Below are 72089 nucleotides of genomic sequence, written 5' to 3'. Positions count from 1 at the left end.
TGTGGCTCAAAGTTTTCTACCCTTTGTACCCCAGGTGCCAGCTTACATTACTGAGCTTCCCAGGACCCACCAAGAGTCACCTCATTAGTATAAACTCTTGGAAGGAATGAGTAACTAAAGACATTCCTATAGCCTAGGGAGGAAATGCCAATGTGTTTCAGAAACTGTGGCAGAAACTGAGGGCCAAATAAAATCGTTTCTGTACACTCTTTGCAAGAGATAATGATGATGATGATGATGATGATGATGATGATGATGATGATGATGACGATTTTAGTAGTTGACATCAGTATTTATAAAGACCTTGGCTGCTCCTAACAAAATCTCAAAGCTGGGAGGGACCTTGATGCTTTCCTGAAATGCCCAGACATGTCCTCTGACAAGGGTGCAGCAGACAGGCCCCTTTGTTGCTGCCGGCATGACATGTTGACTGTACCTGTAGATACCTGGTAACAGGGTGAAATCACAGATGGCAGTTTGTTTTTGTGCCTCTACTTGACAATACTGAATTTCTTGAGTTTGAATGCCCCAAACCCTCATCCAGTAAGTATGCAAGGTTGAAATCTGTTTAATAACCATCCTCTCCTTTGTGACAAAGCAATCTTTCACTTTTTTTAGATACCAGGTATCCTTTAACTGAGTTTCCTTTCCTGCAGTTATGGATTGTCTCTGCCTGAAATGAGTACGTAAACAGCTCCGAAAAAGCTCTGAAGCTAATTGACGCTGCTTATGTGCAGACACACATGGCCATGTGTTCTGGCACACTTACTCATGGTTTTATCCCTTCTCTGACACAAAAAAGAAACATCTTCAATATTTTCCATTTTCTAGTTTGTTAAATATTTATAGTGCATCAATTGTTTTTTAAAGAGAAAATTTGCATTTAAGGAATCTGAAATGGATAACTGATAAATTCTGTTTAAGGGGCATCTAAACACAGGGTCTACAGTCATTTTCTTCTAACTTGAAGTGCTCCACCATAAACAAGAAGGCAATATACTTTCTAATCTGCTCTATACTTATTTCACAAATAATTCTTGGAGATGCATAAAGTCTAGCTTAGGGACTTAGCAGAGTTCTCAGTATAGAGGTCTATGACCAGGGATAGAATACCAAAAATGGGTATTGAGAAAATAGAACCTAGGAGTGGGGACATAGGGAGAAAAGGAGAATAATGAATAAGAATCTTGTAACTGGCTAAATTTAAATCAGAATCAAAACTAAAAGTATAACCCATCAAAAAGTATTTTCTGATCTACAGACTGAGAAGATGTCTCAGTGAGCAAAACAGTTGATATATGAGTTTGAACCTCCAAACCCGTGTAAATCTTAGCACAGAGTTTTAAACACCCAAACTTAACACAGCTCCACATACATACATACCCAGTATGTTGCTCTAAAATGGAACCAGATAAACGAGAAACATTGGAAGATCATGGGACAGCTATTCTGCCCTATATGCAGTTGTGAACCACAGAGACACTGTCAAGGTGGAAGATGAGGACTGACACTGGAAGTTGTGCTCTGATCTGTATATGCACAGTGTGGCATGTACAGACTCTCACATATAAGATTGTGCATGTGTGAGTGCACACACACACGTAAACATACACACACACACACACACACACACACACACACACACACACACACACACACACACACACACACACACTGACAAAACCCCCAGAGATATTTTCTAATGTAGGCTCACACACATACTCCAAAATGAATGCCTGGCGGTAAGTCAGTTTCTTTCTTGTCTTGCGTTTTAGAAAAGAATTCAGAAATACTCATAACCACAGATGTATGTCAAATTATTCCATTTTCTCTCCATAAAATAGTGTTTCCATTTCATTGATCTTTGGGAATGCCATAAGAGAATTCGTTTTTAGAGAAAATAGACTTTTTAATTTTTTTTTTAAAAACTATTTTACATATATGGGTGTTTGGTCTGAATGAATGTCTGTGAACATGTATGCTTGATATCCACACAGGGCCTGAAGAGGGTATTAAATTTCCTGAAAAATCTGGAATTATAGGCAATTGTGAGCTGCCATTCAGGTACTGGGAATTGAACATGGATCCTCTAAAAGGGTAGCCATTATTCTTGGTTGCTGAGCCATGTAACTTGTTTTGGTTTAAAGGGGCAAATTTTATTTTCCCTAGTGTCCTACACAGGAGTCACTATAGCTTTTAAAATAAAATGTATCTATCAGACTATGCAAGAGAGAAGTCACTAATGTTTGTGTAAACCAAATACAATATGTGGCTTTGTGCATTTAATCTTCACACTGTCACATGCAAGAGAGACAAAAGCTCACCAACCAGGCACCTGAAAAATTGGAGCTGCTTCTCTTTCAAGGAACAACCCTGGAGCCCCAGTGAAAAGCAGAATATTTCCCAAAAAGATCATTCCCCCTTTTTTTCCAACTCATAAATCTAACCCCCAACACACACACACACACACACACACACACACACACACACACACACACACACACGCACGCACGCACGCGCGCACACACACACACTAAAGTATCTCATCAACTTTCTACTAGAAATTCTTATCTGAAGTTCACATGGGGGAGTGGAACAAGAGATGTATGCATATATGTAGACATAGTTGTGGATAATACATGTTAGGTATATGCACATAGGAGTGTATATCTATGCTCAGATATTCAGGTACATCAATGTGTACATAGACACATTCAATCTTCAAGTTCTACATCACAAAAATATCTATAAAAATGGAATCAGCACAAAGCTCATCTTAGAAATTGAAGAGAAGTTAAACTGAGTGAGCATAGACAAATGTTCCTTTCAGGGCTGGTGATATTAAAAACAAATACACAAAGCCCATCTGCTTCACTGATGTGTCCTCAATACTTGAAGTTCCTTTTCCTCTTTCTATGTAGGATCTATAGCCTCATTACATCAGCTTCTCTTTTCACTTCTTTACGGTGCACTCTGAATTCTCACCTTAACTCACCTCTCAAAGCTGAGCCATTATGAGAACATCAAAGTCATCATGTAATTTCATGAAAAGTTCTCCTGTTCTGGAGGAAAGTGGAGCTGACAATTTTCTGGGCAGTAAGGGTTGTGTTCCAAATTACTGAAATCAGAGTCATCTAATAATGAACAGAGTGTGTCATTTTTCTGAAACCAGGGGCAACTCTGAGGCTAATTTTCCTTTCTGCATGCAGTAAGAAAGTTCAGAAGCAGACTGAACCCCTAGGTGGATGTCTATATAACTTTACTTCCTAGAGTTGGTACAAACCTGTAAAATTCATGAACATTTTCTAAGAAGGTAAATCCTTTCGGGTCCTAATGACTCAGACTTTGGCATGGGTTGCCAAAGCCAGATAAGCTGGTCACAAGAGGCACAAGAAACAGTAATGCCTACTGATGATTTCCTAAAGGTTCTTGTCTGGTAAAAATTGTAAGACTGCCATTCTTTTTTGTTGTTGTTGTTATTTTTTCCAGACAAGGTTTCTCTGTAGCTTTGGAGCCTATCCTGGCACTTGCTCTGGAGACCAGGCTGGCCTCGAACTCACACAGATCCGCTTGCCTCCCGAGTGCTGGGATTAAAAGCGTGTTCCACCAACACCCGGATGCAAGACTGCCATTTTGAAACCAACATTTCACCCAAGTTTTAAAACCTTTGTTGAGTCTTCATTATCAGCTGTAATTAGCTTCCTTATCAAAGCAGCAAGAGACCTTGGGTGAGTATGATATAGAATATGAGAGAGCATTTGAGAACCTGATACTAAGAATCCATTTGGACATGTGACAGACCTCAGAACACACATGCTATAGCTCTCCAGACCATAATTTAAGTCATCATGAGCTTTGAAAAAAATCACACAGGAAGAATGTCCCATGCTCCCAACTCCCTCTCATCATGACCTCTTCTTTAATTATTTGTGGTGATATCTTGCTTGTACAAATAAAGCCTGTCTGAAGGTCAGAGAATGGAGCTTGCCTCTAGCTAATCATAGAGGTCTGGTGAGAGGGGAAGTCCTTCTGTGTATATGTTTGTCTTATTGGCTGATAAATAAAGCACTGTTGGCCAATAGGGAAGCAAGATAGGTGGGGCTAGGAGTCGAGGAGAATCCTGGGAAATGTAGTAAAGAGGAGAGTCCCCATGTGATCCCATGAAGACAGGATGGCATCCTCAGTAAGATAAGTCCTTATAAAAATATATAGATTAGTAGTTATGGTTGATAATTAAGACTGAGCTGGCAAATAAGTAATCCTAGTCATTGGTCAGCAGCATTGTAACTAATATTAATCTCTCTGTGTTATTTGGGGGCCCTAATGTGGAAGCGGAACTCAGGAGGCTGGCAGAAAGAGTTATCGTTTTAGTCTGGTGGTCTGTACAGACAGACAGGAAGTAAGGTAGCTGGGCAGAAACAGGATATGAGCGGGGAGAAACAGGAACTCGATCTCTTGTCTGTAGAGTTGCTAAGGAGGTAAAGGTGTGCTGTGGCTTGCTCCTCCTCTCTGATCTCATCATTTTCCTCAATATCTGACTCCAGGTTTTTGTTACTTAGACCAATTAAGAACTTCATTTACAATTATTATTGTAGTACTGTCCAGTCCACTCATCTATTTAGCTCATGGAATAAATAGTCTCAGGGAACAGAAAGATAGAATTTTTCCTTCAATTAATTTTAATAACATCTAATTTCTCTAGAGCAGTGCTTCTAAAATTAAGCATAATTTTAGAACACACCTGGTTAGTAGCTCTGAAGCCTGAGGTGTGTAAAATGGCATGTAGATAATTATGATCTGTACTCATTCTCAGGCCACACTTGGAGTTGCAAGGTGCTAGGTGACTGGGTAGGTTTCATGAAAGAGGAAGCAAGATTGCTACGATTTCCCTAGAAAGAGTAAGTGACATATTGTAGTGTAAGGAAAAATGGAAGAAAGGTGGGAGGAAGAAAACTGAGTTTTATTCTGAAATCTCCAACACAGTTGCCTGCTATGCCTGCAAGAGAGCACTTGACCTGATGTCAAGGCCCAAAGAAAAGGTGCCAATTAATTGAAAAAACTTACTGGACAATCTGGAGGCTAACTGTCAGCTTGTATTGAGACAAGGAGAATCTCCACAGAGAAATAACTGACAGAGGAAGAGAAGAAAAAAGTAGAAGTCAAGTCCGATTTGGAAGCTATCTAGATTTATCCGAAACATAAGGACAAATTCATCTCCCCTGTGGATTCATTGAGCAATTCAGCAAACAGCCCTCTGTACAGAGTGACGTATGTTGTCTCAAATTCCCTAGGTTCTTCAGCACATCCTCAAATTCATGATACTAGCTAAGATCTATGATTCTTGCCTAGAGGCCAATATCATACTGTGTGACACTTTAAATTTTTGGCCTTAAGAGTCGTATGGCTACAAGTTTAAGGAAATGTCCTCTAGTTGAGGTTTGGGCTTCACCTTGGTTTAAGTGTAATTGAGCAATCGGTTAAACATCACATTATTATAACAATTGACTTATAACAAACAAAGCACTCACAAATATGTCCTCTCTTATCCATGCCTTTCTCCAGCAGAACTAGTTTGTTTGGTTGGTTGATATCAGATTAAAACATGGCCATGCAAAGATATTGACATGTATTCAAATGGGCAACATACGGGTTTTCTTCATGTGCAGAGTTTTCCATAACACATGTATAGCTGTTAGTGTTATTCAAAGAACAAAGCCAATAGTACATTTGTGCACATATGTATGTACAAACATACAGATTTGTTATAAAAAATGGCTTACATCTCTATTGAGGACCTTCCATTAGCAAATTGGAGATAAAGGAAAGCCAATGATTGAGCCCTTCGAGGACTGGAGAAGTGAGGGAGCTAGTGGTATAAATCTCAGTTCATTAATAAGATTAGACAAGACATTCCAGCTTAAGTAATGAGGAAGGAACAGGAAAATAGAAAAAAGAAAGGCACGAGGCACAGCGTTCTTTCCTCTATCCTTTGCTCTATTTGAGCCATAGAGGACTGAATCTATCTATAAATACAGGGAGAGGGCAATTTATGTTACCCAGTAGTACAGTACTCCAAATGCTGACCTCATTAGGATTTTATTTATTTATTTATTTATTTATTTGTTTGTTTGTTTGTTTTTCGAGACAGGGTTTCTCTGTATTGTATTGGATCCTGTCCTGGAACTTGCTCTGGAGACCAGGCTGGCCTCAAACTCTCAGAGATCCACCTGCCTCTGCCTCCCGAGTGCTGGGATTAAAGGCATTCACCACCAACGCCCAGCCCAATATTTATTTTTATTTATTCTTCTTTCACATATTACATCTCAAATGCAATCTCCCTTCCCTCTTCTCCTCCCAGTATCCCCCCCCTACTTCTCTTCCCCAGATTTACTCCTTCTCCATTTCCCTTCAGAAAAAGGCAGGTCTCCTAGGAATATCAACCAAATATGGCATATCTAGTTGCAATGATGTTAGGCACGTACCCTCATATTTAGTCTAAATGAGACAACCCAGTAGGAGGAAAAGGGTCTCAAAAGCTGACAAAAGAGTCAGAGAAAGCCTTCGCTCCCATTATTAGGTATCCCATAAGAACACTTAGGTATAACACCATAACATGCATGGAGAAGATAGGTCAACACATACAGGCTCCCTGATTGTCAGTTCAGTCTCTGTGAATTCCTATGAGCCCAGGTTTGTTGCATCTTCGTGTTTTCTTGTGGTATCCTCGACCCCTCTGGCTTCTACAACCCTTTCTCCCCCTCTTCTACAGAATTCCCTGAACTCCATGTTTGGTTGTAGGTCTGCACCTATTCCCATCAGTTGCTAGATGAAGTCTCTTCAATGGTGATTACGTGAGGCTCCTGATTAAACAGAATATCATTAGAAATCATTTCATCAACTTTTTTCTTTTCTGGTTACACTAGGTTCTATCCTAGGTCTCTGAGTTATCTAGACTCTGGTTCTTGGCCCTCCAGGCAGTTTTAGGCATGGACTTCCTTGGGTAACAGGGGTCTCAAATTAGACCAGTCATTGGTACCCCCACAAGCTCTATGCCACTTTTACCCCAGCACATCTTGTAGGCTGGACAATTGTAGGTTGAAGGTTTTGTGGCTGGGGTGATGGTTATCCATTCCCAGGCCTCTAGTCACATAACCAGTTCTTTTTTTAGCCTTCTCTGTCAGGCTCCCTTTTGGGAACTTAGAATTAAAAGTTTTCCTTTTTCTATATGGGCTTTTGGAGCCTAAGTTATTAGACTTCTATTAATTTTTACTATTTCAATAGCTAAGTAATCAGTAAAACTCCAAATGCATGGGAGAAATTTGTTCCCACTAAATGATCAGATAGTGCTAAACTGTGGTAAGTAAATCCCAAGTTTGTTATAGAAAGGAATAAGCTACAAGAAGAATCTACAGCAAGAAACAGCCAATTCATTCATGATATTATAACACCAAGTACAGCTTTTGTACTGGTTTCATCCATCAGGAAAATCCTTAATTCTTCTGAGTTATCTCATGATTAAGTGGTATTCATCATGAAAATTGTTTTTAGATTTCTTTTTTATTTCATTTCAATTTTCCAATTTTATGGAGTATAGGGTTTTGAAGTATGGCCTAATGATACTTTGGATTTCCTTGGTGTCTTTTGTTATATCCCCCTTTAATTTCTGATTTTGTTAATTGGGTTATTCTCTCTGTCTTTTAAGTTAGTTTGATAAGGGTTTGTCTATCTTGTTGATTTTCTCAAAGAATTCTTTCTTTAACTGATGCTTTGAATTATTCTCTTTGTTTCTCTTTTACTGATTTTTGCCCTCAATTTGATTATTTTCTTCTGTCTACTCCTCTTGGGTATGTCTTCTTTCTACTTTAATGCTCTCAGGTGTGCTGATAACTTACTAATATGAGATCTCAACTATCAACTTAGTACAGTTGTCCTCTTAGCACAGCTTTCATTGTGTCCTATAAGTTTGAGTATGTTGTGCATTCATTTCATTGAATTCTAGGAAGTCTTTGATTATTTTCTGTCTTTACCCAGTAGTCATTCAGTAGAGATTTGTTCAGTTTGCATGAGTTTGTGGGCTTTCTGTTGTTTCTGAAATACAGCTTTAATTTATGGTGGTCTGATAGATGGAGGAGTTTATTTCAATCTTCTTATATCTGCTGATACTTTGTAACCCAGTTATGTGGTCAACTTTGAAGAAAGTTATGTGAGGTACTGAGAAAAAGTTATATTCTTTGTGTTTTGGTGAAATGTCCTGTAGTTATCTGCTAGGCTCATTTAAGGCATGATGTCTGTTTAGCCGCATTATTTCTCTGTTTAGTTTTTGTCTGGATGACCTGTCCATAGTTGAGAGTAGGGCTTTGAAGTCTCCCAGTATTGATATGTGAGGTTCAATATATGATTTAAGCTTAGTAATATTTCTTTTAGAATTGGTGCTACCCATGTGTTTGGCATATAGATGTTAAGAATTATATGTCGCCGGGCATTGGTGGCACATGCCTTTAATCTCAGCACTCGGGAGGCAGAGGCAGGCAGATCTCTGTGAGTTCAAGGCCAGCCAGGTCTCCAGAGCGAGTGCCAGGATAGTCTCCAAAGCTACACAGAGAAACCCTGTCTCGAAAAACCAAAAAAAAAAAAAAAGAATTATATGTCATCTTGGTGGATTTTTCCTTTGATGAATATAAAGTGTCCTTCCCCATCTCTTTTGGTTTGAAGCCTATTTTTTTTTTTTTTTTTTTTTAGATATTAGAATATTAGAATAGCTACACCAGCTTGGTTCTGGGATCCATTTGCTTGGAAAACCTTTTCCCAACCTTTAACTCTGAGGTAATATTTATCTTTGATGTTGAGTGTATGCAGCAGAAGGATGGATCCTATTTTTGTAACCATTTTGTTAGTCTGTCTTTTTATTAGTAAATCGAGTCCTTTGATATTGAGAGATATCAATGACCAATCATTGCTAATTCATGTTATTTTGTTGTTTCAGCTATCTCAGCCCAGTGTGTGTGTGTGTGTGTGTGTGTGTGTGTCTGTGTGTTTCCCTTCTTTGGGTTTTGCTGCTCTGAGATTATTTATTGCCTGTGTATTCATGGGTGTAATTAACCTCCTTGGGTTTGAATTTTCCTACTAGTACCTTTGGTAGAGATGGATTTGTTGCTAGATATTGTTTAAATTTGACTTTGTTTTCTCCATCTACAGTGATTGTAAGTTTTGCTGGGTATAGTAGTCTGGTCTGGCATCCATGGTCTCTTACATCTGTCCAGGTATTCCTGGCTTTTAGAGTCCCCATTGAGAACTCAGGTGTGATTCTAATGAGTCTGCTTTTATATGTTACTTGGCCTTTCCCCCTTGCAGCTTTTAATATTTTTTCTTTGTTCTGTATACTTAGTGTTTTGATTATTATATGACTGGGGGACTTTCTTTTCTGGTCCAATCTATTTGATGTTCTGTAAGTGTCTTGTATTTTTATACGTATCTCCTTCTTAGGATTAGGAAAAATTTCTTGTATGATTTTGTTAAAAACATTTTCTAGGCCTTTGAGCTTGAAATTCTCCTTCATCTATTCCTATTATTCTTATGTTTGGTCTTTTTCATAGTATCCCAGATTTCCCGGATATTTGTGTCAGGAATTTTTTAGATTTAACATTTTCTTTGACTGATGTAACAATTTCTCTTTTGTGTGTCTTATATGCCTGAGAGTCTTTCTTCCATCTCTTGTATTCTGTTGGTGATTCTTGCTTCTGTAGTTTCAGTTTGTTTACCTAGATTTTCCATCTGCAGGATTTCCTCAGCTTGTGTTTTCTTTATTACTTCCATTTTAATTTTCAGGTTGTCAAACAGTTTTATTCTTTTCCTTACCTGTTTAATTTTTCTTGGCTTTCTTTAAGGGATTTATTCATTTCTTCCCATTGTTTGTGTTTCCTAGATTTCTTTAAAGTATTTATTCATTTCCTCTTTAAGGACCTCCATCATTGTCATAAAGTTGATTTTAATGTGGTTTTATTATGTTTCAGCTGTGTGGGAGTATTCAAGGATGGCTATAGTAGGACTGTTGGACTCTGGTGGTGCCATATTACCCTGGCGGTTATTGATTTTATTTTTTTGTTTGTTTGTTTTTTACCAGTGTCTAGGCATCTGAGTTTGGGATAAATTTAGGTTTAGGTGCCAATTTCTGAGTTTGTCTTTGTTGTATGGATGCTTTGTTCCTTGTTTTCTGTTTCCTCTTTGGTCTTCTGATCTTTGTGGTCTGTATTTCAGGCTGCTGGCATGACTACTGGTTCATCAGGTGTCTCTGTAAGAGTTAGGGGATGAGTTTTTGCCAGCTAGTGTGGCCTTTGGTCCATCAGGGTATCTCTGTTCTTCTGACTGGCTGACTGGCATTGTCTGTACCTGAGCAGCAGATGTCTATCAGCATAGGAGTGGGCATGGGAGTGGAGGAAGGTGGTAGGTAGGAGGTTGTGTCAGTTTAGGCTCTGAACCAAGGATGTGGAAGGGTCCCAAGGGCAGGTAGGGTTCTTCTGACTAGTGCGACTTTCACCTGATGAGCAGATATCCATGATAGGTGATCAGATACGTTTTTATTTTTTAAGAATTATATATATGTAGAGAGAGGGGGTCAGCGGGCAGCTTTCAAGAACTGGCTCTCTCTTTCCTCTGTGTAGGTGTGTTACAGGGATCAAACTTGGGTCATCAAGCTTGACAGAAAATGACTTCACTTGCTGAGCTATCTCAGGACCTCATCTGGAAACTTCTTCATAGACACATCATAATGCTTCATCTGGGTACTCTGTAGCCCATCACATGTGAGACACAGTAACAAAGGCATCTCCTGCCACCATTTTAACTTTAGATGAGGTTTCATTGGGGGGAATTTTGTTTTTGTTTGTTGATTTTTGTCAATTTGTCTCTAACTCTCATCAAATGGGTTTTCATCTTATTACCAGAAGAGTACTCTGAGACCCATCTGCTGATTACCCAGTGTGGATTGCCAACACCAGATAAGCTGGTCACTGGAAGCACTAGAGTGATAGCCACTGAGGCTTTCTACAGGTCTTTTTTGGTCAGAGCAAGCACAGGTGTAACAGCAATTTTTCCATGTGTGTACCCACATATCTGCCTGTCATTTGGCCTGTGGGATGGGGAGTCTATCTCCTGAATCCCAATTTCAACCTTGCAGAATCTCAACAAGTCATTTCCTTAGACCAGAAGCTTTGGTGTGAATGGCATAAGCCAAATATAGGAGTGTTAGTCTTCTGAGCTCATATTAAACCAATTACACAGAAACAGCTTGAGTTTTCAAATGCAAACATTTGAAGAAGGTTCAGAAGTCAACAAAGTGCCCAAACTTGAGATTTGAAGACAGGTCTAGATTAGACATATGTGGATGACAGTGATTATCATAGGTGAAGGAAGAGAAGATGGGAGAAGGGGAAGGAGGCACTTACAAATGAGCTCATTGGCAAGTCAGAACCAATTGGGGTCTTTGACCTTGTAAATAGGTACCCCACCAAGGGTTCTAAGGGAACAAATCCTGTAATCAATGTGCTATTTAGGTGAGCTCTGTTGATTCAGCAGGAGTTCAAGTTCTTCAGTGCTATTTATCAAGCCATCTGATGGAGTAACTGTCTTTGGAGTCGGATAGTTTTTAAGTTTCAGCTCTGTCCATCGCTATCTATTTTACAGTGGGTAAAGGACTTTTTCCCCAGAGCCTTAGTTTTCTTAACTGTGGCATCTATAAAATGATAACTGGATATGTAATGAGATAGCAAAGATTCCACATGTTAATGTAGGGTTACCTCTGTTCTACTGGAAGCCCACCGATGATGCTTGGTCTTATGATGAAAGCCAGGCTCTCTGACAGAGAACATGGAGTTGAACAAGCCCTAAAAGGCAATCTCACTAAAGGAAGGGAATTAACCACAGACTTTCCAGTTAATTGAGCCCTGAGATCTGAATTGTTAGCTAGTTCTACCAGTATCCTAATGCATCCACACGGTCTTCTAGACAGATTGGTAGAGACTATTAAATGGCACTCACATTTAGAAATATTATAAGTTTCATTATCTTTTGGGATCTGGGGTCTTAAATCAGTTTAAAAATCCATAATCTAGAACTCAGAAATCTATTCTGATATAAATACCCTTTCAACATGGATTTTCACATGGAGTTCAAAGAGCATTTCTAAATTTCTTGAGGTAGACAAAATAAAGCATTGAAAATTGTTCTTGTTATGGGTTAAAAGGAATGTTACTTTTTGAGGCAATATTAAAGAATTAAAAACAGAGGCAAAAATAAATATCAATGTATCCAGAATAAGAAGGCTTCAAAAAAACTGAAGCCTTCCAGAAGTCTCAGTTAATTGCCCAAGTTATACATTTGACATTTAGTTCTTCCAACAAAGGTGCTGTTGACAATCTTGGGCTCAGGAAGCTGTGGGTGTTTTCGTGGATACTTACTCACAAGTTCTAGAAGCTACCAGTCTCAACAGTATTTAGTCTAACTAGTGATTTTCGTGACCCCGCTTTAAAAGGAAAAGCTTTCCTATGGACGCTTAATATCTCATTTTGTACATGTTAAGTTATAGAAAAATATAATTGTAACCATACATACACATACATACATACATACATACATACATACATTACATTACATTAGAAAGGGGAAAGATAACTATAAAACTAAAAATAGGCTTTGTTAAGTGAAGTTGCCACTTGCCATGCCAAGATTTCACATAGAAATCTCTTCTCTGAATTTCACATGGACAGCTTTTTCCTATTGTGAAAGTCACAAGATCACCATCATTTCCAATGTCACTTCCACAGGGAGTCTGTCATTGACACCCAATGAAAAGTGGGGACAAGTGAACACAGTCCTAGGATTTATTCTCTTTCATCCCACATATTAATTCATGAGATTATTTTATGTGCTTAGCTGTGTACTGGCTTCTTCTTACCCAGTATTGTCAATGTGTGTGCTTGTATAGATAAGACTGAGTGTGTGTGAATACATAAGACTGAGTGTATGTGTGCGTGTGTGTGTGTGTGTGTGTGTGTGTGTGTATAAGACTGTGTACAAGTACATAAGACTCTGAATTGTGTGTCTACACATTAGACTGTGTATGTGTGTGTACATAGATTGTATGTATGTATATGTGTGCACACATAAGACTGTGAGTGTATGTGTATTACATAAAACTGTGGGTGAATATGTATTAGTGTGCCTGCATGACCATGTGTATACACATGTGTGTGTTTACATACAATGAGTAAAGTTACTTTGGGAAGAATTAAGGCTGTTTCACTCTATATACCATAAGTGGATTGGAAAAGCACCTTTGAGCACAAAAGCTTCTCTTCCAGCCCCAGAGAAGGAACTTCATAAACACCATCTGAACTCTGTAGTGTCTAAGATGTCAGAGCCAAGATGAGGCGACAACAGTCAGGGCTATCTTTAAATAAATCATAACTAAAGCTTGGATGCTCTCTTTTTCTTTCTTAAACAAGCATAAGGTCCTTCCCTAGACAGATTAGCTGTCATACGGCATGATGCATTTTATCAATAACACTTGTGAGGTATGTCCCTAAAAACTGCACCTAAAGCCTGCCTGCCTGTTCTTAGACATACCCTGTTTAATTTTAAAATGAGTTAAAAAGATGATGAAGAATTTAAGCTTTTATATTTCTTCTATCATAATCATGTAGTCAACAAAACTATAAACAAAATAGGTCCTCTTCTGGGCTCACATTTACTTTGAATTTTTTTTGTGCTAGAAGGTATTAATTATTTTTTTAATATTGGTATTAAAAAGTAATAGAAGGCTTCATGAGGAATTGAGAACAGCCAAATGTGAATACCATCACCTGAGCTAGGATAGGCTGAAAAGCAAAGCTTGTTTGACTCTAATGGCTTTGTCAGCAAAACTCCTGACCTTGTCTCATGTGATCACTGCAACCCTTAGTCTGCAGTTTCTTTACCCTACTGAGGTAATGAATGCATCTGAGAACTCCTGCAAAGTGTATAGTGATGAAGTCCTCCAAACACTTTTTACTAGTTCATCTTCTTTAACTGTGTAGGTGAAAGGAGACTGCCGAGTGTGGCAGAACCCTCAAATGCATCAGTGTCCAAACTCAGAAATGAGTGTCTCAGGTTTTAGGGGCATAGCAGTATGCTGAACTGAGCAGGTGTTAACTCAGAGTCAGGGTGACCATAGTAGTAGCATTTAAACCAATAATCAAAAAAGGATTTACAGTTATTAAACTCTACACCAAGATTTACCTCTGGGCACCTGAAATGCCATTTTTACCTTTTTCTTTTTTGTTTTTTCCTGCCCATCTTGTAATCCACAATCCATTAGAGGCCAAATACAATATTGCTCATTGAACATTCAAAAAAGGAAAAGCCAAGACACAGTAGCTCAGAAATGCATGGATAGCATAAAACCAAGTAAAAGCTTTAAAAGTTAGTTCTTATAAACATTTTGTTGTAGTGGATTCCACATTAATAAAAAGACTCCATCTCATAGAATGTACTAGTATTCTAAGAAGTGATCCATGAATAAGTTATATAAACTGTGAGGCAACATATTTAAAAGGACAGAATTATTCACCTAAAAATTCTGGTTACTATACTAAAATCATGTGTGTTAGGTGTTGATTACCAACTCAGATAGAATGCACTCTTTCAACTGATGGCTTTTGCTAGTCACCTGGTAGAGAAAGGAGAGAATCTTGGTAACTGATCTCATTCTTATGGAGGTTAGTCTTATGGAGAACATGATAGCAAACAGATGACCAAATATACTGAAAGAAACACAGGTGCGGAAGACACTGAAGAGCGATGAGAAGAGACAGCCCTTTTTATCTGCTCTACAATGCAAACTTTTCTCAACAACTAAATGTTATACTCTTCAGGATAGACCAATGAGCCTGAGGTGTCCTAAAAACTCCAGCCACTGCAATGAGTGGCATTAGGCAGAGTTAAATGCTCAGCTCCTTGCATGCCAGACCAACTTCATCAAATACCTAGAGCAGGATTGTCTTAAGAGGCAACATGAGGCGGCAGAAAAGCAGCTAGGGTGCAGGTTGATCTGAACCTGAATTCTGGCTCCACAATTTATCCATTAGATGTCTTAGGCCCAGAAGCTTGTTCTCATTGGCAATCTGTTTCCTCACATGATTTAATGGAGAGCTGTTCTTACTTCAGAGTTCTTGTCAGACTATGCTAGTAAATATATATAATCAATCCAAATGTTGCACATACCAAGTGGATGTTCAAAGTGTTACCTATGATCCTTACCAAAGAAATACGCCTCTTATTACAAAGTACCCAATGGGCTTTCTTGGAAGTGGTCTCTATCTGGTAAAAAAGGATTTTTTCTTTGTCTTCCTTCTCTCTCTCTCCCCTTGAAATGGAGGTTTGTCCTGTTACCAAAGATGAATGAGCCAAGCAACCCCACCAGCTAACATCCCCTACCCTTCAGTTCTTAGAAAATGATAGAGTGGGTGGAGCTACAGCTAGACTAATGCCAGGATATCAATTACATTCCTTGAATCAAGAGAAAAAGGTAAGCCATCATGTTAATGTATCTGCTGTAAATTATCTCAGGGCAAATATGATAGTAACTTTTTAAAATATAAATTACACCTTCTGGCATCCAGAGTAAATATTTATTGGCAAACTACATGTTACCATGTCCCTAGCTCATCTGTAAAATGTCCAAGAAAGTGTTTCATGTATAGAATCTTAGTGGAATATTGATATGGATTTTCTAATTCTGTGCTTCCTACTGGCTCATGCTGTGTCTACCTTCCATGGTTTTCACTACTTTTCATTGATCTACCTGTAACTTGAATCTGCTAATTGGTGAAACCACTGACTATGTCAGAGACATAATGATCTAATCATATCTGGAAATGCACTCACAGACACACTCCAAGGTGTGCATTAGAATCTCCTAGTCAACTCAATCCAGTCAGCTCAATCCATATTAAGGCTCACATGAGCAAGTAGCCTGCTTCTCCAGACATCTTGGGTTGCCTCTTACCCATTGTCTGCTACTTCCTACCATAGAAGCTATGTCCAAGAGAAGGGTAGTCCCCAAACCTAGGGAAGTTTTATCCAAAATGGTAGACAGTACTGCTAGACAATTGTGTTACAATTGTGTTATTTATTACAATCAGTAATAAATAAAGTACTGATAAATAAAGTACCAGAGCTTGAGGCACTCTTTCGAGGTTTTTGTTACACAAGATATTGTAGTTTTATTTAGGCTGTTAACTCAAAGGACCAGGAATTCCAATGTTTTACATATAATAGCATTTTTAACACCAAACATGTACTTGGCACTTTATTGGCTTCATAATATTTGTTAAATGGATGAATGAGAAAAGATTTCAGAACAATGAAGAAAGGAAGACATAATCATAAGCCAGCTGAAACAAGTTGAGTGACTTAGAGGAGAAGCCATGGGGGTATCAGAGGTGAGCCAAAAGGCCAATAGGTAAGACTCCCCAGGGATCTAAGTGAATTTGACTCTCTGCACTTTGCAAATGATGCAGGATTTGGGATCATTATTAACAGAGCCAAATACATCAGTTCATGCATTGTGGAGAAGGCAGCATTGGAACTGTGACCAAACCTACTATGGTGACAGGTTGTTTATCTGAGCAAAAGAATGTTCTAAATGTGGCTTTGAGGCATTAAGGGGAAGCACAGGGAGCTTGAGGTTCATTTGTCTGAACCAGGGTATACAGAAAGAAACTGAGCTCAAAGGATGGCCAAGACTCCAACCAGCCTGAGCTTACCCATGTGATGCTGGTGTTTATTGCATAGGAAGGTAATATTCAGAGTGAGGAACACATTTGTTACTATTGCAGGCATGTCCAACCCATGGCCATTGGCTACATGATGCCAAGGATCACCATGCATGTGGTCAAATATAGAATTGGAAACTTACTTAAAACATAATGATATAATTTTTTGAGATTTTCTTTGTATAACTTAGGCACATGGTTTTCAAGAACTCTGTAGATGACTGTGTCCTCTTGAAAAGTTAAATGTTGGACACACCTTTTAGTATTTGCACATAATGCAAATTATAGGGAAAAAATCTATACATTAAGTTGTATTTAATCTTGGATGGAGTCAAATAGAGAGCCTTGTCTGATATGAATCCAACCCATGAGCACTGTATTTGTCATGGTCTCCACACACTGGACAACCAAAGGATATTGTCATAAAGAAAGTAATGAAAAAGTCATGGATAAAGGAAAATCACAAAGGCAGGAAATCACAAAGACAGGTACAGTGGTCTTGGCAGATTAAAGGCACCACTGTCGTCACTCTCAGGTGTCATGAAATAAGGGAAAGTTGCATATCATGAATTACCTTGAAGTAAAGCAGTAATCTTTGGTTTGGAGACACTGACAATCTATGGTGACCCAATAATGGAGAATCCAGGAGTAAAGCCATCACTTCTCCCTCTTGTGAACATTGCTGGGCTGCCATAGACAGAACTCAACTGAAAACCAGGAGTTCAGGAAAACTGTGATTTAGTCACAGGACTTGGCTTCTTGGACTTGAGCAAAAGAAAAGAGGGTCATGAATCTGGAGGGACAAATGGAAGAAGACTAAATCACTTCACACCTTTGTAAACATGGAGAGATCAAATCTTAGGTGTAGAGCCAGGGATAATGCTTATCTAGCAAGGAAAACATGCTTTGTTTTGCTTTCAGTGCATGTGTTTTCATATTGAGCTTCTATTATGATAGATGGTACTGGTTTTCCATTTACTTAAAGATAAAGTTCCCTTTCAGAATACACTTAAGTTTAAAAAGTGAGTTCATTTAAAGATAAATATGAAGTAAACAACAGCACAGATGGAAGGGGGTAGCAAAGATAAGAGAAGTGTGATGACTAATGTTCGGTAAAGTCCTATGGAGAATGGGCTGCAGCTGACAGGTTTTGAGCAAATGCGTGATAGGATCAAGGCTCTGCTTGGGCAGTTTAATGTACTTTCGGTATAAAGAACAGATAGAGATGGCAGGCAGAGACCAGCAGGCAGAGCCCCTAGGACTGGAGAGGCAGGGACGGAGTGAAAGAGTTGAGGCAGAACAAATAGATCAAAAGAGTTAAGAATTCACTGCACCAAAGGCAATCATGATGCAGAGCAGAAGATAACAGCTGCCACCAAAATTACCTTTAAAAACATCTATTATCTGGAATATTAGAACTGATGTAGCAAAATAATGGGGCAGGAATCAAGGCCCGTTAACAGGTAGAGTACTTATGTAATTCATCTCCCATGAGGCTGTCAGTGATGGAAGAAAACCATGAACATTTATCTAATGTATACCCCCAGCACAGCGTTTCTCCGGAACAGCTGCATTTGTTTTTCGGATTTGCAGCGGAAAAATTGGGAAGGTCATCCAGGCTTGGAGTGGAGCACCAGGAGAGCAATGTCTGTGCCTTCGATAGACACCATAGTGGAGGTATTTTCAGATACTTAGGATATTTGTTTAGAGCTTCGGGGGGAAGCCAGGAGACCTATTTTCATGAACAGACTATTTAGTTAGAAAAATGAAACCAAATAGACATAATCATCCAAGTGTCAGAGAAACAATCTGAAACTACAGCTTAGGAATAGTAGTTTATCATGGTTGTAACAAATCTTATGCTGGCAAGGATTTGAGACTAGGCACTCACCTTATTCTGGGCTGTGTGTAGGTGTACCACTCTACCCCCACCCCACACACAATGCATTTCTAGTCCATGCTTTGCTTGTCTAAAAATGATTTTCAATTAAATCCTCAAGTCCTGGTTCCCGGAGAGTTTTAATCATCATGTTTTTAAATGAACCAGCAGTTCATAGGCATCAAGAGAAGGAAAGACCTACCAGATTACCATGTGTGTCCCAACAGATATCCAAGGAGTGTTCCCTGCAGTTCACTTTCAATTGCTTTGTTCACTTCTGGTTTTAAATGACTTCAGCAACGGGACTCTTCATCAATCTAAGAGGCCCATGGGAACCTTTGCTCAGTCTCAGAGTCCTCATTTTAGGAAACATATTCTGATCTGAATCCTTGCTACACCACTTGCCTCTCCCAATGGGCCCTTTCTTCTTCCCTACATTTATGCCCTTCAGCCCCTACTGATGCCAGGGAATGGCAGTAGCTTTCCTCATCAATTATTCTCTTCTTTCCCCTCATTGCTTTTTATTCTTTGTTAATCTGAAGATTTCTATGCTTTTGTCTGCTTCTCTGGTCTATGTCACCATAGTAACTGAAGGTTTTGACAAGCACAGTGTTTCATCAGAAACCCTCAAAGGCTGAAGCTTGTCCTTGTGGCCTTCAGCTCCAGTACAGAAGGGGACTTTCTTTAATCTTGAGCATTTATGACATGATAAAGTCTGTGAGTACATGCATAATCACCTGTACTAGATAATCACCCAGTAAATCTGGGGTCTGGGGGATAAATGTTCCATGAGGAAGAGTTGGATGAATACCATCATGAATTCAAAACTGTAACAAGCAAAGTAACAAGGAGCACCCTTAACCAATCAGTGTCTCTGGACTGCAGTTTCCAAAGTTGTCAGAAGGGAGGCTTGACTACAAACCCTATAAGGATGTTCTATGCAAACAATTGTGTGCAAATCCAACTTGAAGAAGTCATAGTGAAGACCCTGTGCACGGTTGCTAGGTTTATCAAGTGAAGAAACAAGATGTCAGTTAGGATTGCAAATAAATTAATAGTTTGTAGTATAACTTTATGCCACTCAACAATTGGAATATAGTCCCCCCCTCACCAAATCCTCCCCTTCAAAATCATATTTTATTCTCTGAGGTAGAAATGTAACTGCTAAGCTGAGCCCAATGCTTTCTACGATAGTCTCAGATACTTAGGGGACTAAACATTAGTTTCAGTTGACCTCAGTGGTTTGAGGCTGGCCTGACTAACATGGAGAGAGATTTTTCCCTTAAGAACGAAATGTAGGAAAGGAGAGAAACACACACAAACACACTCACACACACACACACACACACACACACGCACACACTCACACTCACACTCACTCGAATGCACGCACACACATGTGCCCCTACCACACACACACAGGGCAGGGTGTAGGGGGAGAAGGATGAGAAAGAGAGGAGATAACAGGGAGGTGAAGAAGAAGAGAAGAGAAGGAAGGAGAGAGAGAGAGAGAGAGAGAGAGAGAGAGAGAGAGAGAGAGAGAGAGAGAGGAATTAAGCCAATAGCCAATATGCCCTGTTTTCATTTGGCAATCAATTCTTGCCTACTTTGAAATGTTACCTTACCTTATTTGCTTATGGTTGGCAGCTATGTGGCTTGAGTGAATGGCTAATCTCCCTAATGTCTCAAATCAAATGACCTGACAGGGAGAAAGAGAATTAGCTTCTTTTGGACATGAGCCCCCTTATTGGTTGTTCAATGAATACTGGTTAGACTTAAAACCATATATACACAAACAACAAAAATAGACTCAGCAGAGATATATACTTACATATTTTACACACACATACACACATACATATATATTTGTACATACTAATACATGTATGTGAACAAAGTAATCAAACGACCTGATGATAAACCTTGAAAGACTAGAGTGAAATGCCAGTCTCAGATATTCCCAAATAAAAGAACATGCATTTCCTTCTTAAGGTCCCACAACAATCCAGATATGGCCCAGTAAGAAATTGCACTCTTCACAGTCATCATTACCATCACATAAAAAGTCTACAACAAAATGTAAAATCTAAGTTTCCTAGGATGTAATACTATACACCTGCCAGGACTATCCACATTAGGCAAACACATGCAGTGGCCCACAACCAGCAACATAAGTTGCTGGAAATTTCCCCTTTGCCAGGTCCTGTGCTGAGGACTTCCTATGCATTGCATAAGGTAACTGTCACACAAACTTGTATAGTAGTAGGACTTTGTTATCCCTTACAGATAAGAACCTAGGCCAGAGAGACAAAGTATACCCCATGTGTACTCTCAAAATTCATCCAATAAAATGGAGGATTTTTTGAGATAAAGATAAACTAATTTCAAACTTTATATCTGAAAGTAAACTGAGAAATCCTGAAGAATAAGGTAACTGGGGATTTATTTATTTATTTCTATATTTTTAAATTTAAATAAGAAACAAGATTTGTTTTACATGTTCCCTCTACCTCCCCTCTTCCCCTGCCTCCCACTAACACCCTACCTATCCCATACCATTTCTGCTCCCCAGGGAGGGTGAGGTCTTCCATGGGAGATCTTCAGATTCCTTTGGGATAGGGCCTAGGCCCTCCCCTGTGTGTCTAGACTATGAGAGTATCCCTCTATGTGGAATGGGTTCCCAAATTCCATTCCTATACTAGAGATAAATACTGATCCACTACCTGAGGCTACATAGATTACCCAGGCCTCCTAACTAACTCCCATGTTCAGGGGGTCTGGATCAGTCCTATGCTGGTTTGCCAGATATCAGTCTGGGGACTATGAGCTCCCCCTTGTTCAGGTCAACTGTTTCTGTGGGTTTCACCAGCCTGGTCTTGACACCTTTGCTCGTCACTCCTCACTCTTGCAACTGGGATCTAGTTCAGTTCAGTGTTTAGTTGTGGGTGTCTGATTCTACTTCCACCAGCTGCTGGATGAAGGCTCTAGGATGGCATATAAGTTAGTCATCAATTTCATTATGGGGGGCATTTAAGGTAGCCTCTCCACTGTTGCTTAGATTGTTAATTGATGTTATCCTTGTTCATCTCTGGACATTTCCCTAGTGCCTGGTTTCTCTTTAAACCTATAATGGCTCCCTCTATCATGACATCTCTTTTCTTTTTTATGAAAGTATTTTTAATTACTTATTTTATTTTATGTACAAAATGGCAGTTTTGCCTGCATGAATGAATGTCTATATGAATATTAGATACCCTGAAACAGGAGTTATGGACAGTTGTGATCTGCCATGTGGGTGCTGGGAATTGGGTGAGCTAATTGGGAACATGGAGGGAGGGGAGAGGGAGTTAAGAGAAATAGAAGGGGAGAAGAGGAAGGGAGAGGAGGACATGAGGGAGCAGGAAGATTGAGTTAGGGGAAGAATAGAAGAGAGCAAGAAAAGAGATACCATAATAGAGTGAGCAATTATAGGCTCAAAGAGAAAGCAGGAACTAGGGAAATGTCCAGAGATCTACAAGGATTTCCCCCAACTAACAATCTAAGCACTAGTGGAGAGGCTAACTTAAATGCCCTTCTCTGATAATGAGATTGATGACTACCTTATATGCCATCCTAGAGCCTTCATCCAGTAGCTGATGGAAGCAGAAGCAGACACCCACAGCTAAACACTGAGCCAAACTCCTGGAATCCAGTTGCAAAGATGGAGGAGTGATAAGCCAAGGGGTCAATACCAGGCTGGGGGAATCCCACAGAAACAGCTGACCTGAACAAGGGGGGGGGGCTCATGGACCCCAGACTGATTTCTGGGAAACCAGCATAGGACTGATCCAGACCCCCTGAACATGGGAGTTAGTTAGGAGGCCTGGGCAATCTATGTAGCATCAGGTAGTGGATCAGAATTTATCTCTAGTATAGGAATGGACTTTGGGAACTCATTCCACATAGAGGGATACTCTCTTAGCCTAGAACCATGGGGAGGGCCTAGGCCCTGCTCCAAATAATATGACACACTTTGAAGATCCTCCTTGGAAGGCTTCACCTTCCCTGGGTAGCAGAAATTTGATAGGATAGGTGGTTCAGAAGGGCAGGGGAAGGAAAGGTAAATGGAACTGACATGTAAAACAACCTTGTTTCTAATTGAAATAAAAAAGAAGGAAAAAAGAGAAAGAAACCAATCTTGGTAACTAACTATAGAAATGATCCCTGAAAAGTATAGTCTTAATAGACCCATCTTGTACAATTAATAAATGCTAATAAAAATTGAAAATTAAAAGAAACCATGAATGCAGGTGAAAAATCAGTCTATATAGAAGTTAAAAATAACACCGTTGAAATAGAATCTCTTCAATATTACAGCCATGAAACACTCATGGCCTTTGATCCATTGAAATGTGGCTGGCACAAACAGAGATCTGCCATGAGTATGAACTCTTCACCATATTTCAAAGGCCCTGCTAACAATTTTAGTATTAATGATACTAATTAATATTAAATATTAATTTAATATTTAATAGTGCTAGTTTAGGTGCAGCTATATAAATAATGTAAGCCAACAGTTCCAGCTTTGTTTTACTTTCTTAATGTATCTACTATAAAACTTGTATCACAAATGAGCTTATCATTGCATTGCTGTTGGAAAACTCTTTGAGTTAATAACCAAGAACAAAACTCAGCATAAGGGAATGAGAAAGCTTTTCTGCTGGGCCACCACAAGAAGGTACTCGATATCATGAAAAATCCAAACTAGTTGCACACAAACACTGCCCTGAAATGCCACCATCAGAGAAGCACTGGGAACATGAACCATCCTGATATCAGACATGGCATGGAGCAATAGGAATCCTTATTTACTGCCACTGAGAGTATAAATTGGAACCAGTACTTTAGAAAATGATTTGATAATTAGGCTATAAAACTGAACATGTGTATAGCCTGTGAACTGGCACACTCACTCCTATATCTTTGTATAAGCGTGCTGCTGCTGCTGCGTGATGTAAGTTGTGCACTAAAATGTTTATAACATTATCAATGATGCCCCAAGCTCAGGATGACTCAAATTTCTACCAACTGGCCAGTGGTTAAACCAACTCTGGCACATTTTATATGCTGAAAACCTATGCAGAATAGTTTAATAAAATGAGTGGATACTATGAACATCTCAACAATGTAGAAATAGGAGGAGACTTGTGTCTCTTTAAAATGTAAAGATCACATCTAATCCAGAGAACTCTATGGCTACAAGAGAATGACACTGCAAGGCTAGGGAAGAATTCCTAGATAATGGGGCATCAAGAATACTCTATTTCTTCAGTGGATGGTAGGTCCACAGGGGCTTGCTTACCTCTGATTGAAATTGTAAAACGGCTATATATACCAGACTTTTTTGTTTTTGTTTTTTTGAGACAGGGTTTCTCTGTGTAGTTTTGGAGCCTATCCTGGCACTCACTCTGGAGACCAGGCTGGCCTCGAACTCACAGAGATCTGCCTGCCTCTGCCTCCCTAGTGCTGGGATTAAAGGTGTGTGCCACCAGTGCCCTATGCCAGACTTTAAAAGTATTATTTCACAATTTATAGAATTTTAATAAATAACATAATTCCAAGAGTGAGCAACCATGGGGAAAGATTACATTTGACCAGATAACCTGCCTTCCATTTTATTTTAGTTAGCAGATTTTTTTCAGAGTAGCCTAGCCTGGAGCTTGCTATGTAGACCAGGGTCATTTTGAACACATTGAAATCTCCTGCCTCTGCCTCCTGAGTTCTGGGATTAAAGGCATGGAACACCACACTGGGTCCACATTTTATTTTTAATGACATCTTTTAATGTCATCTCTTTATGACACTATATCCTACTACTGGTCTTAACAATTTGGCTTCTATTCTATCTTTCCTATACCCTATGTAGTCTCAAGAGTTGTGTGTGTGTGTGTGTGTGTGTGTGTGTGTGTGTGTGTGTGTGTGTGTGTGTGTGTCTATGTGTTTACATGTGTATGTTTATGTATACACATGTATGTATGTATGCATGTGTCTTCACACAGCACACATACTGTAAGTAACATCCACAAGAAAACAATAAAGGGCTTACAGTTCTTAGATCTTTACTCAGTCACAAAGAGGACTCAACTGAATGAAAGTGGGACTCTCTCACTCCTTAGAGTGAGGAGCCTTGAAGGTGTGTGATGCTTGCTCATTCTCCAGTGTCCCCTGTCTTATCTTCATCTATGGTCTTGTCAATGTTAATAAGTGGTAACTGGAGATATCCCTGAAAGAAAACTTGAAATCACCTGTCAATATTCTTGCAGATATCCAAGCAAATAAGAATTCTCAGCCTTAGAGCTTTATTTGTAGGCAGATTGTCACCAATAGTCATTTCAGGGCTTAGTTCACACTAATGCTAAGGAATTGGGAGCCAATGCAGTGGACCTCAGAACTAAACTACTTTCTGATTCAAATACAATAAAAAGATTTTTCAAAAGATATCTAATTAATCCCTGCAAAGTGTATTATGTAACTCTTTCCCTTTAAAATGCTCAACTAAATCCGCAAAAGGAAATGTCAGAGCTATCAGGTATAGTTTATTTTCTTTCAATTAGAACAAAATATAAACTCATACTGACATTTGCACTCCCATATTCAGTACAGCCTTGTGTATGAATGCCAATTTATGGAAATGACACAAATGTCTAATGACGGATGATTAGACTATAAAATATTGTACTCAGATGCAGTGGGGTATTGTTCAGCTTTAGAAAGGAACTTCTGTCTGTAACACTGATGAAACTCAGGAAGTTTAGATGAAGAAGCACATACAGAAAGACAAACACTGCATAATCTCACTTATGCACAGAAGTTCTTACAATCAAATTCATAGGCACACAGAGGAGTGACAGTTACCAGGAACTGGATTTACTGGGGAAATGGAGTCTAAGTTTCCATAGTTAGATAAGATTAATAACTACTCCTTTCTAGGAACAGGTGGGAGATTATAAACAATGTACTTTGTGTGTGTGGGGGGGTTCAAGATAGAGTTTCTCTGTGGCTTTGGAGACTGTCTTGGAACTAGTTCTTGTAGACCAGGCTGGTCTCGAACTCTTAAAGATCTGCCTGCTTCTGCCTCCCGAGTGCTAGGATTAAAGGTGTGTCCCACCACCACCCGGCTTCTTAAACAGTGTACTTTATACAGCAAAAAATGGTAGAGAAAGATGCTATGGAATAATCCTTCTGAATGCTGTGAATACATATTGCTCTCATTGGTTAATAAAGAAGCTTATTGGCCTATAGCAAGGCAGGATATAGTTAGGTGGGACAATCAAACAGAGTGTAATGGGATAAAGAGAGGCAAAGCCAGGGAGATGCCAGTCAGCTGCCAAGAGAGTGGGAAGTGTAATAAATGAAGTAACAAGCCATGAGCCACATGGCAAGCAGAGATAAGAAATATTGGTTAATTTAAAATGTATGAGTTAGGTAGTAATAAGCCTGAGCTATTGGCCAAACATTAACAATTAATATAAGCCTCTGTGTGGTAATTTGGAAGAAGCTCCCTGGATCTATGCCTACAGAAAGATACTTAATACTTCATCACAAGGAAATCTAAATATAAATGTTTGAGGAGAGAGAATTGCTTATCTTGATTTAAACAATTGCATAATATGCACATATAAGGAAACATTACATAGTTCCCCATAAACACATGCCAGATACATTCAAAATGGCAAAATGTCCAGCTGTGAGTCACTCTTGGAATTTGAATGCACACACACACACACACACACACACACACACACACACACACACACACACACAACTATATGAGCTTAGAGATATAATTAGCTTGACCATAATAATTATTTCACCATGCAGACATACATCAAAATGTCCCATTGCATTCTAAATATCACATTATAAATACATACCATTCTTAGTCCTCAATTATATCTTTATAAAGTTGGGGAAATAAACAAAGCTGTTTTGAGTGTGCAGTAGTCTGAACCATTCTTACTTTGAAGACATTATTCACTCTGCCTGAGGGCACCTGGAGGCTTTCCTGGGTCAAATCACTCTTAGTAAGAAGTGCTTATAGGGTCTGCTAATTTCATTGATCCTAAGCAGACTCCTTTGCAGCCTTCAGAGGACCCTGGGCCCCATTTCTCAGTGTAAACCCTAGCTCCAGGATGTGGAGAATCAATGCACTCACTGTAATTCTCACCAAGGAGCAGAACAATTACTAAAATCTATTTGCCAGTAAATGTGCCTTGTCTTGTAAATCATTGGGTCGTTAACCTTAACAATTTCAATGTGCCGTCTCTATCCAATTCAATTAAAGTACAAACCAAGGTAATGCTTAAGAATACATTTCAGGCAAAGGAATATACTGTCAAGGTATTATATCCTCATAAATTAAACAATACATTCACCCCACCCCACCCCTGAGAAGGGACAGTGCATGATAAACACAGGGCAGAGGAAAACAAAGGCAGTGGTTCTGAGCAAGTCAAGGTTTTGAGAGTTAGGAAGAACCAGTGTTCAAGGCACAATCACGAGCATCATTTCTTCTGCCCTCCAGCATGGCTAACAACATTTGGGCAGAGAAGAAAGCCTGCTCGACCCTTGATTGCTCCAGCCATGCTTCTTGGAGTTGCAGATGCCTGAATTATATCATAGCACAAAACGGTTTACTTCCTGGTTCTAGGTTTTCCAGACTATTCCAGAAAAGCTGAAGATGCCCTGAGCCCTGGCCTGGTCCTCCACAGACAGAGAGATCACTTAGAGAGCAAGACAAAGAAAGTTCCCGAGCAGTAGCACCCACTCCATGTTCTTTCCTGTTTGCTCTCTTAGGGGTTAGGCAGAGATTGAGAAGAAAAAAAACAATGCTAATAGGGAACGTGTCTCAAGACTTAATGGTCCCTTGTCATGATTTGTTAACATAGCAAAGGATGTCCCTGCCCTTGATACAAAACCGTGCTTCATCTTCTACCTCCTGTAACTGTTCCAAGGTAGAATACTTTCTAACCAACATATTTGCATCCTGAGATACTGCTTTTCAATTATAGTCAGCACACTTCTGCAAAGTCAGTAGCTAAAAACATACTGTCTTATAGTTCTGTAAATGGGAGGCACCATGCAGGCTAAAACCCAAGGCTAAAATCAGGGTGTCCACAGGCCTGTCTGTACTCTGTTCCAGAAACTATAGGGGAAAACCTGGACTTTGCTGGTTCCAGTTGTTGCAGTATTAGCTGCCTTGGAGGCCACTGAGAATAGATACCATCTTCCCTTTCCCTTCTAATACATCAGTTTTTAAGAAAGAAAAGCATTTGGAGCTAGGATTAGCGTGTATGAACACTTGTTGCTAAAGGCCTAGGTCATGAGTTAGGATCCCCAATGTCCATGAAGAAGATGGATGTGGATACATGTACACCTATAATCTCAGGATTGTATTAGGGAGAGACAGGAGGATCCCTGAGGCTCGTTGGCCTAACTGACTAAATGAGAACGTGAGTTCCAGTTTGCTGAGAGACCTTGTCTAAGGGGCTGAGGCAGATAGTGATAGAGCAAGTCTGCTTTGATATCTGCACAACTGTGCATGGAAGATAAGGTAAATACATGTATGAGACACACACACACACACACACACACACACACACACACACACACACACACACACACACACACACACTCACTCACTCACTCACACGGAGGAACATTACAGCTGTTCCTTCTAAAGATTTAAAGACCACATGAAAGGGAGGAAGGTGAAGCTATTAGGGCTTTGTTGAGCCTCCCTCTGGGAAGGCCGCTTCTTTTATCTGGTAAAAAGAACAGAACTGAGTTCTGCCTCTGTACCTAGGTGGAGACATGATATTCTAAACTACCTTTTCCCCCCAACATAAGATCACAGACCTATTGTTTGTTGCCTTTTCCTTAAGAGTTAATCCAAAAGAGCATGCCAACCAACTGGACAGAAAAGCCCCCCCTCAGGAAAGCTGAAGCCATGTTGGAGAGGTGGGTGGAATAATTATCCCTTAATGAGATAAGTGCTTAGAGAGCCAGGAGCCCCTCTCTGGAGGCAGATGCTTTCAGAGCTACAAGGCTAAGCCAGCCCACTTTCCTGAGTTCTAACTTTAAAAACTAACTTTTCCTTCCCCTTTCTATTTCCTCTTCACACCTTAAGCATGCTAATGCCAACACTGGATTTGCTTGCTGTGAATGTGAAGACACACTGTTTCTCTTTCCCTGTGCAGCTGTGCACAGGCCTGACCCTAACTCAGAAGGCAAGACACTCTCTCTCTTTTCTCCATCTCCCACCTCTCAGAAGCTTCTTCCATTCCAATTTGCCTGTCCTGTTTTTTTTTTTTTTTTTCTTTTTCATCAAGCTAGCAACATGGTCCTTGAGCTTCCTTCCAAGTCTAACTTTAAATTCTTTTGTCTATGAGATTAAAAGCCTGCAAAAGAGAACCTCAATCCTTGGGTAACATGATGCATTCACTTTTTGGAATGTGGGTGCCCTGTTCAATCTGGCTGTTATCTGAGGGCTGTTCTGAGCTGCTAGAGGTCACCCATCTTACCTCTTTTTATTTCTAAAAGCCAGCAAGAGCAGTAAGTCCTTTTCATGTTTCCTTTTTCTCTCTTGTCTCTCTCTGCTTTGTGAATCTTCCTGTCCCAACCAGGAAAGGCCACCTGCCTTTATGAGTTTATCTTAGCACATGACCCAACACAAACAGACACTCAAGGCTGCTTAAAATATTTCCTCCCATTTTTATATCCAAAGCTAACCACATGGGCAAAACATTTGTCATTTGGGGTAACATAGTTTCCGGGTGTTAGTCCATGGTATCATTGCTAGAAGGGGGTGAGTGTGCTCCTCTGCCTATCACCTCCAAGCCTGCTCATGTAGCAGGATTGCCTTTAAGAACAGGAGAAGAAACATGACACTGAACCATTGCCTCTCTTTCCCCCACCTCCCCCTGACACTTCCATTCTGTGCTGTAAGAACATGTGGCTTCCCTCACCCTCTTCTATTCCCAGAAAGTCACCCTTTCCTCTCATGGACTGCTAAGGCCATGCTTGATTTTCTCTGACCGACACTTGTAGAAAAGCACCATCTACCTAATGGCTCCCAGGCATCGTTTCCATAAGGGTTGCCCTGGGAAGCACATGCCAATTTAGAATCTGGCTCTGATGTCTAAATGTGACACTGGATTTTGCTGGAAGCCTCAGTTTCCTCATCTTCTAACTGGCAGCAATTGCAGGATTTACTTCTGTGGCCAGAAGTCGGCATGCAAAGCCTTGTGCACAGCGTTTAAGCTCTCAATAAAGGAAAGCCATTTTATAGCTACTAGCATCACCATTCACTGTGTCTTTTAACATCTGTACAACAGGCAATGGCTTGCTCCCTATAAACATTGATTCACCCACCAGTTAAAAGAAGAGGAAACTTACTTATCTCAAAGGCAAGGTAGGAATTCCATTAAAGAAAGCTTTTGCTTTCATGGTTTGCTTTACTGTCAAAACCTGGAAACTGCAGCAGAAGGTTTGTAGAATTTGTGGAAATTTTACATATATTACATTTATTGTATTAATTTTTTGTAGACCAAAAGACCTTGGCTTTGTTTTGTTTTCTTTTCTTGTTTTAATTCTTTAATTACTACTCACATATCCATCCCCCCCATTCCCTCACCCTTCCATCCTCCCATGTTCCCTCCCACCCCCCCAACCCATCCCCCACCTTATCCCCAGGGATAGTGAGGTCCTCCACAGGAGACCTTCAAAGTCCTTCATATCATTTGTGGGAGGGCTGCAATAGTATCCCTCCATAGGGAATGGGCTCCCAAAGTCCATTTGTGCTCTAGGGATAAACACTGGCTCCACTGCTAGAGTCCCATAGACTGTCTTGGCCTCCTAGCTGGCACCACATTCAGAGGGCTTGGTTCGGTCCAATGCTTTTTCCCCAGCTTTATGACTAGGATCTCCATGCTCTCAGTAGTTCAGGTCAACTGTTTCTGCAGGTTTCTCTAGCACCATCTTGGCTCATTTGTTCATCCCTCCTCACTCTCTACAACTGGATTCCAGAAGTATGGTTCAGTGCTTAGATGTGGGTTCCTGTTTCTGCTTTGAATAGCTACTGGATGAAGGCTCTAGGAATGGTAACCAAGGTAGGCATCAATCTCATTATAGGGGAAGGGCATCAATGGTATCCTCTCCACCACTGCCTGGATTCTTAGTTGGGGTCATCCCTGTGGATCCCCTAACATTTCTCCATGTGCCAGACCTCTCTCCATACCTGTACTATCTCCCTCTATCAAGGCATCTCCTTTCTTGTCCTCTTCCATTCCTCCCTGTCTCAGTCCTCTGTTTTCCTCCCTCTCCCCCTCTTTCCTTTCCACCTCCTTCCTCTCCTCCCCACCCCTGTGCTCCTACTTTGTTCAGGGTTCTTGTTCCCCTCCCCTTCTTTAAGGGACTATGCTATCTTCTCTTGGGGTCCTCCTTGTTTCCTAGCTCCCCTGGTAGTGTGAATTGTAGACTGGCAATCCTTTGCTCTATGTCTAAAAATCATATATGAGTGAGTACATATCTTTTTTGTGACTGGGTTACCTCATTCAGGGTGGTTTCTTCTAGTTCCATCCATTTGCCTGCAAATGTCAAGATTCTATTGCCCCCCCAGTAGTACTCCATTGTATAAATGTACCACATTTTCTCTATCCATTCTTCAGTTGAGACACTAGCCACCAAAACACAAAACAATGCAATTAAAAAGTGGAGTGAAGAACTAAATAGAGAATTCTCAATAGAGGAATCTAAAATGGCTGAAAGACACTTGAGAAAGTGCTCAACATCCTTAGCCATCAGGGAAATGCAAATCAAAACCACTCTGAGATACCATCTTACTCCTGTCAGAATGGTAAAAATCAAAAACACCAATGACAGTCTATGCTGGAGAGGATGTGGAGAAAGAGGAACACTTCTCCATTGCTGGTGAGAGTACAAACTTGTACAACCACTTTGGAAATCAATATGGCAGTTTCTCAGGAAAATGGAAATCAATCTACCTCAATATCCAGCAATTTCTCTCTTGGGCATATATCCAAAGAATGCACATTCATACAATAAGGACATATGTTCAACTATGTTCATAGAAGCATTATTTGTTTTCTTAAGGACTGAACCTTGGGGAGGTTCATTGAGGAATGCTCATTGTGGGGCATTCATCCTTGGTTATAATCACTCAATGCACTATTGTAGTACAAAGTCACTATATGAATGCCTTTAATCCTCTACTGGGAAGAGCATGGGATAGGCTTGCTTCAGAATCTATGCAATCACTTCCTGGTCCCTATTTAGACTGGCATCTAGGAGGCATATGAACTCTTTATTCTAGTCTTTAAGCCCTGAGTGTTTCTCAGAATTTAGGGGGTACTTCATTCCCACCAACCCCATAGCTAAACATATGTCTACAGAAAGCTAGCAGAGCTTGGCTCCCTCTTGGCTGTAATTGACCTATCTGATATTTCACCAGTATTTAAAATAATGCCTTCATTTAGGATTTTGTTCTGTTCTGTCACTACAAAAAACCACATGGGACCATGGTATTTGAGGTAACCTTAAATCTGTGTGTCAAGGCCATGGTGACTCATGGTGAGTCTCTTACTCCCTTTGCAGTGAAAGCTTTTCTCTTGTGGCACAGTGTCAATAGTGGATTTTAAGATACTAGAATCTTCATCTTGTGTTGCTATGTCCTGTCATCTTCTAAGAGCAATAAGCATCATGCTGTAAGACTTATCAGATTCTAGAACCATGAACAAGATAGTCCTTTACTGCTTACACTTCTCTGCTATTCAGTTATATTTCAGTTATAGCAACAGAAAAGAGACAAAGACATCATCTTTTACTATCCCTAATGTCCCCTCAAATCAGTTTTAAGTAAATATCCATGCACATACATGAAAACTTAAACTGAATGCTAGCATTCTTAAAAAAAAACTTATTTACATTTAATTAATTTTTGCATGGAGGGCATGACACAGTATACTGTGAAGTCAAAGGACAGATTTTAGGAATCAGTCAGTTCTCCTTCCACCATAAGGGTTCTGGGGATGAAACTCAGGTCATCAGACTTGGTGGCCAACCCCTCTACTCACTGAACCATCTCATGAACCCTAGATTAAGGTTCATGAAAGTGCTTATAACACATTTTAAACCCTCACAGGAAGCTAAAATCAAATCCTAGGTGTTCATTAAATGAGGCTTTTCCTGTGAAGAATCTTGGTTGGTTCCCTGCACTGGCATCTGGTGACATAATCATGGCCCTGTACTGAGAAGATTACCCAGAGCCTTATGGGACAAGGAGGTATTCTCAGTTCTAAAGATAGACATGTGGACCTTTCCCTTTGACTATCAAATCATTACCTTTTGCTCACTGATGAAATAAGAATGTTTTATCAGCATGTGGGAGTGGGAGTGTGAACTTGAACTTACCCCAAAGGAAGATAGACAAGTTGTCTTCCCATGGCAGTCAAAGGTATGGACTAGCAACACAGAACTCTGCCAGGACCAGAGTGGGGGAGGAGCCTCCACCCCAATTCCTTAACACCCCACTCTAGCCTCATACCCTTTCTCATTCACAATAGGGATCTATCTGTAAGATGAAATGTTTAGACCATTTCTCTCAGGGCCTGAAGAAAAACTGTCTCTGTAACAGAAAACTGAGATAATGGACCTGTCAAATGGCCACCCGGTCAAATCTACTAATCTTCTACATTTATCTTGTGGCTTTTTTCCTGATTTTAACCAACAGACTGAGAGCCCATGACTCTTTAGAAACTGGAATTGTTTAGACGCGGTAGAGAGGAATTGAATGTCTTTCTCTCCTGGCATTCAACAAACTGTAAATAAATCTATTTTTGTCTCTCAATTTTTATTTCCTTTTTAAAAATCATTTATTTATTTATTTATTTATTTATTTATTTATTTATTTACTTATTTATTTTTCAGGACAGATTCTCACTATGTAGCTCTAGCTGCCCTCAAACTTACTATGTAGACCAGAGTGGCCTCAAACTCAAAAAGATCCATCAGTGTCTTTCTCCTGAGGTGGATTAAAGGCATGCACCACTAGACCCACCTCTAGTTCCTATTTTAGAATATAAGGAATCTAAATATATATGTATGGGCCAAGAGCCCAGGATAACAATAACAGCATATTATAATGGTAGAGAGCATCGCATGATGGGATAGGGCTGCTTGATTCTAGTAAGTTACTTAACCTATCTGACTCAGTCACCTTCTCCGTTAAAAAATATAAGAGGCTAGTTTGTATTATGAGGAAGAAACTAATCAAGCATAAAGTTAATATAAAGCAATGAACCTAGTTCTTGGTGAACAGAAAATGCTGGATTACCACTGCCATCGTGGCTTGTTATGGAGGGCAACCACAGGTTTGGAGAATAGTTTATTTATAAATTAAAAAGAATCAACATGAATGGTGAGAACCTCATTAGAGAAAACTGCAGGTTTACCCTGAATGACAGGAAATACTGTGAGCTATAGCAATCCTAATAATAGGTTCAAGATAAAAGTGATTAAACAAATGCACCCCACAGCTTACACACTGGAGGCACAGGGCTCTCCTAGCTGGGTTAATAGTAACTGTCATCTAAAATGCCTTAAGTGTTTTGAGGGGCATCTTCTCATATAGTGGCCTAGAAGCTCATTGGTTGCCTTCATAAAAAGAAACTATACACTGTCATGTTGTCAACATGATTCTGAAGGCATTGGAGTGTCTTCCCTGTGACCTAAACTCTATATGCCATGTTTCACTCTTGCAACCTCAGCCTCTCATGTCATGATCTCATTGCCATCAATATATTTGGAGGAAGAAGCCTTATCTTTTCAGAAACATACAGCCAGTTCCCAGAATAAATGTCACCCAAGGCTGCCAGCAAATGATGTAATGAGACAGGTTAACTGCAAAGTGACAGGTTGGCTTCTTTCCTTGCTGGTAGCTGCCAGACCTCACAAAGCTGAACTCTGCAAACACATGGGATGTTCCCTTAGAAGCATCTCTTCATCCTCAGGACATACTCTCAAAGGGGAAATAGAGAGAAATCTAGTACCCATGATAGAGGCTACTGCACAATGCAGAGTCACATGCCTTGGGAACAATTTGATCTTAAGGGACAGGGACAACCTGCAACCTCCTTAATGGGATTGAAGATCTAGAGACACCTGTGCTCCTCCCTTTGGCTGCCAGAGATTGAAACAATGGCTCTAATTTCCCTAGGAATTTCATGCCAGGAGAAGGGAGGTGTTGAACCCTGGTGTCAGTCAAAGGGCAAACTTATGACCTGAAAAAGGATTATGTACCATTTTGGCAACTAGTCAGAAGACCTTGCTAGAGACTTGAGCCTATGTAATGATGCTGGGCAGCACCACACCTTGACCAGGACTGTTCAGCCAGAAGCTTCTCTAGCCTTCTCCTTAAACCTGAAGCCCCTGTCAGACTGGCAGAGATGAAATGAAGGGCAGGTGGTTACTGGGCCTCTTACTTCTCACTGTGGCCACATTGAATAAGCCTCCTAACTCTGACTTTTCCTTATTTGTCTCTTTAGATGGACCATAGAGGACAGGTAGCTGAAACCTAGGTTGTTAGGGTACCAGTAATAACTCCAATAACCAATAACCAGACAAGGAGGTAAAACAGCCATCAGGCTGGCCAGGGTCTTGACGACACCCTCCCTAGTGCACTTCTACATTACACTCAGGCAACTGCATTAAGTGTGGGCCAGTGTCATAACCAGAAAAAGTAACCCTTACAGAAAACTAGCTCAAGATCTCCTGTAGCTTGGCTTGTCCTAGACTTTGAGCATGTGGTGTTTAACCTGCAACTATTTTCTGAAAATTACCAAGCTTGCATTTGGTAAATCCACAAAAGAACAGTTACATTGGGCAAAATATTCTTGATAATGAGCAAGAAGTATGAAGTGATGATTTAGCAATGTAAATAGATGAGGCCTTATTTTCGCTCCCAGCCCACCAATGTGCTATTCACAAAACTGTTTGTATATGAGTGTGTGTTTATATGTATGTGAGTGTATGTATGGGTGCATGAATGTGCATGTATGTGAGTATGTGTATGTGTATATGTGTGTGTATGAGTGTGTGTGTGTGAATATATATATAAGTGTGAGTGTATGTGGGCTTATGTATGTGAATGGGCATGTGTGTGTGTGTGTGTGTGTGTGTGTGTGTGTGAGAGAGAGAGAGAGAGAGAGAGAGAGAGAGAGAGAGAGAGAGCATTTCACATCCATGGATGAGTAATATTCTGATGTATGTAGATGACAACACATTGCTTCCTGCTTCCTTGGTTGGTGGATATCTGAGTTCTTCCCAAATGTTGACTGTCATCAACAGTGCTGCTTTGAGCATGTGGAACCAAGTTTTACAAATGTGTTTAATTCCCTTGACTATAATTCTAGGAGTGCAATTGCTGGCCCACATGGAACTATGTCAAACTTTTGAACAATGTGACTATTTGCTAAAGAACACACACCAATTTACATTCCAGCAGCTAGGTATGAGGGTACCACAAGTTTTCACTTACCTGTGTCTTTTTCAGTTACAGCCATCCTAACAGTTGCTTTTTCCTGATTTTAATCTATAGTTTCTGTAGCTAATGATGTCCAGTGGAATTTCATATGCTTGTTGGCAACTTGTATGTCATGTATTGATATCCTTTGCTGGAGATCTAATTGAGTTGTCACTTTTGTAAATTGTGCACATGCTTTTTTAATTTTTTTAATTTTTTCATTCATTGTTTATTTAAATTAGAAGCAAGAATGTTTTACATGTCAATCCCAGTTCCCTCTCCCTCCTCTCCTCCCCTGCCTCCCACTAATACCCTACCTTATCGCAAACCACTTCTGCTCCCAAGGGAGAGTGAGGTCTTCCATGGGGCGGGGGGTCATCAGAGTCTGCCATATCCTTTGGGATAGGGCCTAGGCCCTCCTCCATGTGTCTAGGCTAAGAGAGTATCCCTCTACATTAAATGGGCTCCCAAAGTCCATTCCTATGCTAGGGATAAGTACTGATCCACTACATGAGGCTCCATATATTTCCAAGGTCTCCTCACTGACACCCACATTCATGGGGTCTGGATCAGTTCCATGCTGGTTTCCCAGTGATCAGTCTGGAGGCCAAGAGCTCCCACTTGTTCAGGTCAGCTGTTTCTGTGGGTTTCACCAGCCTGGTCTGGACCTCTTTGCTCATCACTAGTCCTTCTCTGCAACTGGATTCCAGTTCAGTGCAGCGTTTAGCTGTGGGTATCTGCTTCTACTTCCACCAGCTGCTGGATGAAGGCTCTAGGATGACATATAAGTTAGTCATCAATCTCATTATCAGGGGAGGGAATTTATGGTAGCCTCTCCACTGTTGCTTAGATGGTTAGTTGGTGTCATCCTTGTAGATCTCTGGACATTTTTCCTAGTGCCTGATTTCTCTTTAAATGTATACTGGCTCCCTCTCTGATGGTATCTCTTATTTTGCTCTCCTCTGTTCTTCCCCCTACACAAACTTTCTGCTCCTTTATGTCCTCCTCACTCCTCCAATTCTCCCCTTCTCATTCTCCTAGCTCCCTCTCCCCTTCCCCCATGCTCCCAATTTGCTCAGGAGATCTTGTCCCTTTCCCTTTCACTGGGGGAACCATATATATCTCTCTTAGGGTCCTCCTTGTTGCCTAACTTCTCTAGTCATGTGGATTGTAGGCTGGTAATCTTTTGATCTATGTGTAAAATCTATATATGAGTGAGTGCATACCTTATTTGTCTTTTTGTGACTGGGTTACCTCGCTCAGAATGGTTTCTTCTAGTTTCATCAATTTGCCTGCAATTTTCAAGATTCCATTTCTTTCCTGCTGAGTAGTATTCCATTGTGTAAATGTACCACATTTTCTCTATCCATTCTTCAGTTGAGGGGTATCTAGGTTTGCTTCCAGGTTCTGGCTATTACAAATAATGCTGCTATGAACACAGTTGAACAGATGTCTTTGTTGTATGAGTGTGCTTCTTTTGAGTATATGCCCAAGAGTAGAATTGCTGGATCTTGAGGTAGACTGATTCCCATTTTCCTGAGAAATTCCCGTACTGATTTCCAAAGTGGCTGTACAAGTTTGCACTCCCACCAGCAGTGGAGGAGTGTTCCCCTTTCTCCACATCCTCTCCAACATAAGTTATCATGTTTTTGATTTTTAGCCATTGGTATATTTGATTTTATCCATTCTGACAGGAGTAAGATGGTATCTCAGAGTTGTTTTGATTTACATTCCCCTAATGGCTAAGGATGTTGAGTACTTTTTTTATGTGTCTTTCAGCCATTTTACATTTCTCTATTGAGAATTCTCTATTTAGTTCTGTACCCCACTTTTTAATTGGATTATTTGGTGTTTTTGGAAACTAGCTTCTTGAGTTTTTTGTAAGTTGTGGAGATCAGCCCTCTGTCAGATATGGGGTTGGTGAATATCTTTTCCCATTCTGTGGGCTGCTGTTTTGTCTTGCTGACTGTGTCCTTTGCCTTAGAGAAGCTTCTCAGTTTCAGGAGGTCCAATTTATTAATTGCCAATTTTAGTGTCTGTGCTATAGATGTAATGTTCAGGAAGCTGTCTCCTGTACCAATTCATTCAAGGGTACTTCCCACCTTCTCTTCTAACTGGTTCAGTGTGGCTGGATTAATGTTGAGGTCTTTCATCCATTTGGACTTAATTTTTTCTGTGTTCTGGAGATGGGATAGCCTTGTCAGATAAGTGGTTAGAAAATATTTCTCTCCAAGTCTGTAGCTTTAAATAGTATTGTTTAGGCACAAAATTTTCTTTTTAATTTTTTCATATTTTTAATTTAGGTTGTGTGCTTGTTCCATAACATACATTTGGAGGTCAGAAGAAAATTTGTGGGAATTGGTTCTCTCCCTTCACCATGTAGGTCCAGGAGATTCCATTTGGGTTGTCCAGCTTGGTGTTAGGTATGGTTACTTACTGAGCTACCTCACTGGTCCCATACAAAAGTTTTTTTTTAATTCTGTTGACGTCTAGTTTATATATAAGTGTATGCATACTAGAAATTCCATAGAGGAATAGAGACAGAGGAAGAAAGACCAAAATACTTGAAGAAATAATTACTGAAAGTCTTCCAAAATTTACTTTTAAAAAAAACACAATCACTATAGATATAAGAGGGTCAATGCAATCTTACTTTGGATAAAGCTAAAGAGATTCCCCACCACAAAGAGAGAGGAGCCAAGAAAACATCAGCTACAAATAGACACAGAGTTGATATGAGCAGAGACAGCACCAAGGTAAGCCTGCATGGCCATCAGGAGCCAGCATAGAAAAGGACTACATTCTCCCCCAGAGCCTTCAAGGGGTGCACCTTGCAGACACCCTGATGTTAGTCCACTGTAGGACAAAATATATTTATGTTGCTTTAAGCCAAATAGTGAAAATTAGTTATGTGCCTCAGGGAAATGAAGCATCCTAAACCTATAACTTCTCCACTATACTTTTACAAACAACATTAGTTCCTTTAGAGTTCTGTTCCTAAAGATAAAAAGATTTATTTTTGTGGGTATGTGCACGTGTGTGTGTGTGTGTGTGTGTGTGTGTGTGTGTGTGTGTGTGTGTGTGTGTGTGTGTGTGCGCGCGCACACATGAGTTTAGGTACCCACAGAGACCAGAGGCATTAGATCACCCTTTAACTTGTAATTATAAACAGTTGTGAAGCACCCAATGTGGATTATGGGAACTTGGGTCATCTTCAAGAGCAGCAAGCACTCTTAACAGCTAAGCCATCTCTCTGGGCCTCTACATTTCTGTTCTTGTTCTCTTCTCTTAAACACAATTTCTGAGTCCCATCCCCAGATCTTAAGGGCAAGGACTGTGGTCTACTTCTGTCAGGGTGAAGCCATGTTTATGAACAGAATGCTGGAATGAGAGCCTTTAACTTCTCAGCTTCCAGATCCTAGAGAGGACATCCATGTTTCAGGATTCTCAGCCACTGTCTCCAAGAACAGAACAATTCCCCATCAGTGGAGTAAGTCAGGAGTGAGACCTTGGTTGATGAGTGACCCATGCAAGATTTGGCAGTTGTTGGGGTGCCTTTTACCTCTGGGAGGCAGGAAACCTGGCTGTGTTTTTGCTCTGATCACAGCCCTAGCTGTTAACGACTTGAGCTTTCTTATAGTAAGATTATCTCAACCCATGCAAGTTCTAGGAATGAGACTGCAGCTCATGTGCTCCCAACATTCAGACAACCATCTCTAAGGTAGTTGCTAGGGCAGAACAACCGGTGGCAGAAACAGGAAAACCAGGACTTGTGACCATCATCAGGATGATCAGAGAGACTCTAATGCTGCTTTTAATTCCAGAATTCTGCCCCATGTCTTCCTCTTTACCAGATAAATCCAGAAATTCAGTACTCACAGAAGTTAGTTTTATTCTGGTGTTTGAGCAAGTGCACCAATGATGGTGCCAACATGTAGAGGAGAAAGGACAGCTAAACCACAGTGTGAAATATCAATGACAGAGTGGAAAGTTGAGACATTAAGCTAGCTATTGGATAGCAATTTCCCAGGAATTGAAATTTCCATCCTGAGTCATTAAGACTCAATAAGGAAGTGAACAATTCACAAGTCTCAGGAAGTCCTTGAAACTTACAAAATCCATATGGTCCCTCCAACCCCAAAACTTTATAATCAGTAAGGACTGCTAAGGATATAGGAGACTGTCTAATCTGTCAAGCCGTCTGCAAGTCATGAACAGAACCCCAGGAATTGACCTTTCTCAAGTTTCAGCCTTACTGAATTCCTCATATCCTTCCAATTGCTGCTGAAATACTGCCTTATCTAAGAAGCACACCAGGATTCTGCCTATTCCTATATCCACTTCAGTGACCTCATCCCTACTTATGTACCGTTCTCTTCTCCCAGCATGGATACAATCTGTGATGTAGTTGCTATTGCTGGTTTCATTTTAGGGAGTAGAAAGATTCAGGAAGAGAAAAGTGATTAGAAAGCAAGAGCTAAACTTTGAATATAGTCAGTTTGATTCCAAATGAATACTTTGGTTTATTTGGATAAATAATATCAAAGTTTAGCAGTCTTCACAGGTTTTTGTGTTGGTAAAAGCAGGGTTCTAGGTAGAATCATGAGAATGACCACAGGCAAAAGACTGGGCTTGCTCTAATGAAGGCAATGCACATGCACAAAAACCAAACCTCTTAAAAATTAGTGTTACTCAGGCCTTTGAAGAACTGAGTGAAACTCTTAAACTTGATTCTGAATGACTAAGAAAGTGGTAACTATGTGCCCTGGTCCACATAGTTAGGGTCAATGTATGTGTCTTGTGCAAGTTTGGATACAGAGAGTATCAAGCTGTGAGATGTGCTGGAATGAGTGATAGGAGGCTGAGTGACATCACTCAAAAAGTCCCATGTCCTAATCTCTGGAACTAGTGCATGTATAAGGGTAGTAGTGGAAAGGACTGTATTTGTACATGGAGGGAACATTAACTGTTTAATTGACCTAACTGGTTAACCTGGGTTTTCCAGATGAGCCCAGTATAGTCACAGAGCCTTTCAAAGTAGAAGACAGAGGCTGAAGGAGAGCCAGTCTAAAAAGGTAGAAGACAGCACAGAAAGATGCATATTTTCTGTCATAAAGTTAGATAAGGGGTCACAAACTAAAATATTCAAATAGTCACAAGAAACTAGAAAGAACAAGACAACAGAGTCTCTGCTAGAGCTCCAGAAGTTATACTGCCTTCTAAGAACCAGTTTTTTAATATATTTTATTTTGTTTTGTTAGTTCAAATAAGGAACAAGCTTGCCTCACATTTCAGTTGCTTCTCCCTCTCCCTCCCCTCCCCCCTGCCCCACCAGCACCCACCCCCCCCCTCCCCCCATGGAGGGTAGGGCCCTCCAAGGGGGGGCTCCCCAAATACCACAACATCATCCTGGGCTGGGCCTAGGCCCTCCCCCATGTGTCCAGGCCAAGAGAGCATCCCTTCACATGGGATGGGCTCTCAAAGTCCCTTCTTACACCTTCCCTAACACAGGGAAAAATACTGATCCGCTACCAGGGGCCCCAGAGAGTGCTGAGGTCTCCAAATTGACATCTACATTCAGGGGTCTGGATCAGGCCCGTGTTGGCCTCCCAAACAGCAGTCTGGGGTCCATGTGCTCCCCCTTGTTCAGGACAGCTGTTTCTGTGGGATTCACCAGCCTGGTCCTGACCACTTTGATCTTCATTTCTCCCTCTCTGCAACTGAGTTCCAGAATTCAGTTCAGTGTATAGCTGTGGGTGTCTGCCTCTGCTTCCATCAGGTACTGGATGAGGGCTCTAGGATGGCATATAAAGTATGCCTCATCAGTCTCATTATAGAGGAAGGGCATTTAGGGTAGCCTCTTTGCATTGCCTAGATTGTCAGTTGGTGTCATCCTTGTAGATCTCTGGAAATCTCCCTAGTGCCAGATCTCTCCTTGGGCCTATAATGGCTCCCTCTGTTATGGTATCTCTCATCCTGCTATCTTCTATTCTTACCATGACTCAACCTTTCTGCTCCACTTCCCTCCTCTTCTCCTCCTCTCTGCCAGCTCCCTCTCCCCTACCCTCATTCTCCCAATTAGCTCAGGAGATCCTGCCCATTCCCTTTCTCAAGGGTCCATGCATTTTTTTCTTAGAGTCCTTCTTGTTTCCTAGTTCCTTTGGTGAAGAGGATTGTAGGCTGGTCCTTTGTCCTATGTCAAAAATTCATATATGAGTGAGTACATACCATGTTTGTCTTTTTGTGACTGGGTTACCTCACTCAGGATGGTTTCTTCTAGTTCCATCCAATTACCTGCGAATTTCAAGATTCCATTGCTTTTGTCCCCACTGAGTAGTACTCCATTGCATAAATGTACCACGTTTTCTCTATCCATTCTTCAGTTGAGGGACATCTAGGTTGCTTCCACGTTCTGGTTACTACAAACAATGCTTCTATGAACATGGTTGAACATATGTTCTTGTTGTATGAACATGCATTATTTGGGTATATGTTCAAGAGAGGAATTGCTGGATCTAGAGGTAGACTGATTCCCATTTTTCTGAACAACCACCATACTGATTTCCAAAGTGGTCTTACAAGTTTGCACACCCACCAGCAATGGAGGATTGTTCCTTTTTCTCCACATCCTCTCCAGTATAGATTGGTGATTTTGATTTTAGCTATTCTGGCGGGTGTAAGATGGTATCTCAGAGTTATTTTGAGTTGCATTTCTCTGGTGCCTAAGGTTTTTGAGCACTTAAATGTCTTTTAGCCATTTTATATTCGTCTGTTGAGAATGATCTATTAAGTTCTGTGTCCCACATTTTAATTTCATTGATTGGTGTTTTGGTGGCTAGCTTCTTGAGTTCTTTATATATTTTGGTAATCAGCCCTCTGTCAGATGAGGAATTGGTGAAGATCTTTTTCCATTCTGTGGGCTGCCGTTTTTTCTTCTTAACTGTGTCCTTTGCCTTACAGAAGCTACTCAATTTCAGGAAGGAGGTCTCATTTTGTAATTGTAGATCTCAATGTCTGTGCTACTGGTGTTACGTTCAGGAAGTGGTCTCCTGTACCAATTTGTTCAGGGGTATCTCCCACTTTCTCTCCTAGAAGATTCAGTATGGCTGGAATTATGTTGAGATCTCTAATCCACTTGGACTTAAGTTTTGTGCATGGTGACAGATATGGATCTATCTGCCGTCTTCTGCATGTCCGAATCCAGTTGTGCCAGCACCATTTGTTGTAGATGCTATCTTGTGTACATTGTATATATTTAGCTTCTTTGGCAAAAATCATGTATCATAGGTGTGTGGGTTAATATCAGGGTTTTAAATTTGATTCCATTTGTCTGTCTATTTTTGTACCAATACCAAGCTCTTTTCAGGACTATGGCTCTATAATAGAGCTTGAAGTCAAAGATGGTGAGATGGTGATGCCTCCAGAGGTTTCTTTATTGTACAGGGTTGTTTTGGCTATCCTGGGTTTTTTCCATATAAAGTTGAGTATTGTTCTTTCAAGTGGTGTGAAGAACTGTGTTGGGATTTTGATGGGGATTACATCAAATCTATAGATTGCTTTTTGGCAAGATTGCCATTTTTTACTATGTTGATTCTACCTATCCAAGAGTATGGAGATCTTTCCATTTTCTGGTATCTGCTTTAATTTCTTTCTTTAAAGACTCAAAGTTCTTACTGTACAGGTCTTTCACATTTTTGGTAAGCGTTACCCCAAGATATTTTATGTTGTTTGTGGATATTGTGAAGGGTAATGTTTCCCTGATTTCTTTGTCATTGTGTTTATCATCTGTATATAGTAGGGCTACTGATTTTGTTTTAGTTAATCTTGTATCCTGCCATTTTGCTGAAGGTGTTTATCAGATATAGAAGTTCCCTGGTAGAGTTTTTTGGTTCACTTATGTAGACTATCATATCATCTGCAAATAGTGAAAGTTTGACTTCTTCCTTTCCTATTTGTATTCCCTTGATCTCCTTTTGTTGTCTTATTGCTCTAGCTAGAACTTCAAGTAAAATATTGAAGAGATATGGAGAGAGTGGAAATCCTTGTCTTGTTCCTGATTTTAGTGGAATCACTTTGAGTTTCTCTCCTTTTAGTTTAATGTTGGCTGTTGGTTTTCTGTATATTGCTTTTATCATATTTAGATATGTTCCTGTTATTCCTGTTCTCTCCAAGATCTTTATCATGAAGAGATGTTGGATTTTGTCAAAGGCTTTTTCAGCATCTAGTGAGATGTTCATGTGGTTTTTCTTTTTCAGTTTGTTTATATGGTGGATTGCATTGATGGATTTTCATATGTTGAACCATCCTTTCATCCCATGAAGACTACTTGATCATGGCGGATGATTTTTCTGATGTGTTCTTGGATTCGATTCACCAATGTTTTGTTGAGTGTTTTGGCATCGGTGTTCATGAGGGATATTCGTCTGTAGTTCTCTTTTTTAGTTGTATCTTTGTGTGGCTTGGGTATCAAAGTAACTGTAGCCTCATAAAAAGAGTTTGGCAATATCCCTTCTGCTTTTATTGTGTGGAACAATTTGAGGAGTCCTGGTATTAGCTCTTGTTTGAATTTCTGGTAGCATTCTGCAGTGAAGCCATCTTGCCCTGCGCTTTTTTTGGTTGGAAGGCTTTTGATGACTGCTTCTATTTCATTAGGTGTTATAGGTCAATTTAAACTGCTTATCTGTTCTTCGTTTAATTGTGGTAAGTGATATCTGTCTAGAAAATTGTTCATTTCCTTTAGATTTTTGAATTTTGTGGAGTACATTTTTCAAAGTATGACCTGATGATTCTCTGGATTTCCTCAGTGTCTGTTTTTATATCCCCTTTTCTTTTCTGATTTTGTTAATTAGCATGTGCTCTCTCTTCCTTTTGGTTATTTTGATAGAGGTTTGTCTATCTTTTTGATCATCTCAAATAACCAACTCTTTGTTTCATTGGTTCTTTATAATCTTTTCCTAGTTTCTACTTTATTAAGTTCAGCCCTCATTTTGATTATTTCCTGGGGTCTACTCCTCTGTGGTGAGTTTGCTTCTTTTTGTTCTAAAGCTTTCAGTTGTTCTGTCAATTCTCTAGTGTGACTATTCTCCAGTTTCTTCATGTGGGCACTTAATGCTATGAACTTTCCTCTTAGCACTGCTTTCAGAGTGTCCCATAAGTTTGGGTATGTGTGTCTACATTATCATTAAATTCTAGGAAGTCTTTAATTTCTTTTTTTATTTCTTCCTCAACCCAGGAATGGTGCAATTGGGTGTTATTCAATTTCCATGGGTTTGTAGGTTTTCTGCGATTTTTATTGCTGTTGAATTCTAATTTTAAAGTGTGGTGGTCGGATAAGATAGGGGGGGTTATTTAATTTTTTTTTATGTGTGGAGGTTTGCGATGTTGCTAACTATGTGGTCAATTTTAGAGAAGGTTCCATGTGGCGCTGAGAAGAAGGTATATTCTTTTGTGTTTGGATGGAATGTTCTATAGATGTCTGTTAATCCCAATTGGCTCACAACTTCTGTTAGATCCTTTGTTTCTTTGTTAAGTTTCTGTCTGGTGGTTCTATCTAGTGGTGAAAGTAGAGTGTTGAAGTCTGCTACAATAAGTATGTGGGGTTTTATGTGTGGTTTGAGCTTTAGTAATATTTCTTTTACAAATGTGGGTGCTTTCATATTTGGGGCATAGATGTTCAGGATTGAGACTTCATCTTGATTGACTTTTCCTGTGATGAGTATGAAATGCCCTTCATCTCTTTTGATTGATTTTAGTTTAAAGTCTAATTTGTTAGATATTAGGATTACTATGCCAGCTTGTGGCTTGGGTCCATTTGATTGGAAAATCTTCTCCCAACCCTTTACTTTGAGGTAATACCTGTCTTTGAAGTTAAGGTGTTTTTCTTGTATACAGCAGAAGGATGGATTCTGTCTTCATATTCATTCTGTTAGCCTGTATCTTTTTATAGTCAGGTTAAGACCATTGACATTGAGGGATATTAATGTCCATTGATTGTTGGTTCTTGGTTGTTTTGGATTTCTTGTTCATGTTGTCATTGTGTATGGATTTTGCTCTCCTGTTTCTTTAGGTGTTTGGTAAATTTGGATTGTCTATTGGCTATATTTTTGTGAGTGTGTTATCTTCATTGGGTTGTTGTTTTCCTTCCAGAACTTTCTGTAGTGCTGGATTTGTGGATATGTATTGTTTAAATCTAGTTTTGTTGTGGAATATCTTGTTTTCTCCATCTATAGTGATTGAAAGCTTTGCTGAGTACAGTAGTCTAGATTGGCATCCATGTTCCCTTAGTGTTTGCAGGACATCTATCCAGGACCTTCTGGCTTTCAATGTTTCCATTGAGAAGTCAGGTGTGATTCTGATACGTCTACCTTTATATGTTACTTGACCATTTTCCTTTGCTGCTATTAATATATTCTCTTTATTGTGTAGGTTTGGTGTTTTGATTATTATGTGGCAAGGGGACTTCTTTTTGTGGTCCAGTCTGTTTGGTGTTCTGTAACCTTTTTGTACTTTCATAGGCATATCCTTCTGTAGGTTGGGGAAGTTTTCTTCTATGATTTTGTTGAATATGTTTTCTGTACCTTTGAACTGTATTTCTTTACCTTCTTCTATATCTGTTATTCTTAGGTTCAGCCTTTTCATGGTGTCCCATATTTCCTGGATATTTTGTATTAGGGATTTGTTGGACTTGAGATTTTCTTTGGTCGATGACTGTATATCCTCTAGTGAGACTTCAACAACTGAGATTCTCTCTTCCATCTCTTGTATTCAATTGGTTATACTCACATCCTTTGATCCTGATCATTTATCCAGCCTTTCTATTTCCAGCATCCCCTCATTCTGTGTTTTCTTTATTGTTTTTATTTCAGCTTCCATGCCTTGAACTGTTTCAAGTGTTTCCATCACTTGTTTGGTTGTTCTTCTTTAGATTCTTTAAGAGAATTACTTATTTCTTTAATTTTTGTTTGTTTTTTCTATGATTTCTTTAAGAGATTTTCTTGTTTCCTCTTTAAGGGTCTCAAACATCTTCATAAAGTAGATTTATAGGCCTGTCTCTTCTTCTTCTTCTGTGTTGTGCTTTTCAGATCTTGCTGGTGTGGAGTCCCTAGATTGTGGTAATGTCATATTGGTCTTTCTGTTGTTGAGTGTGTTCTTATTCTGCCTTATTCCCATCTCTTCTTCCAGTGGGTGCAGGTGGGGTCTCACTATCTCCTCTGGTACAGTCCTCTGTCACCCAGTGGTAGGTGTGGCCCAAGATTTCAATGTCTGTAGCTCTGGATGGTCTTGCCTCTCCTGTTAATCTCCTCACTCAGGAGAGGTCAAGCTTGCAGAGTGGGAAGGAACAGTGAGGTGTTTCCAGACTCAGGGAGGTCCTCCCTGTCTGGGCAGGTCCACTCTATGCTGGCACAGGCACAAAGATATCCTGGGGTGATGGGGGCATTGGGCAGGAGTAGGGCAGGAGCAGGCACACTCACCTCAGGAGAGGTTGGTCAGGTGGAGGGGGAAGGAAGAGTGCAACAACCAATTTTTTATTCAATGAGATCAAACTATATGGTATATATTTTGGGGATTTTTCTAGCATTAAGTTTGTAATTATTTGTTCCAGGCACTGTCTTAATCTTAGAGCAACAGACAGTGAGTCAAAAGGATAAACCAGGGAAGTTCAACTTGAGCCTATCCATCACATGTATTCCAGGCCAACAGTTTACACAGCCTAGCACAATTGTAGATAAGCATGAACAGAGTCAGTGCAGTTGTAGAACACATAATGCTACAAGGTCAAAGGTTTGAGATCCTCCCACTAAGCAGTCCTTCCTAAAGTTCTTTATAGTCCTTAGTGCTCCCTTCTGGTAGTGTAAGCCCAACATTCCCAGGTGCATCACTCAAGTATTTTTCTTGGTCACTTGAATGCCTTTCTTACTACTTAGCTGCAAATCCAATGGTAACAGTGCAGCAATTCTGACATGGATTGAATCATTTAAATTGAGGGGCATTTTGAGACCCAAGCAAAACAGCAAAGCCCATCATTCTTATATCCTTGATGCCTAACACGTTCAGAAAACTACTTTTCCTTCTTGCTACCATCAGCATCTGAAATATCACCCACAGACTCAAGTTGCTTGGTGAGGCCTTGAAGGTGGAGGGAGTTTAGGGTAGAGTTTGAAGGTTACATCTAACCTCTGTTTCTGGTCCCACTTTCTTCCCTAGTGTACTGTGATATAGGGAGCCTTGTATACCACTTTTTTCCATGATCTCTGTAATAAGTTCCCTGCTGGGACAGATGGAAGCCTTCTGGGTCCATGATCTAAAATAACCTTCATTCCCTGAAATTGCTTGCTTCAGGCATTGTGGTTCCAGTAACAAAAATACCACTGATACATTTCCACTTTCACTACTTGCCTAAAAATGGATTTTTGGAAGCACTAAAGGTATCAAGTAATCATGGAAGAACTTTCTCCTTGTGCCCTCTTTCTGGGGCCTATTTGAGCGGGGAGAAGTGAGTGAGCCACACCTTATAGACACACAGGACAGAATAGAGTGATCTGTACCAGCCTGCCACATGCTCAGAGAAGACATTCGAGTGTTTTTTTTTTTTTTTTTTGATCTGTGCTGTTTAAAGACTAAGACAGACTTAATGGAGGAGAGAGAGCTTGCTGCTCTTTGACATCAGCTGTGTACATTTTCTCCATCTCCTCTCAAGTTTAGCACCATGAACAAACAATCACCAATGAGCTGGAACAGGAGAATACAAAGGGCAGACAGCAATGAGATAACTCTGAGGTGAGGTTGAATCAAATCCTAGACAACATGGCTTTTCTGTGATGATCCAAGAGAAGATGGACTGGCTCACCAGAACTCTAAAAGGCATGCATAAGGACCTAGGCATGAGGTCTGAAGTGCTTGTGTTTGGACTGTGGGATTCCTACAGGCTACCAACACTCTATGAGCCTGGTTTCACATTCATGGGCATGGCTATAGCTTCCTTGTAGGATCGTGCTGGAACCCTGCTCCTTACACAGACACAGCCCCTCAAACTGAAACAAATAAAGGTGAGTGACATGGAAACACACTTAAAGCCTCACAAAACCCAAGAGCAGGAGCCTGAAGTATTCTGGATTCTGGAATATGGCTTATTGTAGGAACTAGCTCCTGAAATCTACAGATCACACAAATGAATGCAGGCACACATGCGCAGGCACACACACACACACACACACACACACACACACACACACACACACACACACACACACAGAGGCACACATGCACACACTTTTCAACACTAAGAAAAGTCATATACAATAAGTAATGAAATCAAGTAATGAAATCAACTGTTTACTCTCCAATGACATTTTTACAAATGTATATACTTCAGTAACTACACTAATATTAAGATCTAGCAGGAGTTCGCAACTGAAGCCTGCAGGCCAAATCCATTCTGCCCTTGAAACCCATTCTTCTGCCAGTGCTCCAGCAGTTCTCTGACCAGAGCCTGACAACCCACCCATTGTTTGTGTCTTGCCTATAATCACCTGAGTACTTTCCACTGAGTCCTCTGGTTCCTAATCCTATTTCTTTGAAGATTGTTCATTTATTTTTTTTAAATTACAAAAGCTGGTGTCTGTGTGGGATGTATATCTGAGCACACATGCCCATGATGGTCAGAAGAGGGCACTGGATCCCCTGGAGTTGGAGTCACAGGCAGTTGTGAGCATCCAATGTGAGTACTGGGAATGAAACCTCCAAGTACAGTACACACTCTTAACCACTGAGCCATCTCTCTAGGCCCAAACCTAAGAAATTTTAGCAGCTGTCCTTTAATAACCTGCCAAGATTTTCTCTTCTCTCCTTAAAGCATTCTGGACACATATTTATGATGATGATGATGATGATGATGATGATGATGATGATGATGATGATACACAGTCTCTCTACATAGTCCTTTGGTACTAGAACTTGTATGTAGACCAGGGTGTCCTTAAACTCACAGAGATCTGTCTGCTTCTGTCTCCTGAGTGCTGAAACTAAAGGTGTGTACCACCATATTGGATGACATAGACATATTATTCTAGGTTAATTTTGTCTTCTTCTTTTTAGGAGGGAGCATGGAGTAGTATAGCTTTTACTCATTTTGGATCCAGATTATTATCTGTGAGACACAATCGAATAATATCTACTTCTACCCCCAAGTGATAAAGTTTTTGTGATTGAGTTATACTCTAGGTTTCTCCTCTCTGTTCCAATACTACATTTCCCCAAATTCACTGTCTGGTGGTCCTTAAATGCCACATTCATATGAAACCAGAGCCTGTCCCTATAGCCATATAGTAATAGTTCTTGGCATATTTTCTCTCTCTCTCTCTCTCTCTCTGTCTCTCTCTCTCTCTCTGTCTCTCTCTCTCTCTCTCTCTCTCTCTCTCTCTCTCTCTCTCTCTCCACATGGTTACTGAAATACCTAGTTAAATAGCAACCTATGCTATTGGTTTTTAATTACTCCTTATACTAGCAGAGAAGAGCAAAGCCCACCAAGTACTCAAGACACATTTTTCTCTCAATAAAAAGAGGAGGCAGGGGCTAGAAGACCCTTCTAGCACTTTGTGCTTCACCAAAAGGACATACAAATTTAAGTAATGGGGACAAAGTGGGGAATTGAGCAGTTAGTGTTCCCAGGGTCTACTCTTGGGCCATGTGTCCATAGAAGTCATGAGCACTGGAATCTGGTTCTACTTGATAGCAGATCCGGCCCAGATCCTGCTCTAGGCCTCCCATGGCTGCAGAGAACTGAGCCATTGACCCTGGTTCTGTGATCTGGCTGCTCTGTATACTCCTTCCAGAATTGGGTTACAATACAGCAGAGCAACCATGATCCCTTCCACACCCTCTGCTTACTGTTGGAACCAGGCTTGGACCAAGATTGGCGGAAGTAGGAATCTGTTTACAGAGTTTTCTAGGTGCATTTACAAAAGGGTGTTTGATGAGGACAGCCCTTCAAAGAATTCAGAAGAGGAAAATTCAAAGTGTCTTTCCCATGTTAAAAATGCAAGTAGTTTGGGAACTTCTTGATAAAATATATTCCCTCTAATACTTCAACAGGACTAAGCAAAGACACTGAGCAGCAGCCTGAACAGAAACATTGCTGGCTGATGACTAAATGAATGACTTGCATGTAGGCAATGAGCAGAGCCTGTTAGAGCTGTGGAACTACTGGGCTCCTGGATCACTTGGTGGGTGGAAAGGCCTGAGGTAGAAAGACTGAAACTCTAAAAAACAGAGGCAATTCAAGTTTTTGATGCAGTTCATATCATTTGTAAACAGAAATCCAAAATTCTTCACATTATTTAAATAGGTTCAAAAATCCCAGGCCAAGAATGTTGGTTAAATATTCTACCCTTTCTGCTTCAGTTGCCACTGAAAATTAACAGTCTTTCTGAGATTAGACTAAATTCCCAAGTGAATATTCTTGGTCAAGCTAATATTTTTAATTAGCTGTACAAATTCCAGGCTGTGCCCAATCCATGGATTGATTGTCTTTAGTTCAGGCTCTCTGGAAGCCCTGTTTTATAAATCATGGCATAGATGTTATCTGGGTGACTGTATCCATGCATATGTGTGTGTGTGTATTTATGTGTGTGTGTGTGTGTGTATTTATGTGTGTGTGTGTGTATTTATGTGTGTGTGTATTTATGTGTGTGTGTGTATTTATGTGTGTGTGTATTTATGTGTGTGTGTGTATTTATGTGTGTGTGTATTTATGTGTGTGTGTATTTGTGTGTGTGTGTGTATTTATGTGTGTGTGTGTATTTATGTGTGTGTGTATTTATGTGTGTGTGTATTTGTGTGTGTGTGTGTGTGTGTGTGTGTGTGTGTGTGTGTGTATCATGTGTATCAGCAGCTCCACATGATGATATCACAAAGCTTTCTGTGTTATGGGGCGAGATATAGACAGTCATAGAGGGAAGTATGAACAGGGGAAGTTCTGTGATTCTCCTAGGAATTTTGGAAGTGATGGATAGAAACTGTTTAATAAACTCAATGAAAATCCAGGTGACCAGTCAATACATAGGGATGATGAAGATGACAATGATAATGATGACAATAGCATTGTTGCTGACAGAGAATTATGGTTTGTCACAATGTGCATCAAGAATCACTTTTGGAGGGCTTTTCTATAGTTCCTTCTCAGCAGTGCTGATTGCACTAGGGAGTATGGGAAGCAGGGCTTTCATAACTCAGGTTGATGAGCTTTGAAAATAGTGCCTTTGAGGAAGACACTTACATAAAGAAACTAAAAGTTTCTTTTAGTTTCTAAAACTAAAAGACATGGGGAGATGGCTCAATGGGTAAAATGCCTGCTGTGCAAACCTTGAGGACCTGAGTTCAATCCCCCCAGAACTAGGTTAAAAAGGGCATACACCTGTAATCCCAACTGGGGAGTAGACAAAAGAGGATGTCTGGGGCTTACTGGCCAGCCAGTCTATCTGAATCAGTGAGCTCCAGGTTCAGTGAGAGACCCTGTCTCAAAATATAGCCTGGGGAGCAATTGAGGAAAGGACCACACACACACACACACACACACACACACACACACACACACACACACACACAAAAAAGTGCCCCCACCCAAGTAGTTAGAATACAGGTAGGTGTAAGTTTGCTTAAAAAAATCACTCCCTATTACACTTTAATACAGACTAAATAGAGCTATCATATGGCAATCTGAATTGTAATATTGCTTGAAGGATGTTAAAAGTTGTTCCTTTCATTTCATAAGTTTGTGTAATTAAGCTAATGTCACAGCTTGCTCTTACATGACAAGGGTGCAGGACTTTACTGAACTGCTGGTTAGTTACAATGATGTGTGATTCTATTGAACTGTTGTGCTCACACTCCTCCACCCTTCCTCTTTCAGGTCCTGATGTCTGAGTGGTTATAAATAAGCCAGAACACTGTGACTGTGATTTGCCTCTATTCTCTTTTAATCCTAAATTAGTTCAGATGTCAGTAACAATTTAAGGAGACCTAACAAGAGAAGACAGGCCTTGAATTCTAGAGGAGGGAATAAGGAAGTTCTATTTTTCTGTAAAACAAACTAATAGCACTACCTATACAGGGTTGTTTGTTTACCCACTAAACAACACTTATTGAAAACCTACTATGGAAACATTTATTGAAAACCTACTATGGAACAACCTTGCAGTAAATTTTAGAAGAAAGACAATTGGGTGAAATTGTAGCATGTCTAAGCAGAGTTCTCTTACATCTGAAAAGAAAGAGAAATCCTGAAGGTGTCACATGACTGGGAAGGCATTCTTGGGTCATCCTTCACTGGAATACATGTGAATACTCAAAGACTGAGTGCCATAGGTCAGCAGCAGTCATGAAGGGCATTGAGTTTTGAACTATTCTCTACTAAACAGATAATGGGCTTCTCACTGCTCCCCAATCTTGGAGGGACCCACCAGGCCCTCATATTTTAATATGCACCAGAAGGTCACTAAAATATTTTCAACCAAGAATGAAAGAGAACCTTAACTCTCCTTTTCCTGTCTTTCAGCACACAGCTGAAATGATGTTGAGGCAACAGTCTTCACTGTTAACTGGATTTAGAATCACTTAGGATACAGCTGACCCACTAGGGCGGGTCTGTCTGTGAGGGCATTTACAGAACAGAGCAGGAAGACCTAGTCTAAATCTGTGTAGATCTATTTCACAATCTGCAGGCCCTGTGTGGGAGAAAAGGGAATAAAAAGAAAGTCAGCTCAGTGCCTCTATTTTGTATCTCCTCCATCTCTATCAGCATCTCTCTCCTCCTTGTTCTACCTGTAGTTAATAGGTTCTGCCACAGGCTCCCAGCATGAGTTCCTTCCCAACAGCTGGCCCAGAAACATGGAACCAAGGTACTGTGGATGAAACCCTCTGAAACCATGAGTCAAAATCAACAATCCCTTCCCTCAGTTGTTTCTGTCAGGTATTTGTTTACACAGGTAACTAACATGGATAGATTCAGCATGCTAAGAGAGAACTTGGACAAACTCATGTCTTAAAAGTAGACAAAATAGACTAATTTCCTACTGTGCTGTGAGCACAGCAGTGCTTCCTCGCTTGTCTTTCAAATAATGGCCTCTCACCACCATGCCGAGAGCCCTGATGAGAAAGTCCTGGAAATAAATGAGCTCTGTGTATGCACATGCTGGGAAGCTTTCACCCAGAGAGAAAGGCACTCAGAGTTAAGGGGGAGGGCTGCCCAATACACTTTCCCCTAGAAATATTAGAGCTGAAGAGAAGATGGCTTAAGTTGCAATGATTTGTGATCTGAAAATGAATATGTATTTTTATTGCAGTATTCATTATGCAGAGCACAGCAAGTTTTGCTTAAAGCAATCCTTGTATCACATCATATGGATATTTTATATTAGATTCTGAAACGCACAAATTCATGTAGAACTATTTCACAAACACTAACAAGGACTTGGAAAGTGACCTCCTGGAGCATATTCATAGAATGGCTCCACTTCCATCTTTGTTCCTGGAGCCAGTTTTCAGTGTTTTCTTCCATACCTGTGATCTACTTAATGTATGTGGTCGAAAACTGAGGAAGCCTCAGAAAGAACAACAACCTAAAGGAGGTCAATTTGCACCAGGATTGTGAAGGGAAAGAATGAGTACTGAATATTATTATCCATAGAATGAAATCATTAGCTTAATTTTCCCCACGTATATGCAAATTAGTGTATATAGTATGTGCAATTCTATCAAAAATGATCTCAAACAGTATCTATGATATTCTAATCATGGTGTTTGTCCTACCTCTACCTTTCCCTTGAGCTGAAACTACCTTGGCCAAAACCTCAGCTTCAGAAACAGCACTTAAGTGCCTTGGGTAATTGATTGGAATGGAAGTAACTAACTTACCCAAGAAGGACCAAACTGAAAGTTGTCCAGAGACCAACACAGTGGCCAAGTACAAGAGTTCCACCCACTAGCTGAGAGGCCATCTCCCTCCTGGACTGGAACTAGAAAGTTTATGGAATCCAGAGAGTAGTGGTTGACATGAGAGATCATCTAGGACTCTGAAGCAACAAAGCAGCATGCTAACAATTTCCATGATCCAGTTGTGCAAAGCTTCTCTGGCTTCTGAATGGGCACCTGGATTTTCTCTCATTAAATTCTGATTTCCTAAAGCTTATTGCTCACATTTTCCTGGAATTACTAAGCATATCCTGGAGCCTACAGTTTCTTAGTTCTCCTTGTTCTATGACATTGTACTAGACTGTAGAATGCTCCTCAACTGAAGGTCTTATGGTTTTGGTGATTAGACAGGAACAGAGTAGTAGTAGTTTAGAAAGGAAGTCCACATGGAAAAGGCCATTTTCATCAGATCATTGCAAGGTTTCACCAAGAACTAAGGGTGCTAATCTCGAGCCCTGGCCCAGGGAATATGTTTCTCTAACAACCAAGTGATATTTCTTTCCCACCCCCATCTGTACTGCATCTTTGTAGAGAAATCATACATCCCGAAAATAAGACACAGAGAATCATGCTCCACATCCTCCAGTTCAGATCATGTAAGATATCTGCAATTCTTCCGAATGAGAGATTTGTCTGTTATACTTTGTTTCTTTTATTTGTCTAATTATTTATGTCATGATTGACTAATTTTCTGTTTTTGTATGATTCAGTACTATATTTTGTGATTTACATTGTTTCTGCATTGGTTGATATGAATTCTTCTGATTGCTTCTCTTTCACATACCTTAGACTTTTGTGCACATGTGCATATGCATGTGTGTACATGCACCAACATGCATGTATGCATGTGTTTTGTTTTGAGTCCTTCTTTATTTCCTTGTGTTATCAGAGAATATGTTTAATGCATATTCTCTGCCCCAATTCTAGAATGAGCACTTTCTCCAAGTAGTTCTAGCTTCCTTAGCTGCAACATAGTATTAAAGACAAGGATTTGAATACTAGGCATAACCATGGATTTTCTAATTACGTAGCCTATTCATCCACCTCTTTTTTCTCCCTTAAGTCTATTTTATTTGAATTTGTCACTTGAGACCAAAGTTTAATTAATAGAGATACAAAGATATAAAACAGAGCTCAACCATCTTCTTAGTTCCAATAAATAATAACTCCATTCAGATTCTCCTCTGCAGGGCCAGGACACAACAGGGGCATTAAATTTAGTACCAAGGTGCCCTGATCTCTTGCTCATTTCTCTCTGCGTTCTCAAATAACCCTCTGTTTCATAAGTCTGTGATCTCTGAGCTCATTTTTCTGTTTCCTGTGTTGGCTGTATCAGTCTGAGCCGCTGTATCTGAGCTGTCTTGAAATCTAGGCCAGTATGACATGTATGCTTCTGTTCTATTAAAAGTTAGTGAAGCAGGGTTGGTTCCTTAAACAAAATGTGGTCAGTATCTTAGTGTTTAGTTCTCTAGTGATGGCCCCATCTCTTAAAATGTCATATTCCAGAAGATGGGAAGGTGGCTCAGGGGAGAAGAACTTAATGTGCATCCAGGTAAAATGCTAGGCATGGTGACTATAATCTCAGTGCTAGGAACCGATGACCTCTGTTCCCCAGAGAGTTCCTGCCCTCCAGTTTCACTTAATTTGCAAGCTGTAGGTTCAGTTAGAGCCTCTGCCTTAAAAACATAGGTGAATAGCAATTGGGAGAGACACAATTGTTGGCCTCTGGCCAGTACACTCACATGCACAAAAGCATACACGCACACACTCAAGCATATACACACATGTACTACCACCATGACCAACACCACCAGAAAAAGCAACAATTTAAGAAGTAATACTCCAGATTCCCTAACATTTAAAAATCTCACACCAATGGAAATTCCTCTCATGCCATCCTGTTTATTCTTTCATAGAATTTATTTGTAATTGTGTTTTTATTCTTATGACATATTCATTGTCTGTATCCCTCAATACACTGTGATCTCCACAAGAGAAGGCCTTGCTTTATTCTTTACTCCCATTCTTGTTCAACAACTTTAGCATATGGTTTCACTTTATAAATATTTGTAGAATACATATGTGGATGAATGAATGGATGAACAAACACATTAATGAATGAGTTTATTCAATATGACTAATATTGGACAAGACCGTCTCAAAATCTTTGGTTCAGAAAGTTCAAAATAACCAAGTTATCTCATTGCAGAATATAAAAGAGAGCTATCCAGGGAGTGTATATGCCATCAAAATTAGCATACAGTATCGGCAGGTTTCTGGGAAAGGGCATTGATCAACAGGCAGACAAGGGGGCAGGACTATCTGTATTGAAAAGGCACTTGAGTCATGAAGATGCAATTGATGCATCAAGCATCAAGAGAAAAGTCCTGGAGCAGCTCCAAGGAAGGTTGGGGAAGAGTTGGAGGGCCTAGGGAGAAAACAGAGGCCTGGGGAGTGTACAGCGGTGCAGGCAGGCATTTCCTCTGCCACAGCTGCTCTCAGATAATTACTAAGAACCTAATATTAATTGTAAATGCTTGGCCAATAGCTTAGGGTTGTGACTAATTAACTCTTAAACTTAAAATAACTCGTATTTCTTATCTATACTTTGTCACTTGGGTAGGTACCTTTTCTTAGTATGTTATGCCCATCTTGCTTCTCTCTATGTCTGCTTGAAACTCCTGACTCCAGCCTTCTTCTTCCCATCATTCTGTTTGTCTGGCCAACCTAACTTCATCCTGTTTAGGTCTTGCTCAGTCAGTTTCTTTATTAAACCAATCACAGTGACATATATTCACACAGTGTAAAGGAATATTCCACACTGCGGGGGTAACAAAAAATTTGGGCTACAATAAACCATTTTTGACAGATGAATAGTAATAGAAGTGAAGGCAGAAATCTAACTAATTATCTGGGATGTTGGTACTAGGTGCTGGGCCCATCTCTCTGAATGAAGGACAGTGAGGGATAGAGGTGAATGTTGCAGGGGATTAGTCTGTTGTTCTGAGAACAACTGAATGCATGGCTGGTAAACAGAACTCTTTAAATGTTTCATTACATTTTATTATGGGGGTGGTACACACCTGCTACGTATGGAGATCAGAGAAAAACTTGTAAGAGCTGGTTCTTGTCATATATCTAGGGAATCAAGCTGAGCTTGTCAGGCTTGTCATCAAGCACCTTACCCCACTGAGCTCCTCATCAGCCTTTGTGAAACAACTTCACACAGCTCTCCCAGTTCACATTGTAGTTTCATGTTGGGAGAGCCTAAACAACTCTGGTGGGAATATTTACATCACAGACGTTGGAAAACATTTAAGCCTTTTTACATTCCTTTCTTCCTAGAGGAGGACCCTAGCAAACCCAACACAGAATCAGTAAGATTCTGGAAAGCCATGTTTCTGCTGTGTTTTCTGCCCACTGATTTTTGTTCCTTCAGTGGGTTTGTGCTGGGAGAAGTTCTGAGGGAGTGCAAGTTTATGCAAATGAGGAGCAGAATGTGATCTGCTCTAGGGATGAGGACACTGTCTGGCTTCAAGCCACAGAATATTCTTGCTCAGTGTTTTTCCATTTAGCTATAATTTCTTATTAATAATTGCCTTTATTAGAGAGAGAGAGAGAGAGAGAGAGAGAGAGAGAGAGAGAGAGCGAATGCATATGGGTGTGGACAGAACAAAGGATGAAAGGAGCTGTTTACTTGTCACTCTTGAATTGTATACCATATTCTAAAAGCAACCTGCATCAGTGCATGGTAGCACACTTTAGAATCTGAAACAGAACTAAGTTCTAAGGTAGGCAGAACTACAGACAACTACAACAAAAGCACAGAAGCCATTTGGACTGTGCCAAGTGTAGCATTGCTTACACTCTGTAAGAAAAATAAAACAAAAACAAACAAACAAAAAAACACCCTGACGAAAATGAACTTGTAGGAAGAAGGATTTTAGCTTACAGGTTACAGTCTATTATTGATGGGAGTCAAGTCAGAAACTTGAAAGCAGAAACCTTGGGAGGATGCTGCCTGTTGGATTCCTTGAAGGCCCATTCTCCTCTGGCTTTTTATAGCCCAGGACTACTTACCCAGGGAATGATGCTGCTGGCAATGAGCTTACTCCACCTTCATAAATTAACAATCAAGACAATCCCCTGCAGACACTGACATAGACCAATTTGATATGGCCAATCCCTCAAATAAGACTCCCTTCTAAGTGGAAGTTAGGTTGTATCAAGTTAACAGATAAAGCTAGTTAAACCATAACCTGTAATGTGATATTCTTGGCCCAGCAGGGTCCTGCTGCTTTTCTCTGTCCCAAAGAAGCACACAGACTCTGTATTATGAAAATGTTGTCTGGTGACTAGGGTTTCTTATTGCTTAGATCTGCCTTAATTATTAACCCATTTCTGTTAATCCATGTATTTCCACATGGTCTTGGCTTAATGTGGAATGCCAGACCTGCAACTCATTTGCCTGCTACATGATGACTGCTCAGTGTTTCTGCACAGAAGAGAACAATTTCCTGTTTGTACCTGCTTATATCCTGATTCTACCCAGCTACATCACTTACTGTCTGTTGAATCAGCCAATCAATGTTTTATTCATTAACCAATAAGAGAAGCATATACACAGAAGAACATTCCCCATCAATAAACTCTTAATTCTTTGTCCCCAAGATATCATGCTAATGTTATAAAATAAAAACACATTACAACTTTAAAACTCCCACAGTCATCAAAAGATTTCAGTGCTTTAAAAGTTCAAGATCGCTTTTAGCTTTTAAATACAAAGAACTGTGGGTTCCTGTATAATTAAGCCTACTTTCATGCTCTTATCCTAAAGAGAAAGAACTAGGGCATTGAAACAATTAGACACTAAAATCCATCAGTGAAAATCCAAATCCTGTAGCTGAATGCCTTAACAGCTGGGCTTCACTCATGGTCTTCAGGTCTCCAAAGAGTTGGGCAATTCCACTCTGGCTCTGCCATTCATAGCACACATAGCTTATCTTGTAGGTTTAGACTGGTCCCACTGGTTTGGCAGGTATTCCATGATCTTGGCTTCTTCAACATCTTGGGCTTTCCACTTAGACTGCACTCTCACCAATGGCCTCATAGGGCCTCTCTGTGGGAGCTCCAACCCAGCTACAAGGTGCCAAGCCTCAGCTTCTCTCCAGGAGCCTCTTATGCTGTCAAAACCTATACCACTTCTATGGCTCTGACATACTATTTTCCAAGTCCTGCTGTGAAGCCCAAATGTAGCTCCACCCCCATTGACCACCTTTATGTGCTAACTCTGACAAATAATTTCCTGTTGTCTCAGTGGAGCATAAAAGGTTTCAATTCACTGATGCTGATCTTTTGCTAATTGCAGTTGATCCTTCAGGCCAAACTGACCAGGACACAGAGATTCTTGGTACAAATTATCATAAAAACATCCTGGGAGAGTATTGCTTCCCTCTGAAATTTTACAAGCCAAGACTCCATTGTCTGTATTTCTCTCAGCATTCTTCTCTGCCAAGCTCACACAGAATGCCCTACTAAACTCTGAACACTCAACAGCTTTTCTAACCCACCTTTCCAAGGACTTCCACAACCTCCAATAGACTAGTCAAATGTATAATAGTCACATGGTCAGGTCCATCACAGCAACACCTACTTACCTGGTACGAATTTCTGCCCTAGTTTCTTTCTGTAGCTGTGATAAGCACTATAACCAAAAGTGAGTTGGGCAAGGAAAGGATTTATCTGACTTATACTTCAAGGTCACAATCCATCATGGAGGGGAGTCAGAGGAGGAAGTAAAACAGGAACTTGAAAGCAGAAGGTATGAAGGAATGCGGCTTGCTGACTTTCTTCCAGGTTCAAATTCAGCTAGATTTCTTATAGTCCAGGACCCACTTAGTCCAGGGAATGGTGCTGCCTACAATGACAAAGGCCCTTATATATCAATTAATTAGATAATGTCCAAGGCCAATCTGATCTGGGCAATCTCTCAGGTAAGAATCTCTTCATAATCTCCCCACTGGTAGTCATGCCTGATCACAGGAGACAGCAGTTTAGGTTTGTATTCATGATTGCTAGGAGTTTTAGCTGGGGTCATCCATGTAGATTCCTGGGAGTTTCCCTTGCACCAGGTTTTTATCTGACCTCAAAATGCTCCCCAGCTTCCAGTTATCTCTTTAAGTATTCTTCCTCTCCACCCATACCATCCTGAACCCTCATGTTCCTATCCCTACCTACCCCCAGTTTTCTCGCCCACATACTCTTCAACCTACAGTCTGTCCTGCCTGTAGGATGTGCTGGGGGAAAGATGGCACAGAGATTGTGGGCATGGCCAACAAATAACCGGTACAGTCTGAGACACATGACAAGAGAGTGAGCCCACCTCTGACACTGCTTGGAGTACCAGGACCTAGAGGCTTATTGGCCCAGAGACCTATGATAGAACCAAACAATACTGGAGGAAAAAATGTCAGTGAAATGATGCCTAACAATATTCTGCTACAGTCATAGATTGGTGCCTAACTCAATTGTCATCAGAGAGGCTTCATCCAGTAAGTGATAGAAACAGATGCGGAGACCCACAGCCAAACATTAGGCACATCTTGGTAATCCTGCTGAAGAGAGGGAGGAAAGAGTGCAGGAGCCAGGGGGGACAAGGACATCACAAGAAAACCCACAAAATCAACAAACCTGGGCTCATACTGGCTCACAGAGTCTGAACCCACAACCAGGGAGCCTTCGTGGGACTGACCTAGTCCCTCTACATATTGTAACAATTGAGAAGATTGCTCTTCTTGTGGAACTCCTAATAGTGGAAGTAGGGTCTATCTTTGACTCTTTATCTGGCTTTTGGGAATATATTTCTCAAATATAAGGCGATGTGTTTACTCTTATGGCATCTTGATATGCCATGTTTTATTGATATCCATGGGAGACCAGCTCTTTCCTGAATAGAAAAGGATGAGGAGTGGATTAGGAGTGAGCAGAGGGGAGGTTGGTGGAGGTAAAGGGAGGAGTGGAGAGAAGGGGCAGTGTGGTTGGGTTACCAAATAAATAAATACATTTAATTTCTTAAAAAAGGAAAAAAGATTTAGTTCTGAGGTGATTCTAGGGTGTGTGAAGTTGACAGTTAAATCTAACTAGAACGTACTCCAAATATGAATTATTATTAGTATCTATACTGCATTTTACAGAGCTTTAGCAATTGAGCAACTTGCTCCAGTATCTATGTGTTCTCGCAAGGTGCCTATAGGTTGGATAACTTATAAAAGAGCCTCATGATCTTATTTTTAATTTATTACTATTTGAATTCATCATTTGAGTCTTAATTCTGCTGTTTAGTGTATGCAACAGCATAACCCCAGCATCCTGGAATGGATACTCTGAGTATAGAGAGACAGTAAGGAATGGGACCTGTGCAGAGAACTGAGGCATACGTGCTTTCAATTGATGCTTGTGAGACAGCATTAATTCACTCATGAGAGTGGGTTCTATTAATCTAACCACCTTCCACTATTCCCTATCTCTTGAAGTTTGTACCAGTATCATACTAAGTACAAAGCTTCTAGCACATGAGATTTGGGGACAAACCAAACACAGTTACCTTTCTTATAGTCACAAAGTCATGTTAGAAAAGAGAATTCAAACCTACTTTGTGTGGCCCAGGAGTCTGCTTTCTTAACTACTGCTCAAAGGAAAGAAAGCAGAATTCCCAGTGAAGACATTTGAGAACTCATTCTGGCATAGAAACATCACCATCCTATAGGACAAAGTACATATCTTGAAGAATTGGCACACATGAATGCACAGGCAAAATAAATGGCAAGATGAGACCTTGGTGACAGATTTGCAGGCCATCTGTTGGGAACACGCTGAAACTAGGATGTCTTTCCCCCTTTGCATTTATGATACTTAGGGTAAAGCAGTGATTCTCAACCTGTGAGTCACAATCCCTTTGGGGGTCAAACTACACTTTCAGATGGGTTACATATCAAATATCCTACTTATCACATATTTTCATTACAATTATTAATGGTAGCAAAATTAGAGTTATGAAGTAGCAATGAAAATAATTTTATGGTAGGGGTCAACACAAAATAAAGAACTGTATTAAAGGGTCACAGCATTAGGAAGGTTAACAACCAGTGATTTAAAGCCTAGCTCCATATACATCCACTCTGGGAACAGCTGGACTTGTATCTGGAAGATGAATATGGGCACGACCAAGTGTTTGCCACTGCAAGATATTTGTCACCTATAAATCTTATACTGAGGAGCCATGAATTGAGTTACAAAAAGAAAACTTGCACCTAAAAGTCTAATATTTTAAATACATTTACACATCCCTGTTGAACTCTATTTATACTATCTTTGAGTACCTTCAGGTCATGGTTCGGAGAAGCCTGACAGAGTATGGCAGTTTTTACAAGTAGTTCTTGAGTGAAGACATGCTGACCAAGGTGTATGAGGGACAGAAATGCAGTAGATGGGTTCACTTGGAGTAGATCATTAACTTCTGCACTCCACTTCCAGAGCCCCACAGGGAGAACTGTTACTCTAAAATTCACATTTTTGCAACAATTCCATTAGCTGTAGGTTGTAAGTCTGATGACTAACAAGCCACTGATGGGTCTAGAGAGTTATAACCTAAGCTTGTGCAGAGGAGACCAACAAAGAAGGGGAAATGAGTGGGTGTGTCAAAACACTGAGCCTGTGGTCAAAAGAAGACAAGGGCTAGTGGAATGCCAAAAATGGCTCTTGGTGACTTGAGAATCGGTCTTCCTTTCCCCTGGTCCAGCTCAGCTCATCCTTTACTCTTTCTCTTTGCATTTCCTATGTGATTGGTAACCAAGTCTTACATGTGTGCAACTGATCTTGTCATCAGTCTTTCCTGCCATTTCCATTGATTTGCACTGAAAAAAAATCATGACCCTATGCCAAGAATGTTATATTGACAGGTGCCTTAGAAATCACTAATGTGGGTTGGAGTGGTAGTTGAGTAGGTAAATACATGTCTTGTGATGATGAGAACCTGAGTTCAATGCCCTAGAATTCAAATTCTAAAATCCAGGCATGATATCACACATTTCTAATCCTTGAGGAAATGGAGACCAGCAAATCTCTGGAGTACACTGACAAGCTAGCCTCACCCATCAGTGAGAACATGGCAAATGAGATATCTTCTCTCAAAAAAGAAAAACAACAAACAAAACAAGGAAGACAGTGTTTGTGGAACAACAACTGATGGTGTCTTCTACCTCTACATGTACTTACACATGTACCTGAACATAACACATGAACATACATACACACAGAGAAATCATGTACACATAGAGAGCAATCACTGATGTGGGTACAACATTATGAAAATATAATATAAGGCCTGACAGGTAAGGAATATACCTAAGATTACCAACTGAATAGAGCACATGGAGTCACTGGTAGGCCTGTCCAGTTAAAGGTTCCTTGTCTTCAAAGGAACGCATCATCCAGGATCTTGCATGTAAGCAACAGAAAGCGATTATGATGCCCTGACATGAAAGGAGATGAAGTGGAAGAACATGGGAATGCCCAGGAGCTCAAAGGATCAGACTCTGAGAACAGGAAGGAACCAGAGTCAAGGCGTTATGGCCTATGGGAACCTACTTTTCTGTACTTCCACTCTTACCAGCTGCAGCAGTTACACTCCAGTGGACTTCTCCTGGCACCTGATGCTTGAGGCAATGTGGTATCAGATTCCTCACACAGAAGCTGGAGAGACCAGCAAGGCCAGATATGCAATGGAGAGGTGACCCTCCTTCTGTACTAAGGAAAATTGGGTAGTGAAAGGAAGAAATAGGATGGATGGATGGATGGATGGATGGATGGATGGATGGATGGATGATGGCAGCCAAAATGCCAGCAAGTGTTGTAGCTTTGGTACTCTTCCCAAATGACCTCAGATTGATTGCCAAGGGCATTTGATCACTTGTATCAGACAACTTTATTTAATTATACACAACTCCCAAGTCTGCAGCAGCATGAAGGTAAACTCTAGCAAGTACCATCCAAAGTGTGCCTTAGACTTTCCACCACCTTATTCACCCTCTGCAAGAGTCTGCAATAGCAGACCCAAGCCTCCTTCTGCACTTTGTCAGTGGCTCTGATAACTGTTACCTCCTACCATACTGTACCTTTCTTATGTTATCCTTGAGAAATCTCTCTTAGGTTCCAGCAATATCCTAGTCTTGTCATTTGAGAAACTTCGCAGTTCTTCCTTTTTCAAGAGATCCATCATTTGATACCTAATAAGATTTTGGCTTCGAGCTGGTTCCTAGCCCACAGAAGGCACTCACCATATATGAGTCATGAATACATTGAGTCTCTACATGTTCTTCTAGGTGTAGCTCAACCACCATGAACTCCAGAAAACTTCTGCTGACCATCTAGGCATAATTATCCCTTCTTCTTCAAGTTCACACAGCATTGTTATAATTCCTAGAGTCAGCTAATAAGCTTCAGTTCCTCCATAGATTAGAAGTTTCCCTCTAATGGAAATCACCTCATACAAATCTGTGTACACTATATCTAGGATATTCTATCTCCGCTATTGCCTGTAGTAGGCTTTAGGTTCATGCAGTTACTTAAATCAAAATGTAATAAATAAAAATTAAATTAAATAAATGATTTATTTCTTCAGTTTTTAGTCACATAATTACATTCATAACAGTCAGATGGAACTATAGACTATCACAACAGACAGTGCTATTGTCCACTGCTCCCATTAGCACAGAACATTCTATTAGACAACACTGTTAGTCACTCACTATATAACTTGCAACTTTATTGTCCATTACTTATTGTGCACATTTTTGTATCACCATAACTAATTCTAAGAACCACACCCTGAAGCAGACAACATTGTTTCCATTTTAAAGATGAGGAAACTGAGGCCCAGAAAGGATAAAGTCATAAAACTTGTAGTTGAAAGGGCCATATTTTACTATCCCTAAACACAGTCTCATTATGACTGTTGAATATCCCTTATGTTCAAAGTCTTGCATAAACTAAACAGACAGCAAGTTTCCTGGTTAAATCCTAATGCCCCTACATATAAGTTGTGAAACCTTAGAAGAACTTCAGTGTGAGAGGTAACCATAGTGATTCCAAGTGTTATTGTGAAGACTGAGCATATATAAGGGCCTGCATAACTCACATAACAGCAGGTATCCAATGAATCTCAGCCATTTTCTTCTAAGTATTTTAAACTCTAGTCATCAGAAACTTTTCAGTTGAGTTGGAAGTAACTAAGAAATCCATTATAAGAATTCCTCTAAATGTTTGGTTCTAATTCCAAGATGCACCCTTTCAGACCTCATCAATATTGTTTTACTGAGCCTTTTACAAGTCTTTGATTTACTGCCCACACAATTGTGTCATGGTAGCAATGTAAGATGACAGAAGGTGGGGAGCAGACATGCCTGCCAAGGAAGAAAGAGCTTTCAGAAAAGAAGGAATTACCTCGATCGATGTGAACAGAGGCAATTATAGAGTTTAAGAGGAAGGAGTCAAGCTCTGGCCACACTAGGAGTTCAAGGCCACACCTCTTCTCTAAAGGCTGGGTCCCCTGAATAGCTTTGAAGGAAACAAATCTGTTTCTTACTGACTTGAGGACAGATTGTGGCAATTAATAAATACCACAGTTCAGGCTGGTTGTTGCCATACTGCCTAGAAGGTCAGGTCTGAGGAGTCAAATCACATAAAACCAAGAAGGAAAGACCTTCTGGTAAAAGGGTGATAAGCAAAGGCTTCATTTCCAAAGTCAAAGCACTGGCAATGAAACCATCTCTCTTGGTTCTTTGCACTGATTTCCACTATGCATGGTTTGTTCTCCCTATGGGCCTTTTTCCTCTCAAATGTCTTGAGAAATATTCTCTGATCTGGTAAAGTACAGCACCAAATAATGCCAAAGCTGGATGGCCATCAATGGTAAACAGTGGGAAAGTCTTGCAGTTGACTTGATCCAGTGGGTCCAGCTTTGTTTCCTTATTTGACTGGTCATGTATGTTGGCTTCATCTTTAGGCAGCAGGTAGAAAGAAGTCTGTCATGGTTCTCGGGCTTACAAATGCTGGTCAGGGGACATTAGATCATTGTCCTGAATACTCAGACCCTCCCCTGTCCTACTGCAGAATTGTTCCTGCAGCCTCTCCTGGTGACACAGCAGGTGAGCTGGATACGAAGCTCATCAGTTCTTTTGCCAACATGGTGTTAGCAGTTGTGATCAACCCTATATAGGCATGGAAAAGTTGACCAAGATAAGTCAGTGAAACCTATGAATTTGTTTTTGAACCCTCACAAGACTGGGGTGACTAAACAGCTCCATGTATCATGGCCCAGATTATCTAACATTGTGCTTCTTACTGCAGGCTGCCAAGATTTTATGGGAGTGTAACCGTGCAGAATTCTAGTGGCATTGCTGACTTCTGGGAATGTGTAGTGACAGCAACACTACTTCAGAAGACAGAACCTCTACTGAAATTCTCCATAAGAACAAGAAAGACTGTCTTATAAGCCACGAGAAAGCTCCTCCTTATCTCATTTGCCAATCTAGGTAACAACAGATCACTGAAAAGGATGTTGGACTTATTCTTAGAAAAATTAGACAGTGATAGTCATGTGGTATGGTAATGGTTTGAAAGGAATGGCCTCCACAAGCTCATATATTTGAATGATTGGTCATTAGGGAGTGGTTCTACTTGACAAAGATTGGAATATCTGGCCTTGTTGGAGTAGGTGTGGTCTTGTTGGATAAAAAGTGTCACTGTGGGGTGGGATTTGGGGTTTCAGAAGTTCAAGCCAGGGTCTCTCTCTTTCTGTTGCCTGCTGATCCAGATGTAGAACTCTCAGCTGCCTTTCCAGCCTGCATGCTGCCATGATTCCCACCATGATGATAATTGACTGAACCTCTGAACTATAAGCCAGCTCCAATTAAATGTTGTCCTTTATAAGAGCTTTAAGTACAGGAGAGAAAATGTGCATCTGGGAATGGGGAGGTATTTCATTGGTAAAATAATACCTTGCAGCATGAAGACCTGAGTGTCATCCCTAGGTCCCATATAAAAGTCATTTAGCTGTGATGGCATATGCTTATGATTCCAGTACTGGGGTGGGGGTGGAAAGAGTAGAATCCTGGGACTTGGTGGTCAGCCTGTTGAGCCTACTTGGTAAATTCTATGCAGAAGAGGAAACTTGTCTCAAAAAAGAAGATAGACAGACAGCACCTGAAGATTGACCTCTTCTCTTTAAATGCTCACACATATGTACCTTCATGTAGACAAATATGACAACATACATGAATTCTGTCTCTATCTATTTCTCTGTCTCCCTGTTTCTCTGTTTCCCTGTCTGTCTGCCTGCCTATCTCTCTTTCTTTCTCTTCTTTCTTTCTTTCTTTCTTTCTTTCTTTCTTTCTTTCTTTCTTTCTTTCTTTCTATCTCCCTCTCTCTCTATCTCTCTCACACACACAGACACACAGACACACAGACACACAGACACACAGACACACACACACACACACACACACACACACACACACACACACACACACACACACACACGCGCGCGCGCGCACACACACAACTGAGAGAAGCCCTTTCCTATAGCTGGAGAATCATGAACCAGTCATGCCCATAGATATCTGATCAATTCATGATTTACTTAAAAGGGAAATGGGTATTGAGAGGGCACTTTCTCATGACCTTAACACTCTCTGTGCTCAATTCAAGTCCTGACTCATTTGTAAAAACTGCCAGAGTTCTGTAGCCTTTGTTTGCTCTTACCTGTGAAGTCCTAACTGGATTGTCCTCTTGCTACCGACATGAAGTGTCTCAGGACACTTTCAAAGTCAACGCCAAAATGTGGGAATTTTTAACTTAACATGGGTGTAATGCTGTGGTTGAAATCTTGGGCTGTCATAACTCTTGTGTCCAATTCTGAGCTCTAAAATTCATTACTTCAATGAATTAAGGAATGCTCACTTCCTCCTGTTTGAGCCTCAGTTTCTAAATATGTGAGCCAATGAAAACAGTATAATGATGAACATACTAGTTATTAAATATTAGCTTTGTTTTTGTTGTTTCTTATCAGAATAATTGAATTGGAGTATTTACCCCCATAGCATTCTAAATTTACAGAGTATTAAAATTGAAGATATTGTCAATGAGAATACATTCTATCAAATGAATTTCAGACCCCAATATTCTCTACAAAGCCATTTCTGGTATGAAGCTTCACTGAGTAGTTTGGGAGTTAGCATGGATGTTATGGAGGTGCAATTCAGTCTATAGTTTGAACTTGGAGGAAATGTCAGTATAGGAATTTGGATCCTGGAAAGTTGATGGGGTATTCAGCTGTTTTCCCCTGGAATCCCCAGAGGACTACATTCCCACAAACCATCTTTCTCTTTACCTCTGTCTTCATATCACAGTTCTGTAGCTCCATTTTCCCAGGTTACACTTGCAGCCACCTGAGACCAACCTTAGCAGTAAGTTCCACTTCTGAATTCTGGAAACAAGATTCTGTTTGCTCTCATTTAGACAGCCATCCTCTCCAACCCAAGCCAGAATCCCAAGCTGAAAATGGGTGCCCTTCTATGAGAATGAGAAGAAATTTAAGATGTGTTTCAATATTATCTCAACAATTTTATTTGCTCCATTTAAGAGCAGAATTCTTGCACAGGCTCTAAGCCACCCCTGAAATCTTAAATGCAGAAAGCCCTGAGAGTGGTGTGCAATTTGATGTGTTTAGGAAGGTCTCCAATGACTTTAATGACTCACAAGCTTCTTCAGGAAGTTTTATCTTGAACTGCTCACATACTTGGCAGAAAGGAAGGAAGAATATTCATAAAAAAGAACTTAAGAAGGCTAGAGTTTTCAGCTCAGAGAAAATGAAACAAAGACTCAGATGATACCCAGCTTTTCCTCTATCTCTACCTTGAGGAATACAGAGCATGAGGTCACATGGTCACATGCATTGAAACAGATCCTAATAGGAAAAGCAACTTTAAAAGAGACCAGCATTGCAAACCTTCACAGCAATCCCAATGTATCTGCCAGTGTGTAAAGAGACCCACTGACCTTTCAGACTGTTATGCAGTCCAAGGGCTAGAAGTAGAAAACCAGAACCTCAGATGGTGTTTGAGTTTCCCAGGATGAGAAAGGAAAGAAATGGCTCCTTCTGGTCATTTACAAACTTATTTGCTGGCCAAATTGCACACCTGGTTCCATTAAAGAAAAAGAAGCATATGACTATGGGTTCCTCAATAGGCCGAGGAGGCAGTGTCCCTGACCCCATTGCCTTTAATCACCAGTCTTGGATGCATGCAGATGTTTAAAGGTCCAATGGCCCTTTGTCCAGACAGATGGGGCCCAGTAATCAATACAATAGTGTAGTTCCTGGGGGAACCAAGCACTTACTAGAGCTTCAGATGCCCACATGAAGAGGAGAAGTGGAGAGTAGGGTCAGCACATTTTGTCAGTACCACTAGGACATGCCAGCTCTCACTGGATACTGAGACAAGGATTTGCTCCCTAACTTCATCATTGCAGGTGTAGCCACCTCTGTCAAGATAGCACAGAGCTTGTTGCCATGACCCATTTCCTCCAGGCTGTGATGCTCCTCGATAGCCTTTCCTGGTACCCTATCACCTCCATCATCCTTTGCACTGGTAGGTAGTAAGTACAGTAGAGCCAGCATTTATTACCCAGCATCCCTATGCCCATTCTTCCTCACCTTCCTTTCTGGACAATGTAGCAGGCTTTCTTTTGGGCCACCAACCAGCTCCCAAATCATGACACAGAGACCTTATTGTCACTTATGAATGTTCAGTCTTATCTTTTGCTTGTCCCACTAACTCTTTTTAAAGTCCTTTTATTAATTTATCTTTACGTTCCAATCATAGTTCCCCCTCCCTCTTTTCCTTCCTCTCTCCTTACTTCACCCTCAGCCCAACCTCCCATCTGCTTCTCTGAGAGGGTAAGGCCTTCCCTGGGAAGTTTGAGTCTGTACCATTATCTCATTAAGGCAGGACCAAGGTACCTCCCCACCCCCCCACCCCCCCACACCCCTGTGTCTAGACTGAGCAAGGTATCTCTATATAGAGAATGAACTCCATGAAGTCAGTTTGTGCATTAGAGTTAGATCTTGGACCCACTGCCAGTGGCCTCTTATATTGCCCCAGTTGTATTATTATCACCCATATTAAGGGAGTCTAGTTCAGTCTTATGCAGGTTCCCCATTTGTCAGACCAGAGTCAGTGATCACTCACACTAGCTTGGGTCAGTTGATTCTGTGGGTTTTCCCATCATGGTTTGACTCCTTTGTTCATATTATTGCTCCTCCATTATTTCGATTGGACTCCAGGAGCTTGGCCCATTGGTTAGTTGTGGATTTCTGCATCTGCTTCCATCTGTTTCTGGAAGAGGGTTCTAGCTTCTCTGGGGTTGTGGATTGTAGGCTGGTTATCTTTTGCTTTATGTCTGAGAAGCTTCTATAAAGCAAAGGACACTGTCAACAAGACAAAAATGGTTCTCTATAGAATAGGAAAATATCTTCATCAACCCCACATCTGACCGAGAGCTGATCTCCAATATATACAAAGAACTCAAGAAACTAGAAATTAAACTACCAAATAATCTAATTAGAAAAACAGTGATTTCTCAACAGAACAATCTCAAATGGCTGAAAGACACTTGAGGTAATGCTCAACATCCTTAGTCATCAGGGAAATGCAAATCAAAACAACTCTGAGATACCATCTTACATGGATCAGAATGGCTAAGATCAAGAATAATGATAACATCTTATGATGGAGAGGATTTA

Source organism: Cricetulus griseus (assembly GCF_003668045.3).
Source record: "Cricetulus griseus strain 17A/GY chromosome 1 unlocalized genomic scaffold, alternate assembly CriGri-PICRH-1.0 chr1_1, whole genome shotgun sequence".
NCBI lineage: Eukaryota > Metazoa > Chordata > Mammalia > Rodentia > Cricetidae > Cricetulus > Cricetulus griseus.
Note: the sequence above shows the minus strand (reverse complement) of the source record.